Here is a 72,089-nt window from a genome sequence, read left to right on the forward strand (position 1 = left end):
GACTATAATCTAAGGGGGAGTAGAGGTCGCCGGGGTTAGAGGACCTACCACCGACTTAGTAGGCGTGTTCGTAGGGGCTCCCTTTAAGGGGGGCGCGAGGTTAGGGGTAGGTTACTATAGGGCCTAGACGTTTATAAGACCGTTCGTAAGTCGTTAGAGTAGCTCTTATTATTAAGCTATCTATTTCTATAAGGGACCGAGCGTTATATTAATAGCTTCGGTAATCCTTTTATCCGTCTACTTAGCTAGCTTAGCGGGGTTTATAGGACCGCCGCCGCCTAATAGCGCGTTCGTATCTAACTCTATACTAACGCAGCGCGTAGGGTTCGCTAAATTCTAGCTATATAAGCGGCTAGTTATAGGTTAATCGCACTAAGTAAGGCTGAATAATTATATTAGCTAGAATTAAGGAAAAGAAAGGAAAAAGGTCTATAGAGAAGTGTAGGATTTACTAGCTTTATACGAATCCGCGGTAAGGGCAGCGCGAGGTCCGAGCGTCGGATCTATATGCTGATTAGCGGTTCCGGCCTTATACCGGAACTACACTTTCGAGGGGTTAACCCGTAACAAGGTCCTTTATATACTATCCCTTTAACTTGGAATATATAAGGATATCGTCGAGGTAAGCGATATAATATATATCTAGTAAACCGGTAAGCGCTTAGTAAATATACGCCTAGAAGGTAGCCGGGGTATTTATTAGCCTAAATAGTATAACTATATACTTATAGTAGCCGTATCGCGTTCTAAACACCGTCTTCTAGCGGTCCTCTTTCTTAATCCGGATCCTATAATAGGTATCTTAGATATCCACCTTAGAAAAGTACTTTACCCCGGCGACCCTATCTAATAGCTCGCCGACTAGGGGCGGGGGGTACCTGTTTTTAATCGTTATAGCGTTTAATCCTTAATAATTAACGCAGAGTCTTAGACTACTATCCTTCTCAGGCATAAATAGTACTAGTAAGCCCGCGGGGCTTATCGACCGTTAGATATAACCGCTTACTATCCCTTCGGCGATATACTTCTTTAGCTCCTTTAGCTAAGCTTAAGATAGGGGATATAACGGCCCGAATAGCGGTTCCTTTCTATCTTATAAGTTAATCGTGTATTCGGCGTCCTTTAATAAGGGCGGCCCCTTCGCGGCCTATTCCGAAAATATATCTTAGCAGTCGGCGATTTCCGGCGGTAGCTTAACGACTAGTCCGTATATTACCTTATTATCTATAAACTGAATAATTATATCCGGCGTCCCTAGTATAATAGTAGTAGCGGTAGCGATATACATAATATACGCCTTCGCCCGCTTCTTAATAACCTCGCGAGCCTATAGCTCGGGGTCTATAACTAAGATCGGCCTATAGACGAATATTCGGCGAGCCGTATTAATTATAATACCTTCCTGACCTATACTGTTATAGAGGGGCAGACCCGTGTTCCGGGTCTGGTCATCATGGATATCACGTGACCACGTACGCGGTCCTAGAGATCTGGTCTTGTATGCGGCTATTCTTCGGAATAGACCCACTATATCTAGCTTGCTTTTTCGTCCGATCTTTCACGATCGTCACCTATCACCCATCATAATTATAATTTGCATTATCCTTCCCTTTTTGGTTATCTAGACGATCCAGAAGAGCCGACTATAGGCCCGCCTACCTATCTAGCTATTCGTTCCCCTGATCGGACCACTGCCGACCCTTCTAGAGGCCCGGCGACCGTCTCCTCGGGACCCTTAGCTCTAGATACGGACCCGTGACGAGTCTAACTATCTCTTCGGCTAGCCTATTATTAGTTAGTTGTTTGTTTATTTGTTTTGGCCCTAGCGGAGCCGTTCTGTATAGTGACGGCTTCGCCTTTTTTTAATTAGTGCTCGGAGGCGGATATAATCGGTGCCTAGGGGGTCCTGTTTATCTAATCAGGGTAACTAAAAGCATACGAGGGTAGTTCCGGCCTGCCTAAATAAACGGCCTATTAACGATTATTAGTCTTAGTCTCGATACGGTCACAGTTTTCCCTTTAAGTCTTCGGTTTTTAAGTCTTTAAGTCTTAAGTTTTAGTTACGATACAGCTTCGGTTTGGATATAGCATAGTTTTAGGTACGATATAGGCTTCGGTTTCGATACGGTTTAGATATAGCTTTGGATTCGATATAGTTTTAGATACGATATAGTTTTAGTTATAGCATAGCTTTGGATACGATGCAGTTTTTGGATATAGAATCGTCCTCTAATAGCGGCCAAAGGGCTTAGGTTAAGGCCCGGAAGAATGGCGCGTTACGTGGGCTCCAGAAAAAAAGAAAAGGATTTTAATACGAGTTCTGATTCCGGATATAATATAGCGATAACGATAAAAATAATAAAAACAAAAACAGTTTCCCGGGGCCCGAGTCTCCGGAAGAGCGATCCCGATAGTGCTTTGGAAGAGCAGAGGCTGCCTGCTTATTAATAGCTATAACCTATCCCGACGCAGAGACTGCCTGCAGATTAATAGTCCGATACTAGTTCCGATTCGACGGGTCCTAATACCACGGCCACGGATCCGGAAAAGCAGAGACTGCCTGCTTAGAAAGAATAGTCTAACCCGACGCAGAGACTGCCTGCCCACTAATAGTTAAATATAAAAAGGAAGGTATTATAACGGCGATGTTATAAAAAAAGGAGGATATAATACCAGGGTAGTTAGACTCGCGCGTAGGATATATTCCTGTTTTACCTAATCGGCTTTACCTCCTGTTTTAAGGTTATTATAAGAGTTATACTAAAGGCGTATAAGGTAGCGTTATAGGAGCTATACGCTCTCCGATTAGAAGACTCTTTGCCGTTTACTTCCTATTCGTCTAATTAGACTAATAGTAACGTTGTTACCCGTAAGTAGCCCACCGAGGGCAGCTAAAGTAGCTAAAGTAATAGTCGGAAGAGCCGCCGCAGTGGTAGAAGTACGACTCTATAGAAGAGTCCCGCCGCCCGGCACGTCCCTATTCGCCTAATTAGGTGCTATTCCTACGGTTAGGAAGGTTACTGTCGGCGTATATACCCGAAAAGCCCTGTTAGCTCCGTGATCCGGAAAAGCTATAATAGCTCCGCGCTTTAGAAAGACTAGTATATTAAGTCCGTTAATCCCGTGGCAAAGAGCTCCTATACTAGCTCCCCTGCCTTTACCGATTCCGTGGCACCGGGTCCGAAGAGTCCTCCCGTGGACTCTATAACGAAGGAACCCTTTACTACCACCACTACTCTTCCTCCCGTTCTTACGGTTTAGAGTCCTCCCGTGGACTCCGCTATTCCCTCTATCCCGCCGTAAAGCTCTTGTGTTAGCTTTACCGCGCCTATAAAGAAAAGCCCTGTTAGCTCTATGGTTCCGAAGAGTCCGCCCGTGGACTCCGTGATAAAGGAGCCGTTTACTACTATTACCACTACCCCTCCTATTCCTCTAATCCAGAGTCCTCCTATAGATTCCACTATTCCTATTAATTAGTCCGCCTTAACCCCGCTCGATTAGCCTTTCCGCCTACCTCTAGGCTTAGAAGAAGTAATATAGGTATACGTTAATAAGTATACGGAAAAGGCCGATAAAAAGGAACGCCGATATACTATAGGCCTGCCTCCTGCTATAAAGATTATTATTACCGATCCGTTTATTAACCTCCTTACCCGCCTACCTAAATAGACGGCTTTCCTTTTACCCGATAGCTTTAAAAACCCCTATCTATAATAGTATATAGGCTATTATAGTCTATTAAGCCGGCTATAGATCGAAAAGATATTCGGTAGCTCCCTTAAAAAGGAGGTAAAGATAGCAGAGATATAAGCTTTATAGCAGGTAATTAACGTGATAGAAGTAGAGGTATAGCGAAAGCAGAGTCTCTATAAGCGTTAACGTCTTTTTTAGTGGATTTACCTCTAGGGCCGAGGGACTTTTTCCTTACTATGTTCCTCCTCCTACCTCTTCCCTCTTTTCCCTTTTCCTTTTCCCGCCTCTTTTCCCCTTTTCCCGCCTTTATATTTGCCTAATTAGGGTAATAGAATCGTTTTTGAAAGCAGAAGTTATGCGTGGGTTCCGTGGGAGCTATTCTAGTTCCTAACAGGGGCCGCGTCTTCTAATCAACGGGGGCCGCGTTTATGGACTTATATCTAGGACCGCGTCTTTCCTTTAGATTACGCCCTAGGGCCGGACTTTTTTTTTCCCGAAGCTACTCCGTTAACCTAATCAGGGCCTTATTTTTATTTATTTTTAGGTTATTTAAAAGCTGCCCTCGAGGGGGACCTCTTTATATAGCTTTAGGGCCGATAGATATAGAGTCCTGCCCTTTCCCCTAAATTACCCTGCCCGATTTTTATTCCCTTCTCTTCTTTTCCTTTTAGAAAGCTATACGCCGCAGGAGCTTCTTTATACAGCTTTAGGGCCGATAGACAACTATGCCCGGGGCCTAGCCTATACTATAAGTCTATAGGAGTAACCTACTGAATTTTCAGCTTTTCTTTAGACTATATCTTTTATAGTTCTTTACTATCTCTTTTACTCGTAACCACGTTAGCCTAATTAGAAGAAGAGCTTTTAAACGGCTCCGATTTTAATTAATTTAGCCTGCTGGTTATTAAGTTATATATAGGTTAGTTTAGTGGTACGCGTTAGATATCTTTATCGTCTATTCGGAGCAGACCACGTGCCACTAATCCCGCCTACTCTTTTTAGATCTTAATCCTGCCTACCGTTTTCTTTTTCTGCCGGCAGTCACTATAAGCTTATCCTGCTTACTCTTTTCCTTATTTTTCCTCTTTTTCCTACCCTTTTTACTACTCTTCTTTTTCCTAATATCTTTATTCCTCTAATCGGCCCGAGCCTAATCCGCCTACCTATAGTTAATCCCGTTAATCCTGCTGCTTCTTCTTCCTATTACTTCGAGCCCGGCCACGATACTACCGCCTCGAAGAGCCTACCGCGATTCCTGCTAAGACCCGACGAACCGACCTGCTACGCCGCTAAAAAGATCCGACCTACGTGCTTTACGCCTACGAACCAAAATAGACTGCCTTATATCTAGGTAGTAGAAAGAGATAGATATACTCTACGAGAGACGTGGGAATACTAAGACCTTCGTGTAGGCCCGTCGCTTATAATCTTCTTATAGACCCCGAGAATATATAGTTCCGAAATCCTAACTAGTCTATGGACCTCGAGACTCTTTATTACCTGCTCTTATAAGCTACGCTATTAATTCTCCTGCCACGATCTTCACGGCTATTTCTACCGGGTTCCGCGTTTTACGTCGTTAATCTTTTACTAGGGCCGCCGTCTATTTACCGCCGCCCTGTGTATACGTTTATCGTCATGGTCTTCTTAAAGACTATGCTAGGGCCGCCGCCTATTTACTACCGCCCACTACCACCGCCGCCGCCGTGTTACTTATTCCTTATACGGAACTAAGGAAGCCGCCGCCGCCGCCTAGCTTATATATAAAGGACCTACGAGGTCACCTATCTATAAGGTCACCGTCCTTTAAGCCCGCGTCTTCGAGAGATATCTTTAGGAATACACACGCGTAAGGAAAGATACGGAAGCTATTACTAGATAGGTTGCTTATAAGATGCCCTGATCAGGGTAATGGAGATATATTTAGGGCGGTTATTTGGTTATTACTTTTATTTATAATAAAATTATTAAGACCACGGGGCGTGGCTTAATAATTTAGGGCCGATTATAGAGGGGCAGACCCGTATTCCGGGTCTGGACGTTATGGATATCACGTGACTATATACGCGGTCCTAGAGATCTGGTCTTATATACGGCTATTCTTCGGAATAGACCCACTATATCTAGCTAGCTTTTTCGTCTAATCTTTCACGATCGTCACCTATCACCTATTATAATCATAATTTGCATTATCCTTCCCTTTTTAGTTATCTAGACGATCCAGAAAAGCCGACCGTATGCCCGCCTGCCTATCTAGCTATTCGTTCCCCTGATCGGACCACTGCCGACCCTTCTAGAGGCCCGGCGACCGTCTCCTCGGGAGCCTTAGCTCTAGATACAGACCCGTGACGAGCCTGACTATCCCTTCGGCTAGCCTATTATTAGTTAGTTATTTGTTCGTTTGTTTTGGCCCTAGCGGAGCCGTTCTGCATAGTGACGGCTTCGCCTTTCTTTACTGTTATTCGAAAGCAGTAATTATCCGGTACCCTTAGGTCGATCTGTATATAGGAAGACCCTTTTTAATAGGCGTGGCCGCCCCTCTGCGTCTAGTAGATAGAAAGCTAAGCTATACGCTCCGCGAACCGTTACCGGGCTGCCGTTAAAGCCTTTAATCTCCGGAGTCTTAATCTCTAAGAGCGGTTTTAACTCGAGGCGTTTTATTAACGCCGGGCTAATAATATCTACCTACGCATAGGTATCTAAATCCACGCTAAACTCGATCTCCTTCCTATAACGGATTATTATCGCTATAGATCTCGCTACCTCGCTACCTATGATTATTAGCCGGATATTAGGCGTAGGTTTAGCCTCCCTGTCTACGCCGACTCGTTTCCCGATAAATAGAGTTCCCTAACCGGAATATCGTTATCGAGGTTATTATATATAGCGTGTATATTACTAACGCGGGCGCGACTCTTCGCCGCCCCGTTATTAGCCGTTATCCGCCGTTCCTTATTACTATAGTAGTCCTTAGAACGATAACCCTTTTTGCCGTAGTTATAGTACTTGCCCGTGAAGGTATGCGTGCTAAGCTATGCTTACGAAGGCTCTAGGCCCGAGCCTGATGCCTTTTAACCCGTTAGGGCCCCCTTTAAGTCCTTACCTGGCTTAGTAGGCGTACGCCGACCCGTTATCGTAGTGCCTGCCCGGCTTAAGCGACTATCCGAATGCTAGAAGTTCGATAAGGTCCTTTTATAACCAGTATCCGATCGCTTACTGCTTGCCTTCTTAATAGGCCTCGTATCCTAGAATAGCTACGCCTTTTAAGCTAGCGTTACCGCCTTATCTAATTCGGCTTTCCGCTTTTATATCTTATCCTTAATATATAGAGGTAGCCGACTAAAATAGTCGTAGGCACGCTCTTCGCTTCCGCTCGTCTCCTAGCCTAATAGCCTATATAGGTTATCCTACTATTCGAATAGCTTTATTAGCGTTATATTACCGGTTATTCGTAGCTTACGAAGTTCCTTATAGTAATAATACTGTTATATATCCCGGGATAGATGCTTTTGCCGAATAAACGCCGTAAAGTCGTTTTAATTCGGGTTAGCGATCTTCCTAGTATAGTGCCTCTAGGATATCTAGAAGGTATATTCGAGCTTTATTAAAGCCTATTCGATCTGCTATAGTATTACGGCACTAGGTCTAAACTGATTCCTAGCCTTAATCGCTACTAACTAATCGTCGATTTCCGTAACCGTGGATAGCTCTTTAATTAGCTTATAATTATATACCGGCGGTTTTTTATAATCGCGCCGGGGCGCTAGTTATTTAGCGAGCTTCTCTATAATTACTCGATTAGTCTCGCTCTGTTACTAGAGATGCTACGAAAATATCGTAATTAACGCCTTTTATATCGACGTCGAGGAGCCAGTAACGGATCGCTAATCGACCTATAACCCGCTATCTTTAGGACCGAGCGTAACCGGCGTATCCGTGGACCCCTTATTTTTATCCGGTCCCTGCTCGGGCACTATTATTATTAATTTCGGTATAACGGGCGCCTGCTCGGCGTCCGCCTTATTAGCTCGCCCTGGGGGGATGCTTGTTCCTTAAGTCCTTCTTGGTGGTATTTTCGGCCTGACTAGCTTAAAGGTGTGGAAGTTAAAGAATTATAATAAAAGGAAAGTCCGTAGACTATAGTTAAGGAAAAGATATTATAGAAAAGGCTTAATAGCTTAGTATCGTAGAGTAATCGTAGTATAGTCGTTAACTAAGCGCTGACTTTAAACTAAGACTTTAACTTAAGGGATTAAACTAATCCCTCTATGCTTATATAGAGGTAGGTTCGGATCGGTGGTCCGTGCGTGGCCATCGGTCCGACTATATACCGATAGGTCTACGATTATCTCGTTATAATAGGTTAGGTAAATAACTAAGTATTATCGACCTTATCTAGGCGTCCTAGGGGCTCCGCTATAGCTATAATAGTATAAATAGCGAGGTTATCGGATCGGATTATATTTTCTAAACCACGATTATTTACCTTAATATAAACCGCCCTACTAACACGGCCCTACCTTAGTCCCTAGGCTCTTAACGCGACTAGGCCCCTTAATAACACCCTCCGATATCGATAAAGCCCTCGACTAACTAACTAAGAACCTTATTAACGTTACTAACTAGGCAGCCCCGTGGGGCCGACCTAGTACCCCTAGTTATTTATCCTGCCTATAATAGAATAACGAGTTAATAGCTCTAACCTAAGAAACTCGTAGACTATATAGGCGATATATAATAAGGAAATCGCGAAATAAGTAAAAGGAGTATAAATAAGCCGAGCTCCGCCGCGATAAAGTTATTATAGTAGCGAAGAGGTAGTATTAGTACTACTTTCTTTACTTAACCTAAAGGAACGACGGACTCCTTTAAAGGCTCTAAAGATAGGCCTTAACTAAAGGATACTAACTACCCGGGCCCCTTATAATACCGCCGCTATACCGGGACTAAGGCGGCCTAGCGACCTTATATAATAAGAAAGAAGATACCCTATACGCTAAGTTCTTCCCCCCTCCTAAAGATTCAGATCCTAGACCCCTAGGGTAGAAGTACTCCTCGGGGGGGATATAAACCTAAGCGTTACCACTATAGATGTCTAGGACCGCCTCCGTAGGATTAAACTATAGGCCGTCCCTGGCCTAGACGGCTTCCTAGTAGGCCTTCTAAAAGGCTATAGCCCGGCCCTATACTAGATCCTAGTCATAATTCTCTTAGCCTATTTATCCCTAAGCTATTTCCCATAATACTATTATACTGCTAATATTTTAATTATCTAGAAGGAGGACAGCTTATAAAGCGACTACGAGATAGCTAAAGGTTAAAGGCCGATATCCCTCCTTAACACGATTAGGAAACTGCTTAAAGGAATTATAGCAGACAGCTTCGCGACTATAGCAGAAAAACACTAACTCCTCCTAGAGGGCTAAATAGGAAATAGGCTAGGGCGTAGTATAGAGACGCCTATATAGCACGCAATAGAGGCTTTTAAAGGTGCTTCGGCCCTAGGCGGCGCCCCCGCGATACTCTAGCTAGATATACGCGGGGCCTTTAATGCTATCCCCTATACTGAACTCCTTAAGTCCCTTAAACGTAAAGGATTCGTAGACTAGGGCGTCTAGCTAGCTAGTAGTTTCCTCTAAGACCGAATAATCTACCCCCTTTTCGATAATTAGGTAATAACCCTCTAGCCCCTCCGTGCCGGCGTCGCGTAGGGATCCCCGGTCTTACTAATTCTCTTTATTTTATATATGTTTACCTTATATAAGGAACTCGAATAAGCGGCGAAAACTATTATTATCGGCTTTACTAATAAGACGAATATTATTACTTTCGGCTATATAGAGGCCTAAATACGGTACCGACTCGCCTCCGCCTAGTAAATATAGGGAAACTTTAACAGAACCCTAATTCCTAATAGCAGGCCCCTACTAAGTGGGTCATAACTCTATAAATTCTCTTATATACAAATAACTCATTTTTCTATACTAAAACGGGGTCTCCCGCTACGTAGGTATAAGCAGTTATATTTATACTAATTTAATTGAATTATATATAAATTATAATATAGCTAGCTGCCTACGTGCCTTCGTAACAGTAAGCGTAATTATTCCATGCCTATCTTTTTATATTCTAACCTCTTCTATTAACACTATCTATAGCTATCGCGATAGAACGACCCTATAGCCCTAGACTACCTGCTGGCTCTATCTACAGGACACTTTCTAAGGCTTAGCAAGCTATACAGACCTATGCCTTTATTAACAGTTACTCCCTCGTTATTAAGTTCTAGTATCCGAATAGCAGTAATCTAATACGTGTCATATATCGCTACGGAAAAGGGCGGGTAGCTATACCTTAAGGATCCTTAGAAAGCCCTGCAGGGAAGCGCAGGAAGACCTCTACTTAGATAATAAACTACCGCTTTAGGTTGAATATTAAGAGATAACGTGATAGTAGGTGGATAATAGAAAAGATATATAGTCGAGATAATAATAAAGGAGCCTCTTTTTATAACTACCTATAGGTTAAAGCTACTGCCTTCCTAGCCTTTTATGCCTAGGGCCTCTCGTTATATAAGGGTAAGGTTATTAACCTATAAAATACTGGTATTCGGCCTTAGCAGATTATAACTAGGCTTAGGAACCCGGAAGGCGAAGGAAAGCAGCCTTTTTAAGTAACCTATATAGGTATCGTTAACCTGCTTATAAGGCATTATTAAGATAAGCTTACTAGACGCAGCACTCTCTAGTAGCTTTAGAAAGTATCACGTATATCGATCGTTTTTTTTTCCCCCCTTTTATATTAGAAACCCTACTAACTACTGCTATCTTTATAATAACTTAATAACGACTCGAGCTTGTTTTACCGCGATCTCTAAGACGATATAGGCCGCGTACAGTGCCTCTTTATTACTCCACGAACAGCCTTTCTATTTCTTCAGCAGTCACCTTATATCCTATTAATGGATTACACCTATAAGACTAATAGGTTTAATATACCTTTTTTAGTATCTATAGCATCACGCCTTTTCAAAAGGCGTTCCAAATTACCTGTGTTTTCCTGCCTATAAAGACTAAGGCTTAATAAAGGTAGGCTGTAGACTGCCTCTCTTAGTTCTTAGGTAATAATTTTCCTCGCCCACGTTATATTATTATAGATTATAAGCTTACCCTAATAAACGCTTTACGAAAAGACCCAATCGTAGGCTTAGCCTATTTAACCTTATATAAATAGCATATTAACACGCATATAATCACTAAGACTAAAAGGTTCTTCCTAAAAGCTATATAAATAAGTAGTGGTTAAGTTAAATGCCACCTATAGTTTACTGCTTTCCTTTAGGCCTAGAATATCTTAATTAGTTATAGTATAGAAGAAGAGTTTAACGAATAGCTAGTCGACTTCTAAAATAGTGGCGTATACCTAGCTAGTATAGTTAGTTACGCTATAAATACCTAGATCACGCTATAGAAAGAGAAGATTATCCTATATTAGCTAAACCGAATTCCTTATTTCGGAATTCTTACGATATCGGTTATAGAGTCTTCCTACGCGAGCGTTAAGTCCTTCCTTGACTCTTCTATAAGCAACCTTATAATAGTTTTTCGGAAGATACGATTATACTAACGGAATCAGGAATAAGAGATAATGATTAAGTAGAGTAGGCGTTAAAATAGCGTTCTATTTTTAATATACTCATCTCTAGTTAGCCTTATTCGGTACTAGCTTATACCTTAAGCCCTTCGTATTCCATAGCGTAAAAAGCTACCGAGCGTATAATAAACAGGTAATTACCTGCCTTACGTAATCCTTTTAACCCATGGCTTACCCTACCGTTATATACTTACTTATTACTTACACGATAATAAGCTACTCGAGCTTCGATTCTTTAATCGCTACTAGTATTAGGAAAGGGGTACTAAAGCTTTAGCTGCTAATACAGGTACCCGTCCCCAGGGAGCCTTAGATCCGATACTAGTTCGTAGTAAACGACGCCTAAGGGGCGCCCTAGAGATATCCAGTTTAAGTCGCGTAAGGGGCTATGGTCAGAATAATATAAGGAGGCTTTTATTAGGGTTTAAGATTACCTGGCCTCTATAGTATAGTGGTGGTATACCTGGCACACGGTTAGAGGACCGGGTCGGTTCGAATCCGGCTAGAGGCGCACGCAAAAGAGGAACCCCTTTTCCTTTTTTACGCTACTCGGATCCTGTTCTAGGGGGCCCTTATCTGCCTTAGCACGTACGATAAGGGTTGAATAGGGGGCCCGTTAGACCCACCTTCCGCCCGGCTTCGCTAGTTATTAACAGGTGCTATGGGGGAGTTGGTCGCCCTACCGTGGAAATAAGAAGACGGTATCGCGCTATCCCTGAGCGCGTGAGTAAAATACGCGGCGTCCCTTCCACGATACGGAAGCAGCCTCTTACGCTATTACGTAAGCGTTCTGCGTAGGCATATAGCCTATATTAGCTCCACCTATAGCTATCTAAAGAGTAAGGGAAGCTTAGGAGCTTTAAACCCTAGGAAGCGCATATATAAGTCGCCTATAGTGGGCCCGCGGGGTTAGCCCTAGGGTATATAGTAGTGGGCCCGCAGGGTTAGCCCTAGGGCACACAGGAAGCGTATAAAACCAAACCGAGATAATCACGCGCGTGCCGTTAATCGAGCACGTAGTTGGCTTTAAAGCCGCTACGCGCAAAAACGCTATCGGCTTCCTAGTATAGAAGCCTATGAGTTTCGTACTAGTAGCGAGTTAGTAACGGGGCCCCCGCGGTACCCGTATGAGGCAGTAATCCTAGAGGAGGAGAGTATAGAGGTTTTTATCCAAGTTATATACTAGTTCCCTAAGTCTTATACTACGGTTTTCCCCCCTATGGGCATCTAAGAAGGACCGTATAGTCAGAATTCTGACTCCTAGCTACTTAAGGTAGGACAAGGATAGCGGAGTAAGAGATAATAAAATAAATAAATAAAGATTACCTAGAATAAGAAACGGAACGAAGCATTTACGCCTTTATTAATAGCACCGGCTGCCCTGCCTAGTATTAATACGTATAAGCCTAGGACTATAACACTGCGTTAAAGCCATAGGATCTATAAAGATAATAAAAAGGAGGAAAAAGAGGTCATGATTCCTGCCTATTTTAAGGGCATAATTAATACGCGAATAGAGGAATTAGTGTAGAGCAACGAGGCGTTAGAGGAGTTATTCTAATAAGATAGATAGAGTGTATTCACGTATTTAGGTAGTTAATCATAACTTTAATTGAGCAGTTTAGTTTAATTAATATAATATAACTGCTTATACCTATATAGCGGGACACCTTATTTTAGTATAGAAAAATAAGTTATTTGTATATAAGAGAACTTATAGAGTTATGACTCACTTAGTAGGGGCCTGCTATTAGAAATTAGGGGCCTATTAAATTTTCCCTAAATATATAAGGCTTAGTCCTTAACGAGTAGCCTTTAATTCGTACCCTTAAATCACCTGTTTATCCTTTTCACGAAATCTTATTCCCTCTCCCCGATACCTATTTACCTTAGTATTTGTTAGGGATATTCCATTTAAGGGAATCGGATAGGACTTGGAGGCGGTGAGGAATGCGTTAGGGACCCGGAACCGGCCCTAGGGTTAACCCTAGGGGATATTTAGGACCGAGTTATGTTTTAGGACTATTAAGCTGGCCTAAGACCTGTTATCTTAGAGCCTTAGGTTATTATATACTAGTCCTAGGGAGGATAGTTACTGGCCCTTAAGTAGGGTGTTTCCCGTTAAGTCCTGAGTTAAAAGGGCTTAACGAATAATCTTATAATTATTCCCCCCCTAAGGTTAGCTTCGTAACCTATTCTTATTATAGTCTTAACGACTCTCTTTACTCCTTATATAAACCTATAATATTTTATTCGTTCTAACCGTTTACGGGTATAACGACTATTAAGAGTCCGAAAGACTAGTTATTTTTTAAATCCTATTATTACCCCTAACTAGTATCTAAGATACCCCCTAAGCGCACCGCCCCTATTCGTACCCGGGATACTTCCCCCGCTACTAAAGGAGCCGAAGCCGGGCTATTAGGCGCTGATCGCGAGTAATCCCTTACGCCTAAGTTAGAGGATAAAGATAATAACCCCGAATTCGAGATTCGCGGATAAGCTAACCCGGACGCTTATAATCTTATAGTAGGACTATTACTCGACTAAGGGACCCCCTAAGTTATCCGAACAGGACCCTAATTCGATATTAAAGACCTTAAGAGCCGCCCCCCCGGCACTCTATTATCGGCGGAACTCGATTTCCTGATTAAGCACTATAAGGACCGTTAAGCCCGTAAAAAGAAGGAGAAGCGCCTCCTTACCCTTTAATAAGGGAAGGACCCCGATACCTCTAAGCGTGTCCCCCGAGGGGATTCCCGTAAGAGCTAGTATAAGGTCCTATAGAAGCTCCCCGAATAGGATAGGTAGTCCTATAACTAGTTCTAGACGTTTATCGAAGAAATTAAGGAGCGCTTTATACTTAATAAGGTCGAGCCGTCTAAGGCAGAGAAGATCTATATTACCTCTACCCTATTACCGAAGATTATAAAATCCTAATAGCGTGCTTATTATAGGCGCGTTTATAAGAAGACTAAAGGTGCTACCTAGGAGGACCTTAAGACCTTCCTAACCGAGTAGTTAGTTGATAATAAAACCCATAAAATATTTATAACTAAGAAGCTATTCTTAGACTAGACTATATAAAAACCTAATTAGACTTACGCTAAGTTTATTAATAGGCTAGACTCGTTATTTAATAAGGTGTCCCTACCCTTCCCCGATAAGTGGCGTATATAGTTAATCTTAATAAAGCTTAATAAGCCGCTATATAACTAAATTATAGCCGCCGGTATCCTTATTAATAGTAAGGTGTTAGGTGTTATAGCCTAATAGGCAGAGATTACTCTTTTATATAAGAATAAAGAAAAGACGCCCCGGAATAATCGCCTAAGGTAGCCCCGTGGCGAGAAGCGTGGGCGAAATAGGGCCCCTAATAGGGCCTATACTATAACTATTCGACCCTCTATACCTCCCTAAGGTTTTGTGAAATTAATTAAAGTAGACGATATAAAAGCCCCCGGGCCTCCTAAGAGGCGCTACTACCCCGGCGTTATGTGTTTTAGCTATAATAAAAAGGGGTATTACCGGAATAAATACCCGAAGGAACCCTCTAAGTTAGGTTAGTTATTAGGATACTCCGCTAGTTAGAACCCGAATAACCTGCTAGTTAACACGAGGCACCCCGTTATTAAACAGGCTTAGGCCTAGGAAAGGCCGCTATCTTAGCCGTTCTTTACTAGTAAGGGCGCGATTAAGGCGAAGTTAGAGATACGGCTAAGCGGCGGATAGGGCCGCTAAAGCGCTAAGCTTAATAGAGGCGCTAAGGTTAACCTAATCGACTAAAAAGCCCTGCCTCCCGATTATAGTCCCCTAGGACCACCGAAGCGACTTAGATAGGTTATTCCTAGGGTCGACGTATAGTTTATCGGGTCCTTTAAGACGTATATTAAGGTTATAGATAGTTAGGACCGGACCCGGATATATCTAATCGAGTTCGAGGTGTTAGATATAGACCCCGATAGGTCCTAAATTATCCTTAGTATACCGTGGTTAGTGGAATATAACCCCGTTACCTCTTTCCGGTCTAGCGAATAGATATATCGACTCTAGTAAGAGGACCTTTAAGGCGTCCCGGGTCGAAGAGAGTTAAAGAAGGCGAAGGAGTATATATAGCTTATTATCCGCCTTATAAAGTCCGGTGCCCCCCGTATCGGCTAAGTTATCGGTACGAAGTGGAACGCCACCGAGGAAAAAGAGGATATATTACCTAATAGTCCTTTAATCCCTATTATCTAATCGGACCCGTTATAACTTATACCCCCCGTGCCCCCTAACCTAACCTAACTAAATAAAGGGATCCTAGAATATCTTAATCCCGGGCCGTACTAAGAGTCGTTAGATAAGGACGAGTTAGGGAACGTTATCCCCGAGTATTATTAAGAGTTTTCGGATATTTTTAATATCGTAAAGGCCGGCCGTCTACCCGCCTACTAGTATTAGGATTATATAATCGAGATAAAGGAAGGTAAGCTACCCCTATTCGGCCCTATCTACCCCCTAGCCGAGTAAGAACTAGCCGTCCTATAAGAATATATTAAGGAGGCTATAGCTAAAGGGTGGATTCGATTATCGATAAGCTTTATAGGCGCCCTGATCCTATTTATACTAAAGAAGGGTGGATAGCTACGTTTATATATAGATTATTAAGGTCTTAATAAGGTTACCCGTAAAGACTATACCCCGCTCCCCCTAATATATAAGATCCTTAACCGCCTTATATCCTCCACGGTTTATACTAAGTTAGATCTTAAGGACGCCTACTATCGCTTAAGAATTTAAGAAGGGGATAAGTAGAAAACGGCTTTTAAAACTAAGTATAGACACTTTAAGTACTTAGTAATACCCTTTAGTTTATATAATACCCCCGCTAGTTTCTAGCGTTATATTAACAAAGCCTTAAAGGGTCTTATCGATACTATCTATATTATATACCTAGACGATATCCTAATTTATAGTAAGGACCTTAGTACCTATCGTATACACGTTAAGGAGATCCTTACGCGCCTAAGGGAATAGTCCCTATTCGTAAACCCTTAGAAGTGCGTGTTCGAGACGTAGGAGGTCGAGTTCTTAGGCTTTATATATAGCCCTAATAGTGTCTTTATAGACCCTAAGAGGGTTAAGGCTATTAAGGATTAGGAGGAACCCACTTCCGTTAAGAAGATTTAGGTCTTCCTGGGTTTTACCGGTTTCTATTAACGTTTTATTAAAGGCTACTCTAAGGTCGCTACCCCTTTTACGGACCTATTAAGGTTAGGGGGTAGACTAGGTATATTCTAGTTAGGGGATATAAAGAGGGCCGTATTTAAGAAGTTATAATCGTTATTTTAGTTAGTACCCGTGCTATAGTATTTTAACCTAGCCCTGCCTATTCGTGTAGAACCCGACGCGTCTAACTTCGTACTAGGCGCTATAATTAGCTAGTATAAGGACCGAACCTAGCGACCCGTGGCGTTCCTATCTAGGAAGCTAAGGGGACCCGAACTAAACTATCCGACGCTAGATACTAAGTTAATAGCGATCATCGAAGCGTTCTAGTAATAGCGCTATTATTTAGCGTATAGTTAGACCTTAGTAAAGGTGCTAACTAACCACTTAAACCACCGGTATCTATTAAATAAGCCTCGAATTAAACCTTAATACGCCTATTAGCTAGAGGAGCTATTAAGCTTTGATTTTAAGATCCGTTACCGCCTAGGCGTTTAGAACCCCGTAGATAGACTCTTATAGAAGCCGTAGCTTATTATAGATTAGGTAGATCTCGAAGCGGAGCGGTAGAAACCCGTTAAGGGATTTACTAAGAAGTTCGTTATTAGCCTTATAAGGGCCCGAGGTATACCTAAGCCCTCGGGTCTATTTAGCCTAAAGGACGAGATTATCTTTACCTAGAAGGACGATCCCTTTTATATCTCCTTAGTATTAAAGGATAACTTAACGGACCTATAGTCCTATAATAGTTAAGGTACGGTCTACTTTAGGGACCGTCTCTTTATACCGAACCAGTTAAGTTTACGTGATAAGGTCCTCTAGGCATTTTATAACGCGCCTACTACGGGCTACTATAGGTTAGGTTAGACTATTAAGAGGATTTCCGAGTCCTATTACTAGGAATACCTCTTATAAGACGTTAAGAAGTTCGTGCCTATATATAGTATCTATTAAAGGACTAAGCCGTGTTAGTATAAGCCCTTTAGGTACCTAGCACCTCTGCCCGTACCCGAACGGCTATTCTAAGAGATCTTAATAGACTTCGTGATAGGCCTCCCCCCTATAACCTTATAGGGAAAGAAAAGGGATTCTATCCTGGTCGTAGTGTATTAATTCACTAAGTACGCGATCTATATCCCTTATAGCAGCTCTTTAATAGCTAAGGGTCTTGCTAGTATCCTATAGGCGTATATTTTTAGTATCTACGGCCTACCTAATAGTATCGTTTCGGACTAAGGGTCCCTATTTAGTAGTAAGTTCTAGACCACCCTGTATAGCCTCTTAAGCGTTAAGCGGCGGTTATTAACCGCGTTCCACCCCTAAATAGATAGCTAGACGGAATAATAGAACCAGAACTTAGAGTATTTCCTACGGGTATTCGGTGCCTTATAATAGGATAACTAGGTTAACTAGCTACCCCTGGCCTAGTTTACCTATAACACCGTATAGTATTTAGCTATCTAGTAAACACCTTCTATTACGCTAATAGGTTTTAACCCACACGGACTATATAATATATAGATACGTAAGTCGGGTAAGGTTCGTGCCGTTATAGCCGAGTAAAGGGTAAAGCACCTTATATCGAATCGCAGGGCTATAAAGGTCCTTATTAGGAAAGCCTAAACCACCTATAAACGGTACTATAACGCCGGCCGGGCGGCCTAGCGCTTTAAGATTAGCGACTATATACTACTATCCTCGAAGAATATTAAGTAATATCGCCCTAATAAGAAACTATTAAATAAGTTCCTCGGCCCCTATAAGATTACCTCCGTAATAGGCTAGTATAGGCTCGCCTATAAGCTATAGCTTCCGGAGTCGATAAAGATTTATAACGTTTTCCTAATCTCGCTCCTTGAACTATAAAAGTCTCGGGACGGTAGGTCGCCTATACCCGCGGACGTTAAGGTCGAACTATAAGAGTCGGATAAATACGAGGTAGAAGAAGTCCTGGCTTATCGCTATAACGGAAATAGGCGCGAGTACCTTATTAAGTGGGCCGGGTATAAATATAAATATAATATATAGAAACTATAAAGATACCTCCCCGACACGCTTATTAAGGAGTATTATAATCGAAAGAATAGGACTAGTTAATAGTATCGTCGGCGCCCCGTAGGGACTTTTCTTATTTAGGTCTAAGGAAGAAAAATAAAAAAAAATAAAAAAAATAAAAATTAAAAAAAAAAAACGCTAACGCCCCCTTAACTCCTCCTAGCCCGATCCTAACGACTACTATAAGATATCCTTAGTTATTTTTTAGGCCGGTTTTTTTACAAAGACCGGCTAACTTCGAATTTTATTTAACTAACTAGCCTAGGCGGCGGGCGATAGTAGCTATATAGCGCTCTATGCGAATAACGGTATTACGCCTCTTACGCTTAGCCTCCTCCTCCTCTTCCTAGTAATAACGCGCTACGGGGTCGAACCCCTTATTATCCCGGGTATATTTTTTTATAGCCTTAAGGGCCCGACGTAACTTAGTTTAGACCCGGTAGGCCTGGCGCTAGTATATATTAGTAGTGCTTATTATAAAGATATTAGGCCGATTTATAGACGTTTAGTTATCTAGACTATTACCGCCCTATACGGCCGCTACTAATATCTTTTATAGGTCCTTAGCTACCCGCTCCGCCCGTAATAAAAGCTATATATTTAGTTAGTAACCTCGGGAGCGGTTAAAGTAAAGGGGACTATAGCTATATAAATATACTAACTTATAGTCGCGGCTACTATTATTATAGTAGTAATAGCACTTATTAGATGCCTTACTACCATAGCAGGGCCGTATAGTAAAGGGACCGGTAGCGTTATCGCCACGTAGCGCTAGGGAACCTAGTATATAGGCGCACCGCCTATAAGGAGCACGAAGCTTTAGGCCCGACCTAACTAAGATAACAGGACGTACCGGTATCTTAATGCCGTCGCCGTCGCTAAAGTCTAAGGGTCTATTACTAGACCCGGTTATAGATAGAGCGAACTCCGACGACGATAACCTATCGGAGTTAGCTTCCTTATTATTAAAGAGGGTGGCTTTATCGGCACTACTACTTATAACGACGTCCTGATTAGTATAGTTAAGGACGCCCTCTAGGTTACTAAGGGGCTCAAGAGCACCCTACAGCGAGTTATTACGCCTTAAAGGGAGAGGGTTAGTCGACTTAATAACCGGAGTAGCCGTAGTAGCCGGCTTCTTAATAGTCCTAACCGATATAGCTTATTTAGCTAGAGTAGCCGTTATACCCGGCTATTTAATAGCTTTATCCTCTAAGGAGGAAGAAGACAACGAATCCGAAGACGAATCCGATAACGAGTCCGACGAAGAGTCAGACTACTACTACTACTATTACTGCTACTACTACTTAAGAGTAGCCGCTATAGCCGCGGCCTTAGCCTTAGCCTAAGCCTTTTTAGCGGCCCGCTATGCCTTCTTCCTAGTAGTCTTAGTTATCCCCTTATCGATAACCTTAGGTACCACCTTAGTAGACTTAGTACCGACCGCGTCGGACTTTATACCGGCCTTACCGGACTTCTTAGGTTTGCCGGCCACGCCGGACTTTTTATACTTCTTAACTAAAGCTAGGGGCGCTATTATTTAATAGTGGTCTGCTCTAATACCATAAGTTAGCCTAAGGTCCACGCGAAGGGGGCATAATACTTATATAATAGTGATAGTAATAGTGCTAATAATAATAATAGTCTGCTACGATATTAACCGAGTCCTAAGCCGGCCGCACTCTTATACGCGACTAAAATAATATATAATACCGCGTAGATATAATATATACCCTAATAAGGAGCCGATAGGATAAGTTAATACCCTTAAGGTGGACGAGGATAGACGACTTACTATAATAGCGATATAGTTATTATTATTATAAATAGGTAAATAAGAAAGGGTAAGGGAGAGGAAAAACAATAAGATAAGTTAGGCAGATAGGAAAAGTCCTATATTAGAATAGTTATATAACCTAATATAGGCCCTACTTATATTATTCCTTCCCCTTTTACCCAGATACAACTACCTGTTACGGGATTCTATAATACGGTTATTAATAAAGAACGCGCCTAGGGTGCTGTTATAGTGCACGCGTCTACGGATAAGCTTTATTATTATTAATATCACGATAGATATCACGCTTTATTATTACCCGGCCTTAAGCTGGATAAGCCGCGAGAGGGCGACGAAGGAAATAAGGCAAGTTCTTTTATTATTTAGGACTATATAACGGACCTTATTTAAGATAGGCCCTTTATATAGGTATCTTAGGTCGCCTTAATAATAGTGGTAGTGTAAGAGGAGTGGATAAAAGGAGTCTTAAAGGATTACCGAAGTAATAAAGACTACGATTTACTACCTATAAATGCTACTATTTACTAGCATGATACCTGCTTTTAGAATTATGGTTTATTCTGACTAAAGCCCTTTATCGGAGGGGCCCTAGTCGGAGCGCTCGGGGCTTTATTATAGTGTAGTCGTAGTAAAGGTAATAAATAAAGGGGACCTAGGGGAGTTATGCTTTATCTAAAGATAACGGGTCCTCTCGGTTTATAAAGACTACGGTTATACTATATAAGGAGGACGGGATTAATTAGAGGAAGGTTAGGCCAGGTTAACGGGGACGTCTAGTTTAGTTTAGGTGGATAAGGAGGGAGCTAGTGGCCCTAATAGGTAGAGTTTAGGCCGGCCTATCCGTCCCTAGGTCGGAATGGGTTAACGGACGGACCGGACTAGTAACGGTTACCGGCTCCCGTGGATAGGAGCCTTAGAAGGAGGGGCGTGATATCAGGGATATTCTATTCAAGGGAATCGGATAGGACTTAGAGGCGGTGAGGAATACGTTAGGGACCCGGAACCGGCCCTAGGGTTAACCCTAGGGGATATTTAGGACCGAGTTATATTTTAGGACTATTAAGCTGGCCTAAGACCTATTATCTTAGAGCCTTAGGTTGTTATATACTAGTCCTAGGGAGGATAGTCACTAGCCCTTAAGTAGGGTGTTTCCCGTTAAGTCCTGAGTTAAAAGGGCTTAACGAATAATCTTATAATTATTCCCCCCCTAAGGTCAGCTTCGTGACCTGTTCTTATTATAGTCTTAACGACTCTCTTTACTCCTCACACAAACCTATAACAGTATTATACTAGTCCTACCCTTAATAAAAATTAGGTTCCTTAGGGTATAGCTAGACTAGAAACTAAAATTCTTATAGTATAGGAAAAGGATTTAGGGTAAACTGATAATATAGCATTATACTCTAACCCGACTCGCCGTGGTAACCTAAGGCTATAGGTTTACCGATACTTAACGCCTTTATATCGCTATAATTTATTTAGCTATTTCCTACTATATCTTTTATAATAGGCCCCGCGATAATCTCGCCGCGGCCCCTAGCTTAGCCTAGAATAAATACCTTAAAATAAGTACGGGAGCCTATAAGACTATACCGATCCGGGTCCTGGAAGAAAAGACGTATATCTCCCCCCTTAATCTATATCTTACTCGCCTCGTAGCTAAAAAGGCCTTAGATTACTAGGATACCGGAGCTAAGGGACTTATCGTAGGTAGCACCTAAGCCGTAATAAAAGTATTAGCGTTACTAAGGCGTTATTACCTTACCTAGTAAGCACTCGCATAGCCCGCCTAATCCTTTACCACCTAAATCTAAATAAATGACCGAAATCCGAATACTGCCCTCTATAAAGAGTAGAAGAAAAGGTGGAAAGAGAATAGGACTATAAGGAACCCGACTTATACTATAGTGGTACCAGACCGGGCCCCTTAAAAGAGGGACCTATAAAGATATAGAGGCCTCCTAAAGCCATAAAGCTCTGTCCTTACCTAGATCCGCTCTAAGAAGCTAGGCCTTAGGGCCTTCCTTTTTCAAGTAAGAGCCCCGGGCTTTATTACCCTCTAGTACCCCTATAGAGACGGGGTTATAAGGATAACTAAATATATTATCCTATAATATTAAAATACCACCCCGGAATTATAGAGGGACGTTTATAGTGCAATAAAGAGTCTAATCCCGATTAAGGGAGACCTCTTTAACGCCCTAAACCACATAGAAAAAGCTAAAGTAGTCGCGAAGTGGTTTTTACGCTAGGGCCGCCTAAACAACTTCCGCCTAGCTTTAGATATCACCGGAGCCTATAAGTAGGCGATACTATAACGGGGCCGTTATAGCGCTAAAATAGAGCCTTTATCATTCGGAGATTATAGAATAAAAACAGTATCCTACCTAGACTTTATTTTTAAGGGGGCCCTATAAGCCGGGGCCCCGGCGGTACTAAAGGGGCTAAACTATAATAGCGGACTATAATAGCGATTAATTATCCTCCTTATCCTCGCTATCGCCCCCCTCCTTATCTTCCTCGCCCTCAAGGGCGCTTTCGCTCTTAGTAATATACTCGCGGCCCTAGCTTACTAGTTAGTGTTATTATACTATAACGGGACTATAGGGGATATATATGTAGTCCTTTAATAAGATAGTAATTATACCCTTTAGCCGGTTTATTCTATGCTTAAGCCTAGCTAAAGTAACACTATTATAGCGGCGATTAGCTAGGCGGTCACGGCTAATAGCACGCTTAAAAAGGTATTACTATAATAGGCCGACCCCGCGCCTACTTTATATTAGCCCGCTACTAAACTAGTACCCCTAGGGTCACGACTTATAGCTACTATACCCTCTTTACCCTTAATAGCCGCTATATACTCCCGCTAAGCCTTAAAAATATACTAGCACTACTTTAAAATAATTATAGGAACCTACCCTGACTATTATTAAAAAAGCCGTTATAGACCTAAGACACCACTACGGAGACTCCGCTAAGAGACCGACTTATATCCTTATATATCTAACGATTATTAGTATACTAATAGTATACCGCTCGTTTCCTAATTATATTAGTATATACTTTTATAGTACCGGGCTTATCGCCCCTAAGGTGTTTAGTATATCTAAGATAACTACCCAAAATCAGAACCGGCCGTATAACGCTATTATTTTAGTATCCTCGGGACTACTTATAGTAATACCCTTATAATACCCGGCTTATATTAACGCGAGCCTTTTTTCTTAGTATTATTCTTTTTCTAAGGAGGTATCTTAAAGATAGTTAGCGGATCTGAGCCTAAAACGTAATCCCCGCGGCACCCTGCTGATTTACGGTAATCGATACGAAGATTATTATTATTAATTAATATTTAATTAACTATAACCCGTCTTATTAGCCCGCTCTAGACCGCCGCCCCCCGCTTATACTACCACTTATAAAATAGTCTTATAATAGGATAGGAAAAACCCTAGCTAGGGTAATAGTAACTAAGTACCTATTATTAATAAACTACGGTTTTATAGTAATAATAGGGGCGGTAAAGGGACGGCTTAATAAGGCACAACTTACGGAAATATAAAATAAGGGTTAAAAAAAGGACAAACTCAAAAAGGATATTAGTTCTTTAAAATTTTTATTTAACCTAGTTATAGCTATAGTAGCCTGCCTAATGCGGCAGGTATATATAATTAAGGTAGGTGCGCCTACTAATCTTCTATAAACAGGAAGGTATAAATAAAGCCGGCCACCCCAATATAGGGAGACCACTGGTGGTATAGCACCACCATAGTCCTTTTTCGGCCTTTAACACCTCCCTAGGTGGGCCGACCTTTCCCCCAGGCTAACCCTTTTCCCTAGCCTACTACCTCTCCGTTAGCTACTAGACTAGAGGTGTAATCCAGATACGTATTGAGTCACTACCGGGACCGCTATGGCCCCGGAGAGGTACCACCCCGATAAGGAGAGTATAGGGGTTTTTCTACCCGAAGGGGTTTTTCCCCTCTATAACCATTTAAGAAGGACCGCATAGTCTAAACAGGCTCGAAGGGTAGCTAGGATAGCGGAGTAAGGGAATAAATAAATAAATAAATTATTATAAATAGTATATAACTTCGAATACGTTTATTTATTCTTTTATTAGTTCTTACTCCGCTATCCTATATATATACTAGGAGCCAGAATTCTAACTATACGGTCCTTCTCTGATGCCTATAGGGGGGAAAACCGTAGTATAAGACTTAGGGAACTAGTATAAGACTTAGATAAAAACCCCTATACCCTCCTCCTTTAGGATTACTGCCTTATACGGGTACCGCGGGGGCCCCGTTACTAACTTAATATATATCCGAAACTCGTGGCTTTTATTCTAGGAAGCCTATAAGGTTTTTTGCCTATAGCGGCTTTAAAGCCGACTATATACTCGATTAACGGCGCGCGCGTGATTATCTTAGTTAGTTTTATACGCCTTCTATATGCCCTAGGGCTAACCCTGCGGGCCCACTTATAGGCGACTTATATATACGCTTCCTAGGGTTTAAAGCTCCTAAGCTTCCCTGTTCTATGGCTATAGGTGGAGCTAACGCGGGCTATATGCCCACGTAGAACGCTTACGTAATAGCGTAAGAGGCTGCCTCCGTATCGTGGAAGAGACGCCGCGTATTTTACTCACGCGCTTAGGGACAGCGCGGTACTATCTTCTTATTTTCCATAGTAGGGCGACTAACTCCCCCGTGGCATATATTATCGACTAGCGAAGCCGGGCGGAAGGTGGGTCTAACGGGCCCCCTGTTTAACCCTTATCGTATATACTAAGGCAGATAAGGGCCCCCTAGAATAGGATCCGAGTAGCGTAAAAAAGGAACGGGTTCCCTCTTTTTGCGTGCGCCTCTAGCCGGATTCGAACCGACCCGGTCCTCTAACCGTATACCAGGTATACTACTATTATACTATAAAGACACTTCGAATATATAATTAGGCGTTTAATTTATTAATTTAATTAACTCTATAAAAAACTTAGATCTATATACTAAAATCCTACCCTTTTCCTATAGCAGGCCTACTCCTAATTTTCGGGTCCGGAATAACTAGTTCCGTACTCGTTTCGGGACAGCCTACATAATAACTATTATTACTACTATTAGCTTCGAACTAATAAGCTTATCCGTTAATATAATATAATAAATCCGCTTAATTAAATTAATTAACTTATTAAAAGATATTAAAGTAGTTTATAACTCTTATTACTATATTAATATTCCAAGGAGTCTATCTATATACCTTATATATATTAACTATAATCTGAATAACTAAGTGGTATAGTCGGAACGACGGGTCTCAAAAGATATACTGTGCCTCCAATTACGCCGTGCATTAAGTATTCGCCTTATAAATGGACTCTGATTATAAAGGCGTATTGCGAAGATCTTAGTTAAAAGGCGATCGCAATAAAATTTAACATATCCCCTGGCTTAGTATAGGGCATCGCGCGCCGCTATTAGATATAGACTTTAGGTCGCTAGGGGCGCCGGCCGATATTAAGTCTTTATAATAAAGGACGTATTATATAGTCTATTACTATTAACCCTTTTACGATGCCTGGTTAGTTAATTACTAAGTACATGCTATCTTATTCTATATCTACTATTAAAATACGTTTAAAGGGAGAGTGTTATATACCTTTACACGCTATGCGGCTAAAACGAATTGAATTATACGTCTATAGACACTTAGAGTAGTTAATTAAGTATATCTTAAAGCGCCTCTTATACTAGAAACGGGTTATTTGTTTAAGTAAAACCAGAGTCGCGGGCGGCAAAGAAAGGAGAGAGAAATAGGTTTTCTACTACTATATATATTGTATTTATTATTATATTATATATTAACGAGTAGTTTCATAAAGAAAGAGACATATAAAGAATATAGTCTAGCCCTCGAGTAAGTTAATATCCTGTATAAAGATATTCTAGGGTATTTATTCATATTCTTATCGTGTATCTGTTATATATATGTCTAATGAATTGGGCTACGAGTAGTAGGCTATATACGCCGAAGAGAGGAAAATCAAGCAAAACGATGTTAAATTCGTAGAACCGTAGGATTACTGCTTATTACGCGAGCGTGTGATTATGTGTGTGTAAAGAGCTGACTTCTGGGATTTCTTTCTGGATCCGGGGATAGCAAAAGACCCTGGAAGATTAGGTGACAACTCTTATGTTAACAGCCTACGCGACGGTTATCAGGGCACGTTATTATCTTAAGTAATAACCCAGATGTCGTATTTACGATACCTAGTATATTTATATAATATATATCGTAAGCTAAGTATATATATACGTATAATACGTATAGAATTATAGTATAGGTCAAGCTAGTTATAAAGTAGACGTCTAGTTATACAGCTATAACTATATACTATTTGTTTTAACTTAGATATTATACTTAGTATTATTATGATTATTATTTATTATATATATGATATCAAAACCCCCCCGTAAGCTGACTCTTATATAATGAATGCAGCTTAGTCAGGTTATAGTTATATTATAGCGCAGTAATCCTAGTGTATCTAAGACTAGAATACATAGAGGAAAAACTATAAATAACCTCTTCTTTTTAATTCTAGGGAAAATTCAAAAACCCTTATTATTATTATAGCTTATTATTTAAAGGAAAGTTTAGAAAAACCTTTAATATCTAGGAAAACCCGAAGATAAAAAACCTAGTTATACTCCCTTATAAAGAACTAAGAATACTAAGTATTAAAACCTAGTACTTTAATTCTTTAATATTACTCTAAGGCGGCAAATTATACTTAGGCAACGTATTATCTTAATAACCTAGGTTTATTTAACCGCAAAGCGTATTTTAAGTCTCTTTTACTAAACCTTTAGTTATTATATTAGCTTTATTAAATTTCGTATTAATAGATATGATTTTTATATTCTTATTATATAGCTATTACCTATAGTAGTGATACTGCCTATCGATATGCTTTACCCGTTTATAAAATTCAGGGTTTTCGGCAAGCTTCTTTATACTCTTACTATCTATTAAGATAATAGGAATCCTAAGAGTTTTATTATTATTATTATTATTATTATTATTATTATTATTATTATTATTATTATTATTATTATTATTATTATTATTATTATTATTATTATTATTATTATTATTATTATTATTATTATTATTATTATTATTATTATTATTATTATTATTATTATTATTATTATTATTATTATGCCTTTATAGTATAGTGGTGGTATACCTAGTACACGGTTAGAGGACCGGGTCGGTTTAAATCTGGCTAAAGGCGCACGTAAAAGAGGAACCCCTTTTCCTTTTTTACGCTACTCGGATCCTATTCTAGGGGGCCCTTGTCTGCCTTAGTATATACGATAAGGGTTAAATAGGGGGCCCGTTAGACCCACCTTCCGCCCGGCTTCGCTAGTCGTTAATAGGTGCCACGGGGGAGTTAGTCGCCTTACCGTGGAAATAAGAAGACGGTATCGCGCTATCCCTAAGCGTGTGGGTAAAATACGCGGTATCTTTTCTATAATACAGAAGCAGCCTTTTACGCTATTACGTAAGCGTTCTGCGTAGGCATATAGCCTGCGTTAGCTCCACCTATAGCCATTTAAAGAGTAAGGGAAGCTTAGGAGCTTTAAACCCTAGGAAGCGTATATATAAGTCGCCTATAGTGGGCCCGCAGGGTTAGCCCTAGGGTATATAGAAGGCGTATAAAACTAACCGAGATAAATTACACGCGCGCTATTAATTAAGTATATAGTCGGCTTTAAAGCCGCTATAAGTAAAACGCTACCGGCTTCTAAGAATATAAGCTACGAGTTTCGGATATATATTAAGTTAGTAACGGGGCCCCCGCGGTACCCGTATAAGGCAGTAATCCTAGAGGAGGAGGGTATAGGGGTTTTTATCTAAGTCTTATACTAGTTCCCTAAGTCTTATACTAGTTCCCTAAGTCTTATACTACGGTTTTCCCCCCTATAGGCATCTAAGAAGGACCGTATAGTTAGAATTCTAACTCCTAGCTACTTAAGGTAGGATAAGGATAGCGGAGTAAGAGATAATAAATAAATAAATTTATTATTATTATTATTATTATTATTATTATTATTATTATTATTATTATTATTATTATTATTATTATTATTATTATTATTATTATTATTATTATTATTATTATTATTATTATTATTATTATTATTATTATTATTATTATTATTATTATTATTACTATTATTATTATTATTATTATTATTATTATTATTATTATTATTATTATTATTATTATTATTACCTTTTATATTAGAATCTAGACCTAGATTCTATAGTATATCTTTATATACATTATAAAGATAGATTCCTCCTTTATAAGCTTCTATAAGAGCTATTATAGAGGGGCAGACCCGTGTTCCGGGTCTAGACGTTATAGATATCACGTGACCACGTACGCGGTGCCGGGGACCTAGTCTTGTTTCCGGCTATTCTTCGGAATAGACCCGTATATCTAGCTAGCTTTTCGTCTAATCTTTCACGATTATCACCTATCACCCATCACAATGATAATTTATATTATCCTTCCTGTTTAGGTTATCTAGACGATCCAAAAGCCGATTATAGGCCCGCCCGCCTATCTATAGCTATTCCTTCCCCTAATTAGACCACTGCCGACCCTTTTAGAGGCCCGGTGACCGTCTCCTCGGGACCCTTAGCTCTGGATACGGACCCGTGACGAGCCTAAACCTTCTATCGGCTAGCCTATTATTAGTTAGTTTTGTATTTTGCCCTATACGAATCCGTTCTCCATAGTAACGGCTTCGCCTTTCTTTAGTAGCTATCGTTACTAACGGGGGCGATCTCTTAAAGAATTTTCAGGTAATAGGCTAATTACTACCACCTCGTCTATCGTATCGGCCCCCACGTCCGCGCTATGGCTTTTACTCCGCGCTATCACGGCGTAGAGGAGGGAGTTAGGTTCTTTCTCTAATTAGTTTTATCGTTTTTACTCGTGTTACGCAGTGGTAGCTCTTAAATCAGTCTTTTTTTAACTCCCTATAATAGTTCTTAATAGCAGATATTCTCTTTAAGTGTTATGTCTTTAGATATCTCTTTAAAGATATAATCTAAAGTACTCTTAGAAAGGCTCAGAGCCATTCTATCGTTCACGTGGGATCAAAGAATAGCTCGTTCTTCTACCATTTTATTTTTATTATATTTATAAATGGTAAAAAGTCTGTTATCGTATTTAGAGACTCGGCAACCTAGTTTAGATAATATCTTAACCAGGTAATTATACTAGAGTCTAGGACTTTATTTTCACCTATACAAAGCTTTATTAAGCTTCTAGAGAGTTCTAGTATTATTTTTCAAACCGTCTTTTTTGAAGCCAATAGATTATATAGCATATGGCAGTGTATCTATATCGGTATAAACGAACGCCCTTTTAACATCGAACCGCCTGAATTTCTAGCTATATAATACGCCTAGTATCAAGGCTAATTTATAGCTTTCTGGCCGGCAGGTAATAGAAAAGGTTTCTAGATAATTTAGATCTAGAACCTGATTAAGCCCCTGAATAACCTACCGAGCTTTATATTTTATACCTTCGCTAGAGCTATTATATTTGATTTTAAAGACCTAACGACCTCCTAGTACGTGGTAGTCTTCTTTTATTTCATGATAATTATTAGGCGTGTTTGTTACAGTTATTAAGTCCCAGGTCTTTCTTCTTTCGAGTTCCATTATTTCTGCTACTATTGCATCTATCCATTTCTCTTCATCTAGGCAGTTCATACCCTGTTTATGGGTAGCTGGTTCACTAAGTGAATTTATAGTTAAAAGAAATCGGGAATTTGCTAAAAACTATAGGTTTCTAAGTATTATATCTTTTATAAGATATAGTAAGTGCGCACTATTATCATAGGATATTCAATCCTTATAGTCTGGTTTTACAGGGTATAAAGGTAATTAGACTTCCAGCCTAGTACTTTAGCTATTATTATTAGCCGGGCTATAGTTTACATTATTTTTATTATTATTAATAGCTAGAACTTCATAGCCCGTTGCCCGTAGACTTTCGTCTATTATTATTCTCTTCTTCAGGTTAAAAAGACTTAATAAAACGTTTCGAAACGCGCGAAGGAATATTTTACAAAAATTAACCGGTATTGTTACTAAAAATAATTGCTTTATTGTAGTTAACGGGTTAATAAGACCCGCGGTTAGAAATCTGATTATATGTCTAAGTATTAATATAACGAGGGAGGTTAGTATAGTTTTTAGGCGTATAGTTATTATTATAGTTATTTAAAGAAGAGTAAAGAAACTGATTTTCTAAGATATAAACGTCTCGAAACCAACCAGTCTTTCTAGTTACTAGATTATAAACCTTATTGTTATAGTCGTTAGAACCTATTAAAACACCTTATAGTGCCCTTATATCTACTTTCTTTATATTCGGGTCGTTATTTTTATAATAAACAATAGAACACTAAATCCATATATTATTACTATTAGGTTTCTAACCCTATAAAAGTTTATAGGGGCTCTTAGGATTAAAAGCTAAATTAGATGATCTGTCATACATATAAACAGCTAAAGATTAGTTTTCTCTTAAAGATACCTAGGTAGCCCTGAGTGGAAAAGAGAAGCTCGAACCTTTTAAATTACAGTTCTTATTACCCGTTTAATAGAGTCTTAAGCTTTATAAGTATACAGTGATTTTATATTATTTGTTACTCCTATAAAAAGGCGTTAAAAAGGGGCGTTATTAAATTCTTTTCTACTGTCTATATCTACTTCTTTAACAAATAAGTGATATTTATTATTATTATTATTTTCGACCTAAGCTTTCCACTCTTTTATAGCTGTTATTACCGTCGTTTCAGACTTATCTAAGAGTAGTTATGCCCACAGGAACCGGGTAGAACGGTCTAGTATAAAGAAATCCAACGCTTTTTATAATAACAAAGAGGTTCAATCGGTCCATAAAGATCTATATAAACCTTTTTTAAATAGAGAAAGTGTTTATATTTATTAACTAAAGGTTTATTAGTAAGCGTAATAGACTTACTTCTCTTATAGGCATTATAGCTCTATATTTTAGTTCACTCTTTATTAGTTATATTATAGAGCTTTTAAAGAGTATTAGTATAAAGACTTTTTAAGGCACCAGGGGTAATATAAGCTATCCTGTTATGCTATAGCGTTATGTTTTCAGTTATAGTAGTAGTCCTTCGACGCTTATTACAGTCTCTTTATTTATAAAGCTCTTCTTAAGGTTAAGGTTTATTTATTATATTATTTCTTTATTAAGGTTTAACTAACTCCTTCATTCTATTCCTTTATTTATTTAGTTTCTTTGAAACCTTTTCTTTAAATCTTTGAAGCCTCTTTATTCTAGTTAAGTCTTAAAACTGATCTTGAGGTAAAATACCTCGTTATAACAGTTTCTTTCTATTTTGTTTTAGTATTTATGATATTTGCTTTCTAAGATTTCACCCCCCCGTACGATAATGCTCGTGCTACAGCCTAGTATAGCCCGTAATAAAGCAGAGCCGTAGTATAAAGAAAGAGGGCCTCTTTTTTATTAAATGATAAACCTTTTTATTTTTCAGTAAGGATGCGAGCTTTACTATTAAAATAAAAGAGACTAATAATATTAGTACCCATTTCCAGTATACAAAGGCACTCTTTTAAAAGCAGAAGCTTTCCAGTATCCCTAAATTCTATCACATAGTCTCTTTCACCTTATATCTTAATTTCCTTTATTTAACCCTAACAAATGGTTCTCTCTTTAGTATTATAAGCAGAAAAGAGTCTCTTATTTACAATAATATACGCTATAGCCCCGCTATCTGCACGGAAGTTGAAATTCAATTTAATACTATTTTCTGCTTATATTTTATAAACCTTTTCCACTAATTAATCTATATTAAGATTAGTATTATTAGTCTCTTTATTATTAACTTTAAAGGACATAATAAATATTTGATCTATATCTATTAGATCCTATATAACAGAATTCGGACGGTTTAGAAAAGGAAATGGAGGAGTGAGGATATCTTTAAAAATAATGTCTACCTCTTTATCCTTATTATTATCTTCCTCTTCTTTTTCTTTTCTTTTTCCTTTTCCTAAGGTTCCTGCGGTTAATTCTACTATTAATTCTGCTATTCTGAAATTATATTAACCGTAGCAGACTCGTCGTTATTCTCCTTTTCTAAAGAAGTATCTAAAGCGTGCTATTTCTCTACCTTTAGTACGAGGTTTATTATACGCTTTTCTCTTCGAGAGAGACTCGTCTTTGCTCCTTTCTCTTCCTTATCCCTTTAAAAGGACTAGGATCTATTTACCCTATTCTAGGTGTTTTCCCCTACTCCTGAATTATCCTTTATTACCTAGTTCTTAGGTGCTTTTTTAGCATAAAGAAAGTAATAGTTAGTCAGCGTATAGCCAGGCTTCTTATAGTTCTTATAGAATAAACCCTTGGTCTTTTTCCAGAGTATTTTACTATTATTCTTCTATAAATCTTAACCTTATATAAGGAGGGTATTCGACGAGTAATCGATCTTTCTTAAAGCGTCTCTTAATTACGCTATTAATATATCCAGTATATAACTAGTTATATCGTGACGAAAAGCTTAAGCTATTTACCTTATTATCGATTCGTACCTCTTATCGAGACTATTAAGAATCCAGGTAAAAACTACCTTATGCGAAAAGGATATACCTCTTTAGTTCAAGGTAAGTAGTTTCTCTTATATTTTATATAAATACCCCTCGAGATTAGGGAATTCTAAAGGCGAGAGGTTAAAAAAAGAAGTCGGGACGATATAATCGGCCTGGAATCCCTTTCCTTTATATAAATCCTTTAGTTTATCCTATACCTTAAAAGCTTCGTTTATTCCTTAACCTAGGTTAAGGGACCGTCTAAAAAAGTAAAGAGAATATCTCTAGCTGCCTTTAGACACTCGTCCTTTTGTTTTATAGAAGGATCTACTAGAAGGTGCTTAACAACGTCGTCTAGATATTTTCCCTTATAAGGGAATTAAGTGTGTATCCCTATAATCTAGTTTTAATAGTCTATGCTGCCCTAGAGTTTCCAAACGGGGATTTTTTCAATCGTCTCCTATTAAGCTATCCTTAAGCAGTAAAACGGTATTTTGTATTATTTATTTAGGTTAGACTTAACTAAGGTCTTTAACGATTTATTTTTATTACTTTTCTTTATTCATTTTTCTTTACTACTGTTTCTTTATTACGTTTTCGATAAAGAATAGAAATAAAGAATACTGAGCCAAAGGTAAAGTTCTGATTAACCTAGCTTCGAAAAATGTATCTAAAAGTGAGTCTAAACAGTTAAGCTATTTATAGATTTCGCGGCATAAAGAAAAGCGATGCTTATATAAAGCGAATAATAAGCTTTCTATCGTCGGATCTTTTGCTAAAGGCTTATATACCGCGTTACGATATGCTATTATTATAGGCAGCGGGGCAAGTTAAATAGCCTAATTATTATAGCTATTAGTCGTAGATATATAATAGCTCTTATATTTAATCCACGTATTTATTATTTTTGTTCTTTTTTAAAAATCCCTTTATAGAATAAAGGAATAGTATATCCGATCATGATAAAGAGTCTTATTCCGATTATATAGTTCTTCCCGGCTAGGAAAAGCTTAGTATACCTCTTAGTAACCGTATTAGGAAGAATAAAGATCTTTAAACTATGGTATCGGTACGAACGATTCGATGCGATTAGCTATTTTCGGGAGATAAAGGCAGTTCGTATAGTCGGAGATAAGGATCTACGACCTAGGGAGGATAAAAGGATGGCCTGAAGAGGCAGGTAGGAGTTCTTTTAGTATTTTAAGTGGCTTAAAAAGGCAGGAGTCCTTTTAGTATTTAAAGTAGAATAATAGGGTAAAAAGAGTAGATTTCCTTCTTGATTAACCCGGGCTTATAACCTTTTAAGAAATTAGGCTACGAGTAGTAGGCTATACGCGCCGAAGAGAGGAAAATCGAGTAAAGAGCTGTTAAATTCGTAGAACCATAGGATTACCGCTTATTACACGACTGTGTGATTATGTGTGTATAAAAAGCTAACTTCTAGGATTTCTTCCTGGATCCGGGGCTAGCAAAAGACCCTGGAAGATTAGGTGGCGACCGTTATGTTAACAGCCTACGCGACGGTTATCACGCCACGTTATTAGCTTAAGCAATAACCCAGATATCGTATTTACGATACTTAGTGTATTTATATAATATATATCGTAAGCTAAGTATATATAATATATTATTATTATTATTATTCTCTTACTCCGTTATCCTAACTATCCTAGGAGCCCTGTTTAGGCTATACTGTCCTTCTTAGCTGGTTATAGGGGGGAAAAACCCTCTCGGTAAAAAGCCCCTATACTCTCCTTATCAGGGTTAGTGCCGCGTCGGGGCCGCGGTGGCCCCGGTAGTGACTCAATACGTATCTGGATCTTACCTCCTGTCTAGTGGCTAACGGGAAGGTAGCAGGCTAGGAGTTTCGGGTCAGCCTAGGAGCGGCGTCCTATACAGGGGGCCTAAAGAAGTCCGTGGCGGCTCCTCGCTCCTAGAGTCCTCCCTATATCGGGGTAGCTAGCTTTATTTATACCTTCCGTTAGGCGGGGGTTTAGCAGGGGCACCTGCCTTTATTATACATACCTACTATATTCGGCAGCCTTCTATAGCTATAGCTAGGTTAATTAAAGATTTTAAGGGCCTCCGCCCTTCTTCCTGTTTTTCCTCTTATAACCGTTTTTCACCTTTTCGTAGGTCCTATCCGCCCTTATTCTCGTGTCTATTCCCGGCTCTATACCGCTACTATTAGCGATAGCTAATTAATAGTTATAATTCTAAAAAGGGTTCCTATTAATATAATTAACTTATAAGTAGTAGCGTGTACGGAGAGTCGGTAATACTAGGGCGGGCTAATAAGATAGGGTATAGTTAACTTAACGGCTATTAATAGAGCGATTAACGGTCTTATATTATTAATATAAATAAGGGGTGCCGTGGGGGCTATGTATAGGGATTAGGTTCGGTACTAACTACCTCTAAGATACCTCCTAAGAAGAATAAGAAAAAGAAGAACGGCTGCCGATACTATAAGTCTAGTACCGTGCGCGTACTGCTATATATATTCCTAGGGGTATTCTAAGGGTGCTAAAGTGGTAGCGCTTTATAATTATTTCTAATGTTAAGTAGTTATCTTAGATATACAAAGCGCCTTAGGGGCGAAAAGCCCGAGGATATAGAAGCCTATACTAATACTACTAGAAAGGGCGTAGTATACTATTAGTATACTAATAGCTATTAAACTTATAAGGATATAAGTCGGTATTATAGTAGTATCTTAGTAGTGCCGTGGCGGGGTAGCGCGGTTCTAATAACTAAAGCAGGTTCCGGCTATAGCCCTTAAATATTACTAGCGTGTCCTTAACTACTACCGGGAATATATAGAGGCCGTTAGAGGTAGAGGTGATAGGGCTATTATAAGTTATAACCCTAAGAGTGCCGATGCTATACCGCGCTAACTTAGAATAGGCCTAAGGTCGGCTTACGGCGGCGGTGGTATCCTTTAAGCGTGCCGTTAAATATTCTCGCCCCGCCGGCTACCGCCACGGTAACGTTACTCTAATAAGCTCAGAGCGTTATCTAAATTAGATAAAGGGGATAATTACTATCCTATTAGAGGTTATTATTATAGAGGGGCAGACCCGTGTTCCGGGTCTGGACGTTATGGATATCACGTGACCACGTACGCGGTCCCAGAGATCTGGTCTTGTATGCGGCTATTCTTCGGAATAGACCCACTATATCTAGCTAGCTTTTTGTCCGATCTTTTATGATCGTCACCTATCACCCATCATAATCATAAATTGTATTATCCTTCCCTTTTTGGTTATCTAGACGATCCAGAAGAGCCGACCGTAGGCCCGCCTGCCTATCTAGCTATTCGTTCCCCTGATCGGACCACTGCCGACCCTTCTAGAGGCTCCGCGACCGTCTCCTCGGGACCCTAGCTCTAGATACGGACCCGTGACGAGCCTGACCCTTCCTTTCGGCTAGCCTATAGGTTAGTTGTTTGTTTTGGCCCTAGCGGAGCCGTTCTGCATAGTGACGGCTTCGCCTTTCTTTATTATAAGTGCCTTTACGGTCTCTTAGTGGTATCGCGGGGCTAATATAGCGAGATAGGGACACGAGTATAATACCGATAATAATAATACCTCTAGTGGCGATAAGGGTAAAGTAGGTAATAAGACCGAGGTTAATGGTAAGGAGTAATAATACTATTATAAGTGCCTTATCGTTACCGCCAGGGTCCCGGCTTATAGGACCTCTAGTAAAATATAAAAGTCCGGGTTAAATACTATCTCTATTCCGTGGTTTCTATACTAAGGTACTCCCGCTATAGGGCCTTTAATACATAGTTTCTTATAATTTCCTAGGCAAGGCGAAAGTTATTTAGGCGGCTAAGGCGTAGGAACCACTTCGCGATTACTTCAGCTTTATCTAGATAGTTTAGGGTATTATAAAGGTCTCCTTTAGTTAAGATTGGTCGCCTTATAGTATTATAAAGGTCCCTTTATAACTCCGGGGTAATATTCTAGCACTATAAAATAATATACTTAGCTATCTCCGCCCCTTTATCTCTATAACAGTACCGGGGGTAGTAAAGCCCAGGACCCTTACTTTAAAGAGGAAGGCCCTAAGGCCTAGCTTTTGGGAGCGGATCTAGGTAAGAACGGAGCTTTATAGCTTTAGGAGGCCTTTATGCCTTTATAGGTCTCTTTTTAGGGGTCGCGGTCCCGTACTATTATGGTATAAATAGGGTTCCTTATAGCTTTATTCTCTCTTTACCTCCTTTTCTACTCGTCTTAAAGGGCGGTATCCGGGTTCCGGTTATTTAGCTAGTCCTAGGCGGCTAAGGCTTAGGCGGGCTAGGTAAGGGCTTACTAGGCGAGGTGGTGGCGTCTTAGCCGCTAATACTCTTATTACGGCTTAAATACCGGCCAGGATTAGTCACTCGGCCCCGGCGTCCTAGTAGTCTAGGGCTCTCTTAGCTATAAGGCAGGTAAGATATAGATTAAGAGGGGGGATATACGTCTTTTTCTCTAAGACCCGGGTCGGTATAGCTTTATAGGCTCCTATAATTATTCTAAGGCACTTATTCTAGGCCGAAGCGAGGGCCGAGGCGAGGCTATTATAGAGCCTATTAGTAATTTTATAGAAGGTAGAGGTATAGTAGGAGATAGCTAAACGGATTATAGTAATATAAAGGCGTTAGACGTCGGCGAGGCTATAGCCCTAGGCTACCACGGCGAGCCTAATTAGGGTATAGTTCTATATTATTAGTTTATTCTAAATCTTTTTCCTATATTGTATAAATTTTAGCTTCCGGTCTAGTTATACTCTAAGGAACCTAGTCTCCGTTAAGGGCGGGATCGGTATAGTGCCGAGGTAGATAGGCTCTAGGGGGGGGGGATTAGGATTTCGCGAAGGGGATAAACACGTATTTTGAGGCCTTAAATTAGAGGCCGCTCGCGAAACACTACGCCTTATATATTCGCTAGGTAAAGGCGAGTCGGTGCTGCGTCTATACCGCTATACGGCTAAAAGCGATAATATTCGTATTATTAGTAAAGCCGATAATAGTAGTTTTAATAATATATTCAAGTTCTCTATATAGGGTAAAGATATATAGAATAAAAAGAATTAATAAGACCGGGGATCCCAATAGTATACCGGCACGGAGGGGCTATAGGGCTACCGCCTAGCTATTAAAGAGGAGGTAGATTATCCGATTTTAAAGAAAGCTATTAGTTAGCTAGACGGCTTAGTCTAGGAATCCTTTACGCTTAAGGGACTTAAGGAGCCTGGCGTGGGGGACGGTGTTAAAGGCCCCGCGTATATCTAGCTAGAGTATCGCGGGGGCGCCGCCCGGGGCCTAGGCGGCTTTAATAGCCTTTATCACCCGCTATATAGCTATTTCTATGCTATATCTAGGTCTATTTCCTATCTAGCCTTCTAAGAGGAGTCGGTATTCTTCTGCTACGGCTATAAAGCAGTCCGCTATAATTCCTTTAAGTAGTTTATTAATCGTATTAAGGAGGGATATTATTCTCTAACCTTTAGCTATCTTATAGTCGCTTTATAGGCGGCCCTTTTTTTAGATAATTATAATAATAGCGGTGTGGTAGTTACGCGGGAAATAGCTTAGGAATAGGCAGGCTAAGAGGATTATAGCTAGGACCTATTATAAAGCCAGGCCGTAAGCCTTTAGGAGGCCTGCTAAGAAGCTATCTAGACCGGGGGCAGCCTATAGTTTAGTCCGATAAAAGCGGCCCTGGATATCCGCGATAGCAACGCTATAGTCTATATCCTATCTAAAGGGGTATTCTTATCCGAGGGGCCGAGTGTCCAAATCTCCTGGGGGGGGGGAAAGAATTTAGTATATAGGATATTAGCTTTTTTACTATAAGAGGTCGCTAAGTCGCCCTGGTCTTAGCGTAGGGGCGGTATTATAGGGGGCCCGGGTAGCTAGTAACCTTTAGTTCGGGCCTATTTTTATAGTCTTTAAAGGAGTCTATCGTTTATTTAAGTTAAGTAAAGGAGGTAGCGCTAATACTACCTCTTCGCTACCGCTATAGCTTTATCGCGACGGAGCTCGGTTTATCTAAACTCTTCCTATCTATTACGCGATTTCCTCGCTATATATCGTCTATATAGCTTACGGGCTTCCTAGGTTAGGGTCGTTAACTTATTAGTTTATTATAGGCAGGGTAGGCGGCCGGGGGTACCGGCCTAGCACTATAAAGCCGCCTAGTTTATAATATTAGTAAGATCCTTAGTTAGCTAGTCGAGGGCTTGATTAATATCGGACGGTGTTATAAGGGGGCCTAGGGGTATTAGGAGTCCGGGGGTTATTTAATAGGCAAGGGAAGGCATAAATTCTATCTAGACCTAGTAGGGGCGGTTAGGGGGCTAAGGTAAGGCCGTGTTAGTAAGTCGGTTTATATTAAGATAGATAGTCGCGGTTTAGGAGAGGTGGTTAGATCCGATAACCTTACTATCTATACCGTTATAACTATAGCGGAGCCCCTAGGACGCCTAGATAAGGTCGATAATACTTAGTTATTTACCTAGCTTATACTAGGTAATTATCCCCGGGGGGGGGGGGGGGGGGAATAAGGTTAAGGCTGTAGCGGGAGGTTAGATCTAAGAGGGTGCTAGACTTAGGGTAGAACCTACGGTAGTTAGCCTAAAGGGGATAATAGAGATTAAAGTCCCTAAGGAGGATATAGCGGCCCCGGGGGGGGTCCTAGTAAGATCTATTATTAAACGGGTAAGCCACGGGATAAAGGCGGATTAGTAGTTCTTACAGTAGATTAACTAAATCATAACGGCCTAGTCTTTAACGCCGAAGGTAACCGTATAAGAGTCCTAGTAGGCCCGCTATATCTATATACTAGGGAGGTTTTATTTATAAATATAGAGTAGGGCCTTACCACCTCCTTAGATTAGGAGGTACGGGGCTCTGCTTAGGGCTTTTAGTCCCTTTATAAAAGGATTAAGCCCTGGCTCTTAGATAGCTATTATATCATACTCGGTACGGGCCTATAACGGAAGCTTAGCCCGGGCTTATTTAGCTCCTATATTCTAGGATAGGATATAGAGTTTTATTAATTAAAAGGGGGGGTCAGGGTTAGATTAGCTTATATAGCTGCTTAGGTGTCTTATAACAGGGACGGGTTAGTCCCGCGGGGAACTAAGAACGGTTCTAGGGGTCTAAAAACTAAGGGGTATTCGCGGGGTCGCTTTAGCGGGCGGCCAGGGCCGCGGCGAGTAGGGGCGGCCTATAATAGGGTAGGGGAGGGTAAGGGTAAGGGCTAGTATAGGCGGGGTCGCTAATATACCGCTTCGGTTTATCTTAAGATATTAAACTCTTTTACCCGGTACTTATATACTTCTTAGGCTTTTACGGTCTCTTATTTCCTAACTTAGTAGGTATTATTAAAAGCCTCGTAGTTCCTATTATAGGCGGTATATCTCCGGGTAGCCTTTAGAGCCGATACTAAGCAGTTCTTAAAACTATTTTAGTAGGTAGACTCGGGTTTAGTATAATAACGGCACCGCTTCTTTATCTCTAGGCACTAAGCGGCCCTATACCCGAACTATAGGTAGGTATAGTACCGTAAAAGGCTTATATCTAGGTTATAGGGCTTATATAGGAAGCTGCCTCCTTTAAAAAGGAGACTATTCTATATAAGGCTTTTTATATCCTCCGGTATAATAGCCTTAATAAGTAGTATCGCTACCTTACCGCTGCCGTACCTAGGGAGCCGGGTCCTTACTTAGTGTATTTTTATATCGGGATTAGTAGTATATACGGTCTAAAGGAGCTTATTTTCGGAGAGAGAGCTTAGGATCGAATAGGGGATAGCTTTTACTAGGACTAAGTAGGTTCGGGTAGCTATTTTAGTTTTAGCGCTAAAGGCCTATTCGACTTAGTGGTTAGCGAAGGTAGACTATTATTACGCCCCCTTAATAAAAGTTAAATAAATATCTTTACTAGGTAATTACCATGCCGCTATAGTATCGGAGCGGCTAGCGGCCGTGTTTATTACTTAGATAATCTCTTTTAGCGATTAGGCTAGGAGTGTTTAGTCGGGCTAGTCTTTATATTTAATAATTAGTTCTTTATAGTATTTAGCTAGGATTATTTTAGGAGGGGCTAGATCCCGGGGGGGCTATAGTAGGCGGCGTTATAGCTATTATAGCCTAGGTCGGCTTTATTCCATTCTAGAGTTCCTCCTTAATTACGCTCTATATAGTACTATAAAGGTATATTATAGGTATCGCTATAGCGCTCTGGCTATTAAGGCAGCGTAGCTTAATAAGCTCCTTTATTAGCTCCACGACCTAGTCGATTATATTCCTGTTAGCTAGTAGACTTTGGATTAATGCCTTAACTTATTGGAGTTTTATTCTAAGGGCCCGCGTCGCCCCGTGTTAGTCTCGGTTCGGTTATATACGGGATTATCCTAATTTAGGCGGTAAGAGTCGAGTAATAGTTGTTATTGGCGGGGGCGGTTTAAAGAATTTTTAAGTGGTGGACTAGTCGCTACTACCCCTTCTATTATATCTGCCCCCGCGTCTACGCTACGGCCTCTACTCGGTGCTATCACGGTATAAAGGAGGGAGTTAGATTCCTTCTCTAATTAGTTTTATCGTTTTTACTTATATTACGCGGCGGTAGTCTTAAATTACACGATTTCTTAATTCTTAATATATAATATATAATACGTATAGTATTCTAGTATAGGTTAAGCTAGTTATAAAGTATATATCTAGTTATATAGCTATAACTATATATTATTTATTTTAACTTAGATTTTATACTTATTATTATTATTATTATTACTTATTATATATATAAGATGCCTCTATAGTATAGTAGTGGTATACCTGGCACACGGTTAGAGGACCGGGTCGGTTCGAATCTAGCTAGAGGCGCACGTAAAAGAGGAACCCCTTTTCCTTTTTTACGCTACTCGGATCCTATTCTAGGGGGCCCTTATCTGCCTTAGTATATACGATAAGGGTTAAATAGGGGGCCTGTTAGACCCACTTTCCGCCCGGCTTCGCTAGTCGTTAATAGGTGCCACGGGGGAGTTAGTCGCCTTACTATAGAAAAATAAGAAGACGGTATCGCGCTGTCCCTAAGCGCGTGGGTAAAAATACGCGGCGTCTTTTCCACGATACGGAAGCAGCCTCTTACGCTATTACGTAAGCGTTCTGCGTAGGCACGTAGCCTGCGTTAGCTCTACCTATAGCTATCTAAAGAGTAAGGGAAGCTTAGGAGCTTTAAACCCTAGGAAGCGTATATATAAGTCGCCTATAGTAGGCCCGCAGGGTTAGCCCTAGGGTATATAGAAGGCGTATAAAACTAACTAAGATAATCACGCGCGCGCCGTTAATCGAGTATATAGTCGGCTTTAAAGCCGCTACGGGTAAAACGCCACCGGCTTCCTAGAATAGAAGCCACGAGTTTCGGATATATATTAAGTTAGTAACGGGGCCCCTACGGTACCCGTATAAGGCAGTAATCCTAGAGGAGGAGGGTATAGGGGTTTTTATCTAAGTCTTATACTAGTTCCCTAAGTCTTATACTACGGTTTTCCCCCCTATAGGTATCTAAGAAGGACCGTATAGTTAGAATTCTAACTCCTAGCTACTTAAGGTAGGATAAGGATAGCGGAGTAAGAGATAATAAATAATAAATAAATATATATAAGATTAAGAGATATAATTTAGTAGAGTTAGGGATAGATAAGATAAAAAAGGGGGGCTAATAATTCCGTGATAGTTCGGAGGCAGATTCTATTATTATTCGTAGTTATATAATAAAATCAGTATAGTCTACTAGATTTAGGGTAGAATAGGGGAGTCGGCTCTAGGACGACTATTATCCGGACCGTTATAGTATAGTAAGCCAGGTGAACCACTAGAGAATAGTTTAAGGTTTAGGAGGTAGCCTAAAGGGGATTCTCTATGGCCCCTAAGAGTTAGACCTGGATTATCTATAAAAAGGTCTAGTAAAGGTAAATTTTTATATTAGAGGTTTAGCGAATAATTTAACTTTAAATTCGACCTATTAGTTAATCTATTCTTTATTATCTTATAATATCTTTTTACTCTTTATATAAAAACCCCTGATATATTATTCACTATATTATCTTAACCAGGTATAATAACTATCAAGACTTGCAGAACATTAAAGGAAAATTACAAATTACAAATTACAAATTACAAATTATATAAAATGTACCGTAATTTATAATGTAATTTTGTAATATTAGGAGAAAGTTTATAGTTTCTATAATATACTTCTATATATAGTATATACTATATACCAGTTATATAACTATATATTATACATACTATGGCTTATAATAGTAATATAATATTAAAGATATAATTATATACTATATCCACCTAGGTTTAGTATCTAAGCTACTTATTCTAATAAGGTATTTATAGTTATATATATATATATATATTTAACTATAAAACTATATATATTATAAACCTTAACATATCTTAAAAACATATCTTATAAACTATAAGATATAGACTCAAATACAAATAAGTCTAGGTATATATAACTAACCGTACTTATATATATTCCCGTCATTGACTATAAAACTAGATATCTCTACTATTTAATTTTAATAAATTAGGCTATAGGTAGTAGGCTGTTCTAGCGGAAGAGATGAAAATCAAGCAAAGAGCTATAGAATTCGTAGATCCGCGGTGTTACTATCTATTATATTTATATAAATATAAGTATCTAAAAGGGGTAAGGATATTCTGACTAGGGCAAAAAGATATTCCGACTAGGGTCTATATATTACTAGCCAGTATAACTGCCTATGACCGTTAATTGGATTTTTAATTACGCAGTTATAAAAGCTCTATCGTTAATCGGTTTGGTTTTATCTATAGAGGTAATAACTATAAAAGACTCGTTTTTATATTAATTAATTAACTAACTGCCTCTATCTATCTACCTATAAGCGGCTAGTCACGAGTTGTTTATAAGGTGAGGCCGAATAATTGGATTATCTAAAGCTAAGGATAAAAGGGGGAAAAGGAGAAATCTCTATAAGCGCTTACGACCTAAATATAATATCGCGGCGACCCACTAGGAACACGATATAATTAATCGGAAGATCCGGTACTCTAACGGATTATCTCCACGGGGTTAACCCGTAATATTACCCCCCCCCCTCCCCTCGGTAAGCCGTCGATTTTTGGTGCATTAGTAAAGCGTCATTATTCAATTAAATAACGTCCCTTTATTAATTAAATAACGATATCTAGCAGCTCTTTTATCCTAAATAACCCTTTTACTTGTTAAAGGGCACTTAAGGCGGGCCTTCTTTATAGTTATAAAGTTGATTAATGTTTTATGTAAGGATATGATTATTATTTATAGGCGGGTCGTGGGGTCGTTCCTTCTATATAAAGAACCCTTATATGTACCTTCCCTAACCGTGTAACTTATTTATACTAATAATACTAACTTCGCCGTTACCTCCGTGGTTCTGTTTTTCTTCTCTTCTTTAATAATATCCTTTATTATTAGCAGTACGTTTTTTATTACCTATAACCCCTTCGCACGCCGTTTTATTATTCTAACCCCTTATCTCTCTCTCTAGAAGATATTTAAGTTTCTAGGATTATCTCCGGGCCCTAAGGTACGTTATCTTATTCTTCTTATAAGCCTCGCGCGACGTTTACTAACTTATTATATAATATAGGGGGCTAATAATAATAATAATAATAATACCGGTAAGGAGGCACTTACTCCCGCCCCGGCTAGTAAGGAGATTATTACTCCTGCCTCGGCTATAGACTGCTGCGCCTAGCTAGCCCGAGCCGCTAAGGCTAAGGGTAAGCTTTCCGCGGGTAATACTTCTATAGTAGTTAAGAGCCCAGTAAAGCGCGCTCGTGGGATAAAATATCTTCCTAGAGGAACCCGCGAGGACTTCCGCTTTACTTATATAAAGGCAGTTACCTCTAGCCAGGATAGGCGGCGCTATCACGACTACTTAGGACCCGGAGCGAGGTTAACCGACCCTAAATACTATAATTATTTAAAGGGCGGTTATAAATACTTTCCTCCTCCGCCTAGGATAGCTAGTCCGTTAATAGTACTCCTAAAGGCAGTAAAAGTAGTTAATAATTAACTCTTTTATAGAGCTAAGGTAATAAAGGCGCTTATAGCGGCTTATTCGGCCTTTTAGAAGGCGTCAGAGGTCTTAAAAAAGGCTCCTAGTACTTCGTAGGAGGATAAGTTTATCTTAACACTTATTAACTCGGGAGCTAGTAAGCCTCGCTTATCGGTATATATTACTGCCTCCCCCTCCCGCGGGGACTCTTATATTATAGTAGGTAGACCTATACCTATCACGGCGCCTCCTATTATCGTTACGCCTATTCCTAGTATAATAATTACCTTTATAGGGGTAAAAGGCCTATACCGGTTTAACCGGTTTATATAGGTGGTTAAAAACGTTATAGGGGTTATAACCGTTAAGGTAAAGGATATTAAGTCCTTTAAGAGAAAGAAGATAGATAGACAGGCTAAGCTCGCGCTATTTATATCGTCTCCCGTTATCCCTAAAAGCGATAACGGTCACGAGGATATTCGTAATAATATTAATCTCGACGCCTAAACCCGGTAGCTAAGCGTAGGGTTTATCCGCCCTAACTTAATTAATATAGGCGGCTTTACTATTATTCTAACCTTCATTTAATATTTACCGCCCTTTCTATAACTCTTCCTCCTTTTAGAGCGTTCATAGGGTCTATTATTAGTTTTAATCAGGCCATACTTCTCTTTATAACGATCCAGGGCACTTAGTTCTTATAGGGACTCTATCGGTTCCTATAATATCTAAGCGTACCCTTGTTATGTTACTAACGCTTCTTTTATTACGCCTCTACCTACCTTCCTATTTCTAGCGTATAGGATCTTTTCTACTATTCATTTATTATCTTCTAAGCTATTACGAATCGGGCTAGGTTAGGAGTTATATAGAACTTAGCTAGGAAGCGGGTCCTGGCTTATATATCGCAGGAGGTCTATATAGAACGTCTGGTATACGTTTAAAGGTATATCTAGTTCTATTATATACGGGTCAATAACCTTAGTTACTCGGTATTTCTAATATAGCTAACTTAATTTACACGATAGTCTTAGGGTAAAGTAGTTTATAAGTAAGAGCTATATAAGGTCGGCTTCTTAGAACTATTTAGCGGGGATATAACGCTTATTCGCGGACTCTTCCTATTATAGTTATATAGCTATTATCGTGGCTTAGGCAAACTCCGTGGCTTCTTAGAGGTAACGGAGTAGGTTATAGGCTATAAACTCTTAATCGTCGCTACTTATTTTTTTATGGATCTAGATCAGGTTAATATAGTAACCGTGTTCTAGGAAGAATAGGCTTATCTTTATAGTTAAGCTCTCTCGGTTATTTAACGCTAGTTAGGCTATAGGTAGTAGCTTATCCTAATCCTTTTAGACGTAGTAAATAAAAGCTTAGAGGTACGCCTATACCTCTTAGTTCGCTTATTCGGTAGCGTTATCGGTCTACGGGTAATAAGCTATACTTAACCTTTACTTAATCCTGGCTAGTTTATAGAAGTTACGCTAAAAGCGACTTATTTAGTTAGAGCCTTTATTGCTTACGATTAAGCGAGGTATACCGTAAAATCGGAAATAATAGTAAAGGAACTATTTAGTATAGGCTTCCGCTTTTATAAAGTCTATCGCTTTAAGGGTAATAGCCTTTATTAATCGGTCAGTTATAACCTATAAATACCTATACTTCTTCTCTCCCGCGGGTAGCAGGTCCGTTATAAAGTCTATCGGTAAGTCGCTTCTTATTCGTTCGGGGATCGATAGCGGCTTTAAGAGTTCTTATCTAGTATTCCTCTACGCATAACTCTAGTTATAGACGTCGTAGTTCTGTATAAACCTATATATATCTTTATTTATCCCTAGCCAGAAAAAGCGTCTTACTATAAAGGCGATTATATTCTTACGCTCTAAGTAGCCTCTAATTATAGAGTCGTGTATAGTCTAGATTATTTACGTTTATAGCGTGCTCCCCTTTTAGGCTCCTGGTACCTATAGGCGATCTTGGAATATTAATAACCCTTAAAAGGTGATCCTATACTCGGTAATCTAGGCTCGGAGGCCTAATAAGGGTAGAAACTATTGATTACCTCCTAATACGGCTTAGGTTACTAGGCGGTACTAATCGTCCTCCTTTATTATAACGTCCTATAGCTATTATAACTCGTTATCGGCTTCGAATACTTATAGGTTCTTATAAAGGAGGAGGATCTTTATAAGGATTAAGGTTTCTAGGATTAACTATATATACTATGCCTATTCCCGTTTATCTAAGAAGTCTTTTAGTTTATCTTATTCTCTTCGCGAGGGAGTATCGGTAGTATAATTATTAGTACCCTTACGGTATTCTAGTATAAAGTCGAATTAGGCTAGTTCGACGGCTTATTGGCTTTACCTCTTATTAAGTATCTTCTTTATTATAAAGTACTCTAGTGCCTTATAGTCGGACAGGATTATAAAGCGACTATAACTTAAGAGCTCGGCTTTTTAGTATTTCACGTAACTTATAATCACTAATATCTCCTTATTATAGATAGGGTAGTTATACTCGGCTCCTATAAGTCGTCGCGAGTAGCAGGCGACTATATAACGATATCCCTATTTGTTTTCTTAAACCAAAGCGCCTCCTAATACGAATCCCGAGTAGTTAGTTTCTATAAAGGTCTTATTACTCGAGACCTATTATTATAAAATCGGTTCTGCCTAGAACTTCTTCTTAACTTCTTCGAAAGTCGCTTATTTATCGGGGCCCTAGGAGAACGCTTAGTCCTTCTTCATTAGTCTTATTAGGGCGGCTATAATATAGGCAAAGTTCTCCACGAATATACGGTAATAGTTTATAAAGCCTAGGAGGCTTCGGACTCCCTTGACTAAGGTTAGGGCTTCCTACTCTCGGATCGCTTTTAGTTTATTAGAGTCGTATAAAACTCCCTAACCGGTAATAACTATAAACCCTAAGTACTTTATAGTCTTTACGCTAAACTTATACTTCGCCGGGTTAAGTATTAGTCCTACGTCGCTTAGTAATTATAATACTAGTTTAACCTTTTTCTTATAGTTATAAAGGGATCTACTTAAATAAATCAGGATATTATTAATAAAAATAGTAATAAAATTATCCAGGTAACGCTATATCGTCTTATTAATATATCGTTAAAAGGATATAAGGGTGCTACTTAGTCTAAAGGGGTATACTAACTATTTAAATAAGCCGAATCGGGTTTAGAATACTATCTTCGCTTTATAGCCAGCCGCTATTCGGATCTTATAAAAAGCAGCGACTATATTAAGTTTCGTAAACCACTTAGCTCGCTCTAGGTTCCGGAGTATCTCTATAATTAGGGGAAGAGGGTAACGGTCTCTTTATATAATCGTATTTAGGGTATAGTAGTCGTAATAGAATTATAGCCCACCTCCTAGCTTCTTCACGAATAAAACTAAAACTCCGGCGGCAGAGCTATTAGCTTATATAAACCCTTTATCGATTAGATTAGTAAGGGTCTTCCGTAGGACTAGTAGCTTTTCTCTGGATATATTATGAAGGGGGCCCTAGGGCAGTTCTAGTTCTTTACTATCAGGCCCTTATATAAGGTTTATCTTATAATCGACTCCGGGCTGATAAAAGGGAAGGCGGTTCGCTTATAAGTCAGAGAACAAGTCAAGGAATTATTATAGGATCTCCTTTAGGATATACTTCTAAGGGTCGACTAGGGACTTACCGCGGAGGGCTTTATCGATATCCTTAATACTAATTATATAGAGTACGAGTTCTTCCTTTCTAAACTATTATTTCCTTTATAACCAGCGTATAATACCGGCGAATACCGATCCGGTTATTACTTAAGCTCTACGAATTACTCTAATATTATCGGGCTCTACTTGGCCCTATAATCGGATATCTATCCGGGCTACTCTATAATAAAGGCGACGCCTCTTTATATAATAAGTGAGTTATATTCTATCTAGGGTTTCCTTAAGAATATATTATAATCTAATCCTAGTATTATATAGGCGAATAATCGTTATATATATCTATTAATCTTAAGATCGTATACGGCGATACCTAAGCTCCTAATAAACCCTATAGTATCGGAGAACCCTAAAAGGGGTCTTCTAGCTTTATCGACTAATAGGAGGTAGAGGGACTTTATAAAACATTCGCTTATAGCTATATAATAGTTATATCTAATATCTATAAAAGCGGTAATTAACTTCTTATTTATCCGCGCTTATATAAAAGCTAAATAACTATTACGCGACTACGATATAAACTCTTTCTAATCCCTTTATTCCTTTACAGTAGGCTCTAATACCCGTTTTTATACTAGAGCTATTCTTTTTCCCAGTTTTTATCGTTATCCGTGACTCCTATATAGGTCGTCTTATTATTTAAGGCCGCTAAGACCTTAGCTACACGGTTCTGTTTCTAATCTTCGGCGTCTTTTATCTTTAAGCGGCATTTCCTAATAAGGTATCCCTTTTTTCTATAGTTATAGCACTTTCTTATCTCTTTCCTCTTAGTCTATACTCGATTAACTCCTCTTATCTTTATATCGCCGTTATAATCACGGGTATAGTTATTATTATTACTATTACGAGGTGCTTAGCCGAAATATAGCCTCGTGGTAAGAGCTTTAAGTCTCTAAGTAATACTCTATATTTCTATTACCTAAGTATAATAGTTATTTAGGAATTTCGCGGTAATAAAAGCGGTATAAAGGTGACTATTAAAAGCTCCCTCTAGGAATATAATCTTCGTAGTATCGTCCTATTAACCTTTATTAGCGATAGCGAGTTATTATTTAAAACCGGGTATAAATCCTCCGAACACTTAGTCTTTACGCTAATATAGCGTTTTTAGGGCGTTAGCGGCGCGAGGCTATTCGTTAATATCCCTAAATATACGATTAAGGTAATTAAGGAAGTCTTCGGGGTCGTATTAACTATCGGTTCCGCCTATAGCCTAGAAGGAGGCGATAACATAGCGGGGGGCTTTATTTAGATAGGCGTTAATAAAGTACCACTTCTTATAGGGGCTCTAAAAAAGATATTAATTAAGTAAAAGCTTTCGCGAATCTTAGACGACTAGTTAGTATACTCTAAGCGTTTACCGTTAAACTTCTATAATAGCGGGAGTGCTTTAGTCCTAAGGTTCGAAATAGACGTTAGGTTAGGCGTAGGTATCGGGGTAGGCGGTTAAGAGCCTTATATAGTCTTTTCCGATAATATAGTAAAATAAGGCGTAGCCGTATATTATTAGTTTTATATCGCTTATAGTAGCTAATTAATAGTATTCTGTTATTCTTAGATCTAGGTAGTTAAGGTTATAACCTAAGTCTATAAAGGGTTAATAATCTCCCTCCTCTACTCTATAGCCTCGGGCGACTCGCTTACTAAGCGTAACGGCGCGCTAGGAGGTGGATTAAAGTGGTAGTCTATCTCTATTAGCGTAGCGTATAGGTTTCGCTAAGCTTTAGATATATAAGCGGCTAGTCACGGGTCATTTATAAGGTAAGGCCGAATAATTAAATTATCTAAAGCTAAGGAGAAAAGGAGGAAAAGGAGAAATCTCTATAGGCACTTACGACCTAAGTATAATATCGCGGCGACCTACTAGGAACACGATATAATTAGTCGGCAGATCCGGTGCTCTAACGGATTATCTCCACGGGGTCAACCCGTAACACTACCACTACTATAACTCCTGTTATAGCCGCTTAATCGTATAATTAGTATTAAACTATTTACTTATAGTATCGGAATCGGTTTATATACGATATACAGCTAAAAGGCTTTTACTACGACCTCTTCTATATCCTCTTACCCTAGTGCTATATACCCCTTATAGGCGCCCTCGACTTCCTTCTCTTCCACGCTACGGCTATTATTATTAAAGACCTGTTATTCCGACTATACCACTTAGTTATTCCGACTATAGTTGATATATATAATATAGATAGACCCTTCGGAATACTAATACCGTACTTCGTAGCTACGGTCTCTAACGTCCTTTAATAAGTTAATTAATTTAATCACTCGGATTAATTACGTTATGATAATAGACAAGCTTATTAGTTCGATCGAAGCTAATAGCAGCAGTGCCTCTTCCTCTTCCACGTCCAGGTGCGTCTATATCCACGCCGCCCACGCCCACGCCCATAGCTACCGTATTCCTATAAGAAGACAATAAACACGCCGCCTTCTATTCTATATATTAACGATATAGATTAATAATATAGATTAATAATATAGATTAATAACGTAGATTAATAATATAGTATAGATTAACGACGTAGAATAAAGATATAGATCGATAAGGTAATAGGAAGATTAGATCTAATTAGAACTATAATCAGAATAACCAAGTGGTATAGTCGGAATAACAGGCCCCTATTATTATTATTATTATTATTGTTATTATGCCGCCTGCTATTCTTCGAATCGACGTGCAACCTCTTCTTAACGCTACCCAGCCTCTTCTTCCTCTCGTTCCTATTCAGATAGATCGCGAGCCCTCGAGGCTGCGTTACCACGGCGTAGATTACTGCCACGTGGAATCCTCAAGCACCTCTTACTGTTTCTTTCTTTAACCTATGGCTTCTAGTTAAGCTTAGAGATTTTATCCAAACTCTCACAATTATAACTATATTATATAGCCGGCTAGTAATAATTAGCTATATAACCCGCCCTAGCGGCGAGTTTAGCAGCTCTCTCCTAGACTTGTCACTTGCTTGTCCTTTAAATGTAGCATAACGTGGCTATTAGACTGGCAGCCAGTATGCCCCATGGTGACAGTCGAAATAGCTGACCGGTGCTGTCTTCCGCATCGTCGCCGTTACCACCATTCTGGCCGCCATCCACCTGGTCATCTGTATAGCCACTACCCTGGTCTGTGAAGAAAAAGTCCTTATCGTCGGAGATGTCGCATACGTCTCCGGTCGCGGATTTCCTGCAGTCTCTGGCGAGCTGTTCCCTCCGTTCTACGGACGATGAATTGAAATACGCCTTCACATAGCGAATGTTGATAACAGCATCTTCAGTCGGCGGTCCTCCTGACCAGAGCGGGTTTCCACTACTCCAGTGCTGCAAAATCAAATGACCTCCAGCTGTGGGCACACCAGCCCCATCCATCTCGGCTATTGTGTTGCCATCTGCGTAAAAGATGATTCTACCGGGGAGGTAGTCGAATCGGTATTCGTGAAAATCAGTTGTCGGGTTGAAAGGCAATTGAACTTTGAGGAAGCTGCCCGCCTCGATAGGGTCATAATCATCCGCTTGAGACTCTGGGGAGTGAATTACGAGATTCAGAGGGAACGTCCTGTTTCCGGGATCAAACTCTTTGGTGAGGAATTCTAGGTCGATCTCTTGGGTGTCGTTGTGATACTGGAGTGAGTGCACGCAGGCGTATATGTTAGTTTCGAATTGCCACCAGACCAGGGAATGTAGTTATTGAACTCTCAATCTAATAGATATGGAGATGGGACTCACCCAAAAGAAAGCAACACATGTACCGGCTATATCCGTCACCTGCATGCTCACTCGGAAGGAACCCCAGTGTATGTCGTCACGCGCTGAGTCGACTTCGGCAACAGAGACCATGCCGTCGAGTGTTGAGTTTCTTACCACCATACGGAGCCCTACAGGTTCGTCAGACGCAGACTCCTCTAACACTGTGTCGACGTTGTTAGAGGTGAATCGTTCGCCGAGCGGACCCCTGGCGCCGTCCCCGGTTCTATTGAACTCAGGACTGAACCAGTCGGTATTGTGAGATATGTTTGCTACCTTGCCAAAATCCGTCTCGATGAGGTCTGTAAAAACATATCGAGAATCACCCACTTTGGTTGCGTATCCGCAATCACACCCCTTGCTTGCAGACACGCTACAAAGAATACCGGTCCAAAACAAAGCCCGAAAGAGATTCATAGTACATGGAGGTGAGGATACAAGCACAAGGTCTCGAAATCGATTGAATATATTATAGGAAATGTGTTATGTTCCTATGTTTGTGTGTGTGTGTGTGTGTGTGTGTGTGTGTGTGTGTGTGTGTGTGTGGAGTACTCGTGTGGGTGTGATGAAGAATCTACAAGTTGTCGAATACAGCTGTAATCACAACGGAGTAGCGGTAACGCGCATGGCCCTGGTCCGGTAACGCGCATACGCCTATCCCTTTTCGGAAAGGTTACCAAGGCGGTCAGTCCACCAAAACTTTTCCGGAAATTAGAGTCTATGCCCAAAGTCCCGGTACATCATAGGATCGCGGACAACCAAAGGACGCAGATAGGAATTAAATAAGATATAGGATTGTTAAATTAGCTTAAATTACCCTATATTTCTATCTATTTACGAAGCCTATAACCTAACTAGAACTGCCACTGCTGATGCTGCTATCTAAAGTAACCCGTTTAATAAGATTACGGCTATTAACTACCCGGCGTTAACTACTACTATTAAGTCCAATACTAACTGCCCGCCTATTGATTTAAGGGCGGCGGCTCTATAATCAGGGGCAAGGGATTCCTGTATACTTGCTACTAAGTAGATAGAGGTACTATCTAAGTGGCCGCCCACTGTGTTTAGCTGGGCGAATACCTAAAAGGTACCTAAGACTACCTATTAAACTATATCCCAGACATAAAGCTATTTATAATCGTTCTTAACGTCTCTACGGCAATAGTAGCAGCCTCCTCTTATATAATTTAGTTCCGCCTACGCTATTACCTTAGCTTATCCCGTTTATACTATAATAATATCCGCCTACTTCGAGCCCTAGGGTTACGAGCCCTGGCCCTCTACGAAGCAGCCATACTAGCACGCCACGACGCAGGAACGCCGGTAATAATAGGCAGCGGTAGTAGTCGATTCCGGGTTAACCGGACAGGGAGAGGATCTAGGATTCGCGTTCTTTTACGTATTTCTCGGACTTCGGGCTAAAATAGGTAGGAAATACATTAGATCATAAGAATTAATACGCAATAAAAGAACTTATACTATTCTAATCTACCTACTAGTAAGGGTTAACGTCTATACGGTCTAAGGGCGCTCGGGTCTTAATTAAGTAACTATATATCACGTGGCGGCAGGGTAGACTATACTACTTCCGAAACTTACCTGTATAAGGCGGCAGAGGTAAAGTCTTCGTAAACACCTCCTTCGCGGGCAGATACTACTACCAAATAAGCTAGAGAGCCTTAGGCGTGATCACGAAGACCAGGTTAGTTACGGCGGGCTCGTTCCTATACTTTCTATTATAGAAGAGGCCCGCCTTTACTATACTAATCTTTAGTCGCTCGCTCGTCCTCTCCACTATACGCTTAATTTAGGTTAATAATTACTTAAGGTCGGAAAGGCGGTTTCGGAGACTCTTCTTTAATTCGGCGTAAGCAGACTCGATTCGGCTTATAGCTCGGAGACCGTAGTGTAACGAAAGGAAAGTCCGTAGACTTTGGTCAAGGAAAAGATATCACAGAAAAGGCTCGATAACTTAGTATCGCAGAGTAATCGTAGTATATTCGTTAACTAAGCGCTGACTTTAAACCAAGACTTTAACTTGAGGGATTAAACTGATCCCTTAACGTACGCATAGAGATAGGTTCGGATCGGTGGTCCGTGCGCGGCCATCGGTTCGACTATATGCCGATAGGTCTACGATTATCTCGTTACACTGCCCCCCCTAATAAGTCTAGTCCCATAGACTTATATTATTATAATGCCTTTAATTACGCGTTTATCGCGATTAATTATCTCTCTCTATTTAGTTTTATACAAGCCCTTATTAAAAACCCGTAGGAAAAAAGAGTAGCCGCTCCTTTATTTACCTGCTTATTGGCGTTCTATCGCCGACTATATACCTCGTGGTTTATCGGAATATTACTATAAAAACTCCGCGATACTTATTATTATTAATATTATACTTATAATAAGTAATAATAATATAAATATACTAGGTATCGTAAATACGATATCTTAGTTATTACCTCAGCAAATAACGTAGGGTGATAAGCGTCGCGTAGGCTGTTAACGTAATAATCGCCACCTAATCTTTTAGGGTCTTTTGCTAGCCCCAGATCCAGGAAGAAATTCTAGAAGTCAGTTCTTTATATATAACTACGCGTCTGCGTAATAAGCAGTAATCCTACGGATCTACGACTTTAACAGCTATTATATTTGATTTTCCTCTTTTCCGCGCGTATAGCCTACTACTCGTAGCCTAATTTATTAAAAGGTTATAAGCCCGGGTTAGTAAAGAAGGAAATCTACTCTTTTCTACCCTATTATTCTCCTCGAAATACTAAAAAGACTCCCTGCCTTTTTAGGCCACCTGCCTTTTTAGGCCACCTGCCTTTTTAGGCTATCCCTTTATCCTCCCCCGGTCGTAGATCCTTGTCTCCGACCGTACGAAATCCCTTTATCTCCTGAAGATAGCTAATCGAATCGAACCGTTCGTTCCGATACCACGGTTTAAAGCTCTTTATTCTTCCTAATACGGTCGCTAAGAGTTATGCTAAGAGGCTAGCTCTTTATTCCTGTTCCAGAAGAACTATATGATCGGAATAAGACTCTTTGTTACGATCGGATATACTATTCCTTTATTTATAAAGGGACTTTTTGAAAAAGAAGTATAACGAATACGTGGATTAAACGCAGTAGCTCTTTAAAGCTTTTATAACTGCTCCACGAATAATAGCTATAATAATTAAGCCACTTGACCTACCGCGCTGCCTGTAATAATAGGATATCGTAACGTGGTATATAAGCTTTTAGTAAAAAGTCTGCCCGTGGAAATCCTGTTATTCGCTTTATATAAGCATCGCTTTTCTTCGCGCCGCGAGATCTATAAATAGCTTTACCGTTTAGACCCACTTTTGGACCCACTTTTCGAAGCTAGGCTAATCAGAATCAGACCTTTAGCTTAGTATTCTTTGTTTCTATCCTTTATCGATAACGTAATAAAGAAAAAGGAAAAAGTAATAAAGAAAATAATAAAAATAAATCGTTAAATAACTTAGTTAATTTTAACCTAAATAAATAATAAAAAATATCGTTCTGCTGCTTAAAAATGGCTTAATAAGAGACTGGCAAAGATATTTCGGTCCGGAAGCTCTAGGGCAGCATAGACTATTAAAACTGGACTATAGGAATGCACGCTTACTTTGCCCGTAAAGCAAAATATATTAAAGACGTTATAAAGCCCCTTCTAGTGAATCCTTCTATAAAATAGAAGGAAGAGTCTCTAAAGGTAGCTGGATATATACTCTCTGCTCTTTTAGACGGTCCCTTAACCTAGGTTTAAGGAATAAACGAAGCTTTAAAAGTATAGGAAAAACTAAAGGATTTATATAAAGCAAAGGGATTCTAGGCCGACTATATCGTCCTGACTTCTTTTTTTAACCTCTCGCCTTCGGAATTCCCTAACCTTAAAGCGTATTTATATAAAATATAAAAGAGACTGCTTACCTTAAATTAAAGAGGTATATCCTTTTCTAATAAGGTGATCTTTGCCTGGATTCTTAATAGTCTCGATAAGAGGTACGAATCTATAGTAGGGCAAATAGCTTAAGCTCTCTGTTATAATATTACTCGTTATATACTAGATAGATTAATAGCGGAATTAATAGATGCTTCACGAAAGGTCGATTAGCCGTCGAATACCCTCCTTATATAAGGTTTAAAATCATAGAAAAATATAAAGAAACCCTGGAAGAAGACTAAGGGTTTATTCTATAAGAACTATAAGAAGCCTGGCTATACGTCAACTAACTGCTACTTTCTTTATCCTGAAAAAGCACCTAAGAACTGGGTAATAAAGGATAATTCAGGATTAAGGAAAAATACCCAGAATAGGGTAAATAAATCCTAGTCCTCTTGAAAGGATAAGGAAAAGAAAGGAGGTAGAAATACGCGTTTTTCTCGAAAAGAGAAATATATAATAAACCTCGTACTAAAGGCAAAGGAACAGCACGCCTTAGATACGTTTTTAGAGGAGGAGAATAACGAGTCTGCTACGGTTAATATAATTATAGATTAATAGAATTAACCGTAGGATTAACCGTAAGATTAGTTATAGGAAAAAGAAAAGGAAAAAGAATAGGAAGACGATAATAAAAATAAAGAGGCCGGCGTTATTTTTAAAAACGTCCTCCCTCCTCCGTTTCCTCTTTTAGACCGTCCTAATTCTTTTATACAGGATTTAATGGATATGGATCAGGTATTTATTATCTCTTCTAAAGTTAATAATAAAGAAAATAAAAATACTAACCTTCATATAGATTAGTTAGTGGAAAAGATTTATAAAATATAAGCAGAAAATAGTATTAAATTAGATCTGAATTTCTGTGTAGATAGCGGGGCTATAGCGTATATTATTATAAATAAAAGACTCTTTTCTACTTATAATTCTCAAAAGAGAACTGTTTATTAGGGCTAGGCAAAGGAAATAAAGATATAAGGTAAAGGAGACTGCGTTATAAAATTCAGGGATACTAAAAAGCTTTTGCTTTTAAAAGAGTCCCTTTATATACCGGAAATAGGCACGAATATTATTAGTCTCTCTTATCTTAATAGTGAAGCTCGCGGTCTTACTAGAAACAAAAAGCTCTTATTAAATAATAATAAAGAGTCCCTCTTTCCTTATATAACGGCTCTGCTTTATAACGGGCTATACTAGGCTGCAGCACGGGCATTATCGTATAGGGGGGTTAAGTCTTAGAAAATAAATATAATAAATACTAGAAAAAACATAAAGAAACTATTATAAAGAGGTATTTTACCTAAAGAATAGTCTTAAGACTTAACTAGAATAAAGAGGTTTTAGAGGTTCAAAGAACAGGCTTTAAAGAAATTAAATAAATAAAGAAAGGGGTCAGTTAAACCTTAATAAAGAAATAATATAATAAAGAAACCTTAACCTCTTTAACCTTAAGAAGAGCTTTATAAATAAAGAGACCGTAATAACCGTCGAAGGACTACCTCTATAACTAAAAGCATAACGCTATAGTATAACAGGATAGGTTATATTAACCCTGTTACCTTAAAAAGTCTTTATACTAATACTCTTTAAAAAGATTATAATATAACCAACAAAGAGTTAACTAAACTATAGAGCTATAACGCCTATAAGAAGAGTAAGTCTATTATACTCACGAATAAAGATTTAGTTAATAAATACAAAGACTTTTTATATTTAGAAAAGGTTTATATAGATCTTTACGGACCGATTAAACCTCTTTCTTATAATAAAAAGCGTTAGATTTTGTTTATACTAGACCGTTTTACCCGGTTTCTATGGGTATAATTGCTCTTAGATAAGTCTGAAACGACGGTTATAATAGCTATAAAAGAGTGGAAAGCTTAGGTGGAAAATAAGAATAATAATAATAATAATAATAAATATCACTTCTTTATTAAAGAAGTAGATACTGACGGTGGAAAAGAATTCAATAACGCCTCTTTTTAACGACTCTTTGCAGGTATAAAGCATAATATAAAGCCACCGTACACTTATAAAGCTTAAGGCTCTATTAAACGAGTTATAAGAACTATAATAGAAAAGGTTCGAGCTCTTCTTTTCCACTCAGGGCTGCCTCGATACCTTTAGGGTAAAGCTATGCTCTTAGCTATTTATATATATAATAGATCACCTAATTCAGCTCTTAAATATAAGAGTCCCTTTAAGCTTTTATAAGGTTAGAAACCTAATATTAATACTATACGGGTTTAGGGTTCTATTATTTATTATAAAAATAACGACCCGAATATAAAGAAACTAGATATAAAGAAACTAGATATAAGAGCACTTCGAGGTGCTTTAATAGGTTTCAATAACTATAACTATAAGGTTTATAACCCAGTAACTAGAAAGACTGGTTGGTTTCGAGACGTTTATATCTTAGAGAATCAGTTTCTTTACTCTTCTTTAGATAACTATAATAATAACTATACGCCTAAAAACAATAATAACCTCCCTCCTTATATTAATACTCAGGCATATAATAACCAGGTTTCTAACCGCGGGCCTTATTAACCCGTTAAGTATAATAAAGGAATCACTTTTAGTAAAAATACCGGTTAATTTTCATAAAATATTCCTTCGCGCGTTTCGAAACGTTCTATTAAGTCTATTTAACCTAACGAAGAGAATAATAGACGAAAGAGTCTCCGGGCAGCGGGCTATAAAGTTCTAGCTGTTGATAATAATAATAATAATAATAATACTAATAATAATAATATCAATTATAGCCCGGCTAATAATAATAGTAGCCAGAGTACCAGGCTAGAAGTCTAAATACCTTTAGAACCATTAAAACCGGACTATAAGGATTTAATATCGTATAATAATAGTGCGCACTTACTATATTATATAAAAGATATAATACTTAGAAACCTATAGTTTTAAGAAAATTCCCTATTTCTTTTAACTATAACTTCGATTAACGAACCAGCTACCTATAAACAGGCTATAAACTACCTAGATAAAGATAAATGGATAGACGCGATGGTAGCAGAAATATCAGAACTCGAAAAGAGAAAGACCTAGGACTTAATAAGTATAAGAAATACGCCTAATAATTATAATAAAATAAAAGAAGACTACCACGTACTAGGAGGTCGTTGGGTTATTAGAATCAAATATAATAGCTCTAGCGAAGCTATTTAATATAAGGCTCGGTGGGTTATTCAGGGGTTTAATTAGGTTCTAGGTCTTAATTACTTAGAAACCTTTTTAACTACCTGCCGGCCAGAAAGCTATAAACTAGCTTTAATACTAGGTGTATCACGCGGCTAGAAATTCAGGCAGTTCGACGTCAAAAACGCGTTCGTTTATACTGATATAGATACCCTGATATACGCTATATAACCTATAGGCTTCGAGAAAGAAGACGGTTTAGAAAATAATAAAATAACTCCCTGTAAGCTTAATAAAGCTTTATACGGGTTGAAACAAAGTCCTAGACTCTGGTATAATTACCTGGTTAAGATATTATCTATGCTAGGTTGCCGAGTCTCTGAATATAATACCGGACTTTTTACCTTTTATAAATATAATAAAATTAAAAGAATAGAAGAACGAGCTATTCTTTTGTGCCACGTTAATGATATAGTGGCTCTAAGCCCTTCTGAGGATACTTTAGACTATTCTTTTAAGGAGATGTCTAAAGATATTACACTTAAAGACTTAGGTGAAATAAATACCTTTCTAGGCCATATAATAAATATAAATAAAGATACTAAGACTCTTTCTATAAGTTAGTTACCTTATACTAATAAGATACTTAAAAGGTATAATAAACGAAGTCTAAAAAGGGTTGATACCCCTTGTATACATAAGAAGGTCCTAGTACTAAATCCTGAATAAGCATTAACTAATAATATAAATAAATACTAATAGGAAATCGGGGCCTTATTATATCTAGCCTTATATTTAAGACCAGATATAACTTACGCAGTTAACTAGTGTTCTCGCTATATAAGTAATCCCTCGCAAGATCACTTTACTGCGTTGAATCGAATCTGGGCTTATATAAATATATATCCTAATATCGGTCTTTTATATAACTGTAATAAAGAAGACCTTGGTATTTATGGTTATTCTGATGCCAGCTTTTTAGATGTAATCGAGGATAGAACCTCGACTTTAGGATATATTTACTGCGTGGGAGTAAATAACCCTGTTAGTTAGACCTTAACTAAACAAAACATCGTTGCTTTATTAATAACAGAGGCCGAATATATGGCTCTTATAGAAGCTTCTAAAAAAGGAATCTATCTTTATAATCTATATAAAGATATACTTCAGAATCTAGGTCTAGATTCTAATACAAGAGGCAATAATAATAATAATAATAATAATAATAATAAAACTCTTAAGATTCCTACTATCTTAATAGATAGTGAGAGTATAAAGAACCTCGCCGAAAACCCTGAATTTCATAAACGGGTAAAGCATATCGACAGGCAGTATCACTACTACAGGCAACAGCTATAAAATAATAAAATAAAAATCGTATATATAAATACGAAATTTAATATAGCTGATATAATAACTAAAGGTTTAGCAAAAGAGACTTATAATACTCTTTGCGGTTATATAAACCTAGGTCATAAGGACGATACGTTGCCTGAGTGTGATTTGCCGCCTTATAATAATATTAAAGAATTAAAATACTAGGTTTTAATACTTAGTATTCTTAGTTCTTTATAAGGGGAATAACTAGGTTTTTTACCTTCGGGTTTTCCTAGATATTAAAGGTTTTTCTGAACTTTCCTTTGGATAATATACTATAATAATAATAAGGGTTTTTGAATTTTCCCTTGAATTAAAAAGAAGAGGTTTTTTTTTAAATTTTTCCTTTATGTATTCTAGTCTTAGATAGACTAGGATTACTGCGCTATAACTATAACTATAACCTGACTAAGCTGCACTTATTATATAAGAGTTAGCTTACGGGGGGGTGTTAATATTATACTTATAATAAGTAATAATAATATAAATATACTAGGTATCGTAAATACGATATCTTGGTTATTACTTAAGTAAATAACGTGGCGTGATAACCGTCGCGTAGGCTGTTGACGTAACAGTCGCCACCCAATCTTTCAGGGTCTTTTGCCAGCCCCGGATCCAGGAAGAAATTCAGAAGACAGTTCTTTACACATAACTACGCGTCTGCGTAACAAGCAGTAATCCTACGGATCTACGAATTCAACAGCTATTTTGTTTGATTTTCCTCTCTTCCGCGCGTATAGCCTACTACTCGTAGCCTAATTTATTAAAAATTATTATTACTTATAGTTATCTAACCTTTCGCGGATATTATACCTAACCTTAGGTAACCGTTCGGCGACGAGTATATAGTTCCTTCGCGTAATTTTCCTTATAGCTCTCGATCTTCCTCCTATAACTATCTTCTATCCTTATAATCGCCGATCGTTCGCCGATTATTAATTTCGCCTATCTATTATCGCTATTATTATTATTAACGTCGACTAATCGTTATTATATCGTCGGTTAATCTATAGGTTACTATAGCTCTATATAAGCTTAAATATAATACTAATAAAGGCTAGGAATTAGCTATTAGAGATAAAGCTCCTTACTTTTTCTGCGTATCCCGGCTAGACGCTTATATTAGCGTTAACTACTTCGATAAAGCCGGTAATAACACCAGCGCTAATCGCTATATCGCCTACGCCCGCGGCTATTAAAAATACGTTATTATAGGTCCGCCGACTCTTCGGCGTTTTTCCTATACTAATTAGCGTTAGATTCCGGATTTCTTACTAAGCGCTGCTTAGTTACTATAGAATAGCAGTAAGCGCGTCTATATATTACGGGTTAACCCCGTAGAGATAATCCGGTAGAGCACCGGATCTTCCGACTAATCATAGCGTGCTTCTAGTGGGTCGCCGCGATATTATATTTAGGTCGTAAGCACCTATAGAGTTTTCCCCTTTCCTTCTTTTCTCCTTAGCTTTAGATAATTTAATTATTCGGCCTTACTCTATAAATAACTTATAACTAGCCGCTTATATATCTAAAGCTTAGCGAAACCCATACGCTACGCTAATAGAGATAAACCATTACTTCGATCCACCTCCCGGCGCTCCGTTATGCCTAGCGGGCGAGTCGCCTAAGGCTACGGAGTAGAGGAGGGAGATTATTAACCCTTTATAGACTTAGGTCGCGACCTTAACCACCTAGATCTAAGAATAACAGAATACTATTAACTAGCTATTATAGGCGATATAAAACTAATAATATATAGCCACGCCTTATCTCGCTATACTATTAGAAAAGACTATATAGGGCCCTTAGCCGCCTATTACTATACCCATACCCGATATAATATCCGTTCCGAACCTTAGGACTAAAGCACTTCCACTACCCTAGAAGTTTAACGGTAAACGCTCCGAGTATATAAGCTGGTCGTCTAAGATTCGCGAAAAGCTCCTACTCGATTAATATCTCTTTTAGAGCCCTCGCGAGAAGTGGTATGTTATTAACGCCTATTTAGACGAAGCTCCCCGCCGCGTTATCGCCTCCTTCTAGGCTATAGGCGGAACCGATAATTAATATAACCCCGAAGACTTCCTTAATTACCTTAACCGTATATATAAAGACGTTAACGAATAACCTCGCGCGGCTAACGCCCTAAGAACGTTACGCTAGCGTAAAGACTAAGCGTTTGGAAGCTTTATACCCGGTTTCGAATAACAGCTCGCTATCGCTAGTAGAGGTTAATAGGATAATACTACGAAGATCACGTTCCTAGAGGGAGCTCTTAGTAATCGCCTCTATACCGCCTTTATTACCGCGAAACTACCGAATAACTATTATATTTAGGTAACCAAAGTATAAAGCATCGCTTAAAGACTTAAAGCCCTCGCCATGAGGCCACGGTTCGGCTAAGCGCTATATAATAGTAATAATAATAGTCACGCTTATAATTATAACAGCGACGTGAAGATAAAAGGAGTTAATCGAGTATAAACTAAGAAGAAAAAGATAAAAGAGTGCTATAACTACGGAAAGAAAGGATACCTCGCTAAAAGATACCGCTTAAAGAAAAAACACGCCGAGGATTATAAAAAGAACCGTGTAGCGAAGGTCTTAGTAGCCTCGGATAATAAGACGATCTATACGGGAGTCACGGATAACGATAAAGACTCGGAAAAAGAATAGCTTTAATATAAAAACGGGCACTAAAGCCCACTATAAAGGAATAAAGGGATTAGAAAGAGTTTATATTATAGTCGCGTAGTAGTTATTTAGCTCTTATATAAGCGCGGATTAATAAAAAGTTAATTACCGCTTTTATAGATACTAGATATAACTATTACGTAGCTATAAGTAAACGTCTTATAAAGTCCCTCCGCCTCCTATTAGTCGATAAGACTAAAAGACCCCTCTCGGGGTTCTCCGATACTATAGGGTCTATAAAAAGTTCCGGTATCGCCGTATACGATCTTAAGATCAGTAAATATATATAATAACTATTCGCCTATATAATACCAGGATTAGATTATAATATATTCCTAGGGAAACTATAGATAGAATATAACGATATTACTTATTACGTAAAGAGATATCGCCTTTACCACGGAGTGGCCTAGATAGATATCCGACTCTAAGGCGAAGAAGAACCCGATAATATTAAAGCTATCCGCGGAGCTTAAGTAATAACCGGGTCGGTATTCGCCGGTATTATATAGCGATTACGAAGGAAATAACGGTTCGGTAAAAAGGAACTCGCGCTCTACGTAGTTAGTATTAAAGATATCGGTAAGGCCCTCTAAGGTAAGTCCTTAGTCGACCCCCGAAAGCATATCCTAAAAAAGATATTACGACGATTTCCGGACTTATTCTCCGACTTATAAGCGAACCGCCTTCCCCCTTATCGACCTAGGGTTAACTATAAAATAAACCTTATATAAGGGCCTAATAGTAAGGAGCTAGAACTACCCTAGGGCCCTCTTTATAATATATCCAGAGAGGAACTCTTAGTCCTACGGAAGACCCTTACCGACCTTATCGATAAGGGGTTTATATAAGCTAGCAGCTCCGCCGCTAAAGCTTTAGTTCTATTTATAAAGAAGCTAGGAGGAGGGTTATAATTCTATTACGACTACTATGCCCTAAATACGATTACCTAAAAAGACCGCTATCCTCTCCTACTAATTACGGAGATACTCCGAAACCTAGAGCGAGCTAAGTGGTTTATAAAGCTCGATATAGTCGCTGCGTTCTATAAGATCCGAATAGCCGCCGGCTATAAAATAAAGATAGCGTTTCGAACTCGATTCGGCTTATTTAAATAGTTAGTATACCCCTTCGGACTTAGTAGCGCCCCCGCGTCCTTTTAATAATATATTAATAAGACGCTATAGCGCTACCTTAACGACTTTATTACCGTATATATTAATAATATCCTGATTTACTTAAGCAGATCCCTACGCGACTATAAGAAAAAGGTTAACCTAGTACTATAATCGCTAAGCGATACAGGATTAACGCTTAACCCGGCGAAGTGCGAGTTTAGCGTAAAGACTATAAAATACTTAGGGTTTATAGTCACTACCGGCCAGGGCGTTTCGTATAACCCTGATAAACTAAAGGCGATCCGAGAATAGGAAGCCCCGACCTTAGTAAAAGGAGTCTAAAGCTTCCTAGGCTTTATAAACTACTACCGAATATTTATAGAGAACTTCGCCTATATCACGGCCGCCCTAATAAGACTAATAAAAAAGGATCGAGTATTCTCCTAGGGCCTTAACGAATAAGCGGCCTTCGAAGAGGTTAAGAAGAGGTTCTAGGAGGAACCGATCCTATGATAATAGGTCTTAAGTAATAAGACCTTCGTGGAAACCGACTACTCGGGATTCGTACTAGGAGGTGTATTAGTTTAAGAAAACGAATAAGGACGTCGTTATATAGTCGCCTACTACTTAAGGCGACTTATAGGAGCCGAGTATAATTACCCTATCCACGATAAGGATATATTAGCGATTATAAGTTATATAACGTATTAAAGAGCAGAGCTCCTAACTTATAGTCGCTTTACGATCCTATCCGACTATAAGGCCTTAGAATACTTTATAATAAAGAAGATATTTAATAAAAGATAAAGCCGATAGGCCGGCGAGCTCGCTTAGTTCGACTTTATACTAGAATACCGTAAAGGTGCCGATAACTATACTACTAATACTCTCTTATAAAGAGAATAAGACGAACCGAAGGACTTCTCCGATAAACAGGAATAGGCGCGATATATATAGTTAATCCTAAAGACCTTAATCCCCCTAAAGATCCGCCTCCTTCGCGAATACCCACGAGTATTCGAAGCTAATAATAAATTATAACGGTTATAGGACGCCACGGTAAAAAAAGATAACTAGTATCGTTAAGCTATATAAGCCGTATCTAAAGGCGATTAATAGTTTACCCCCTTATTAGGTCTCCGAGCCTAGATTACCGAATATAAGATCACCTTATAAGGACTACTAATATTCCGAGATCGCCTATAAGTGCCGGGAGCTTAAGAAAGGAGCACGTTACGAATATAAGTAATCTAATCTATACACGACTCTACGATTAGAGGTTATCCGGGGCGAGATAATATAATTACCCTTATAGCGAGACGCTTCTTCTAGCCGGGAATAAACTAAGACGTACGCAGGTTTATATATAACTATAACGTTTATAACTAGAGCTATATATAAAGGAACGCTTAATAAGGACTCTTAAAACTATTCCCGATTCCCGAATAAATAAGGAGTAACCTATTAATAGACTTTATAACGGATCTGCCTCCCGCTAATAAGAAAAAGTATAGATACTTATAGGTTATAACCGATCGACTTATAAAGGCTATTACCCTTAAAACGATAGACTTTATAAAGGCGGAAGCTTACGCTAAACGGTTCCTATACTATCATTTTCGGTTCCACGGTATACCTTATTTAATTATAAGTAATAGAGGTTTTAACTAGATAAGTCGCTTTTAGCGATACTTTTATAAATTAGCTAAAATCGAATAACGATTAAGTATAGTATACCACCCCTAGACCGATAAAGCCACCGAATAAGCGAACTAAGAAGTATAGGCGTACCTCCGAGCCTTTATTTACTACGCCTAAGACGATTAGTATAGGTTACTACCCGCCGCCTAATTAGCGTTAAATAACTAAGAGAGCTCTACTACTAAGATAAGTCCGTTCTTCCTTAAACACGGATATTATATCGACCCGATCCAGATCTATAAGGAACTAAGTAGCGACGCTTAGGAGTTCGTAGCCTATAACCTGCTTCGCCGCCTCTAAGAAGCTATAGAGTTCGCCTAAGCTTTAATAGCGGCTATATAGCTATAATAGGAAGAGTTAGCGAATAAGCGTTATATCCCCGCTAAACGCCTTTATAAAGGCGACCTTATATAGCTCTCGCTTACGAACTACTCTACCCTAAGACTATCGCGTAAGTTAAGCTAGCTATACTAGAAGTATAGAGTTACTAAGGTTATTAACCTGCACGTTATAAAACTAGACGTGCCTTTAAATATATACCCGAGGTTTTATATAAACCTCCTACGATATATAAGCAAAGATCCGCTTCCGAGTTAAGTTCTATATAACCCCTAACCCGGACTAATTCGTAACGGTCTTAAAGAAGACGAATAGACGGTAAAGGAAATCTTATACGCTAGGAATAAAAAGGTAGGCAGAGGCGTAAGGAGAGAGGCGTTAGTAAAGTAAGAAGGATACGCCTAGATATCTTAGGAACCGATAGAGTCCCTATAAGAATTAACCGCCCTAGACCGCTATAAAAAGAAGTATAGCCTGATTAAAGTTAATAATAGACTACGCGAATAGTATAAGAAAAAAAAGAGTTATAAGAAAGGCGGTAAGTATTAAATAAAGGTTAGAATAACGGCTAAGCCGTTTACGTTAATTAAGTCGGGGCGGATAAGCCCCGCCCCTAGCTACCGGGTTTAGGTATTAAGATTAACGTCGTTATAAGCGTCCTTATAACTATTAACGCTTTTAACGATAATAGGAGATAACGTAAACGCCGCGACCTCGGCCTACCTATCTATCTTCTTTCCCTTAAAGGACTTAATATCCTTTACCTCGACACGAATAACCCCTATAATATTCTTAACCACCTATAAAAACCGGTTAAGCTAGCGTAGGCCTTTTACCCCCGTAAAAGTAATCGTTATACTAGGAACGGGTATAATAATAGTAAGAGGCGCCGTGATAAGTATAGGTCTACTTACTATAATATAGGAGTCCCCGCGGGGGGGGGAGGCGGTGGCTTATACCGATAAGCGAGGCTTACCGGTACCCGAGTTAATAGGCGTTAAGATAGGCTTATCCTCCTATAAAATACTAGAGGTCTCTTTTAAAACCCCGGACGCCTTCTAAAAGGCCGAATAAGCCGCTACGAGCGCCTTTATCGCCTTAGGGCTATAGAAGGGGTCGTTATTAACTACCTTCGCCGCCTCTAGGAGTGCTACCGATAAACTAGTTATCCTAGGCGGAGGAGGAACGCACTTATAACCACCCTTTAAGTAATTATAGCACTTAGGATCGGGTATCCTCGCTCCGGGTCCCGACTAATTATAATAGCGCCGCCTATCCTAGCCGTTAGTAATAGCCTTTATATAAGCGTAGCAGAAAACTAAACGGGTCCCTCTAGGAGGATATTTTATTCTATAAGCACGCTTCGCGGGGCTCTTAACTACTATAAAAGCTTCGCCCACGGAACGCTTACCCTTAGCCTTAGCGGCTCGGGCTAGCTAGGCGCGGCGGTCTATAGCCGAGGCAGGAGTAGTGATCTCCTTACTAGCCAGGGCGGGAGCAGGTGCCTCCTCGCCGGTATTATTATTATTATTATTATTAGCCCCCTATATTATATATATAAGTTAGTAAATATCGCGCGAGGCTTATAGGAAGAACGGGAAACGTACCTTAGGGGCCGGAGATAATCCTAAAAACTTAAATATCTTCTAAAGAGAGAGATAAGGGGTTAGAACGATAAAACGGTATATAAAAGGGGAATAGGCGATAAAAAACGTACTACTAATAGTAAAGGATATAGTTAAAGAAAAGAAGAAAAAACGGAATAACGGAGGTAATAGTAAAGTTAGTATTATTAATAAATAAGTTACACGGTTAGGGAAGGTACGTATATCGGCTCCTTATATAGAAGGAACGATCCTATAACCCGTCTACGAATAATAATAATACCCGTATATATCACGTTAATTAATCGCATAACTATAAAGGCCTACCTTAAGCGCTCTTTAACAAACAGAGACGTTATTCAGGATTAAAAAGCTACCAGGGGCCGTTATTTAATTAATAAAAAGGCGTTATTCGATTAAATAATAACGCTTTACTAAAGGGTAACGACTCACTAAGGGGGGAGGGGGGTAATATTACGGGTTAACCCCGTAAAGATAATCCGGTAAAGCACCGGATCTTCCAACCAATCACAGCATGCTTCTAGTAGGTCGCCGCGATATTATATTTAGGTCGTAAGCACCTATAGAGTTTTCCCCTTTCCTTCTTTTCTCCTTAGCTTTAGATAATTCAATTATTCGGCCTTACTCTATGAATAACTTATAACCAGCCGCTCACACTATATAATAGATAATAATCTAACGCCGATAGCTCGGCGTCGCGCCTATAAGCGTATTTCTAAGGCCTATAAGTAGTTTCGCGTAGTTATAGACCGCGGTAAAAAAAAGCTTACCGCTAAGGATATAGGTTCTTTTTCCAGTCGCTAAGCGTTCGGCTATATTCCTAATAGTTAATAGTCGTAGATACTGGTTTTAGATAAGATCTTATCCTTACGTTCTATAATAACGGTTAACTTTATACGCCGTCTCGGTTATATTAATAACGCCGAAGCGTCGGCGTTACTAGACTAAACCCGTCCTCCTTATAAGGGCGACCTCCGCGACGTTAAATCGCTTATCTCTTTCGTTAAGGATTTAGCGATAAACGGTTTCCGCCCGTTTAACTATAAGGATCGCTTACGCGGCGTTAAGGCGTTCCCTTCGCTAGATAGGCTCGCCGACTTATTAGCGGCTATAAATGACCCTTAACGCCCTGCCCTAGCACGTTGTTTCGCTAGTAGTTCGGCGGCTACTCGCTATAGCTATACTGCCTCCGCTGATAGCGATAATAACCCTTTTGCCGATAGCTTTAATAAGGCTATCGAGCCTACCTCTCGCCCCGTTACGGCTCGTCCCCGCCGTCCTACTCGTTATTAAGCTTCTTTATCGGCTACTAATACTCCGGCTAGCGACGCCGAGTACACGCCGCTAATATTCGCCTCTTTTAATAAGGAGGATATCCCCTGTTATCGTATTCGAACGCCTCGTCGCTATACCACCGCTACTCCGTCGGCCCCCGATAACGATAATAACGCCGCTAATAATAATAATAGTAAAACGGATTTTCACAGTTTTAGTAACTAAGTCTTTTTTATTTTACCGAGTAATTACCGGTAATAATCGCCTAAAATAGTATTAAACTTTATTCTAATAGTTTAGGATTTAGGACTAGTCGGAGCTTAACTCCGTTTATTTAATTATTATAAAGAAAAAGGTTATTATAACCTGTAATTAAGTTTTTATTTTTATATCCGACGACCCTTTAGCGCCTTATACTATCTTATAGTCGTCCTACTTTTTATATATATGCTTTTTATGCTTCTAGTACCTCTTCCGGATCCCTAGAGCGTTCTCTAGGTGGTCCTTTAGTTCCTAGGTATTATACTCTACCGGCCAGCCTACCTACTTTATAAAATAAAACGTTTTCCCTTATTCTTCTTTATAACTAATAATATCTTTTACCTCCTATTTATTTTACTCCTCCTCTAGAAGCGGGAGATCCTTCGCCGATAGCTCTACGGCTACTCGGTCTTTCCACGGTTCTAATAAGGATACCGGGAATATATCGTGTATCCTCGTGTACTGCGTAGGAAGGCGAACCCTATACGCCTACGCGCCGATCCTCTTAGTTACCTATACCCGAATATATCGCGGTACTCGCTTCGACCCTTACCGGAATCGGAAGTTCTTCGTGGATAGTCTAATAACGTCGCCCACCTTATACTATTACGGTTAATAGCGCTTATTATAATACCGAGCCTAGTGCTCCGTGGCACGCGCCTAGTATTCGCGGACCTTCCGCCGAACCTCCGCTAGTTTCTTAATACGTTCTTAAACGCCCTATACCCGGGTATTATCCCTAGGTCTAATATACTCTACTATACGTGGATAATACCCGTATACCGCTTTATACGGCGAGATACTAAGTAAGGAGTGCTTATTATTATTATAAGCGAACCCTGCTTCTAATAACTAAATAGGCTACTACGTTATCGCGTTACCGGTAATTATTTATAGGTACTTAATTAGGAAATAATATATTTATTCCGTCTAACTATCCGTTTACGGGTAATATACGGTGGATAGTCGCCGAGTATTCGCCCGCTCGCGGTAAAACTCTATCTAAAACTAACTAGTAAATAGCTTATCCCGGTCTATTACTATACCCTCTAGGCTACTAAATCGGCACTTAATTTTCCTATATAGTAGCGCCGCTAGCTAGGGTACTATTATATCCTTCTATATAGGAATAAATAGAGTATACTTTATATACCGGTTAAGGATTACTAGGATAGCGTTATATATTTACCCGTCTACCCCTTTTATAAGCGGTAAACCCGTAATAAAATCTATACTAATCTCTTAGAACGGATATATAGATAATAGCAGCGTCTATAGCTAACCGTATAGCTTATATTATAGCACCTATACTCCTTAATACGCTGAATATACGGTAACGTAATCACGGACGTCCGCCGCTAAGTCCACCTAGTAGAACTTTCTTAAAGTTAGCTTAACCGTTTTATTCGCTCCTATATACCTAGCTCTAGGGTTATTATAATGCTATCGCAGGACCTCCGCCCTTAGGGCGCCCTATATAGGCAGTACTAACCGTCCCTTAAATAATAGTATATACTTATCTCCGAGAGAGTACCCCGCTCTCTTTCCGGTCCCTCGGCGAATATTCTTAATTAAGGATATATAATCCGGGTTAGTGGTCTATAGCCCTTTAACTAGATCTTCTAGTTCCTTATTAATAGTATACCGACCTACTATTTTATTCCTGGCTAGCTTTTTAGCTATAGAACGTAGGATATACTAATCCGGTATTATAGTAACCCTAGCCTTAGCCTTAGGTATCGGCGATATTTTATCGGCGACCCTTCGCTGGATAGTCGCCCTATACCCTATATTTTATATTCGGGAATAGGTAATAGCAGCGATAATAATACGCCGGGTACTATCGGTAGAATATAGGGGTCGTAGCCCTCTTCCGTCCTTATCTCTTAAGCTAGGCAGGGCCCCC

At 39.2% G+C, this 72,089-nt stretch overlaps 3 protein-coding genes and 1 non-coding gene across 4 annotated transcripts in view; 1 reads left to right on the forward strand and 3 right to left on the reverse strand.

Annotated features, from left to right (window-relative positions):
- Positions 1-904, reverse strand: part of ACRALDRAFT_2111609 (uncharacterized protein) — a gene marked incomplete at both ends in the record, with an annotated part of 2,898 nt that extends 1,994 nt beyond the window's left edge. Inside the window, one exon of the mRNA XM_071023528.1 lies at positions 815-904. Coding sequence (XP_070872857.1) covers positions 815-904 — 90 coding nt within the window. The remainder of the gene's footprint in view (positions 1-814) is intronic.
- A 10,879-nt stretch (positions 905-11,783) lies between these two features.
- ACRALDRAFT_t243 lies at positions 11,784-11,857 on the forward strand. The gene has a single exon. It is a non-coding gene; the product is annotated as a tRNA-OTHER (tRNA).
- A 7,807-nt stretch (positions 11,858-19,664) lies between these two features.
- On the reverse strand, positions 19,665-36,324 carry ACRALDRAFT_2022186 (uncharacterized protein; the record flags this gene model as incomplete). The annotated part of the gene is made up of 5 exons (XM_071020087.1): positions 19,665-19,675; positions 27,439-27,641; positions 28,454-28,718; positions 36,213-36,235; positions 36,311-36,324. The coding sequence occupies 5 exons, from the start codon at positions 36,322-36,324 to the stop codon at positions 19,665-19,667; spliced, it is 516 nt and encodes a 171-aa protein (XP_070872858.1).
- A 15,794-nt stretch (positions 36,325-52,118) lies between these two features.
- On the reverse strand, positions 52,119-53,027 carry ACRALDRAFT_1015694 (glycoside hydrolase family 16 protein; the record flags this gene model as incomplete). The annotated part of the gene is made up of 2 exons (XM_071014730.1): positions 52,119-52,550; positions 52,656-53,027. Coding segments are annotated over 2 exons (804 nt in total), but the record flags the coding sequence as incomplete, so codon positions are not given.
- Positions 53,028-72,089: the final 19,062 nt, after the last annotated feature.

Source organism: Sodiomyces alcalophilus (assembly GCF_042370955.1).
Source record: "Sodiomyces alcalophilus JCM 7366 unplaced genomic scaffold ACRALscaffold_7, whole genome shotgun sequence".
NCBI lineage: Eukaryota > Fungi > Ascomycota > Sordariomycetes > Glomerellales > Plectosphaerellaceae > Sodiomyces > Sodiomyces alcalophilus.